This window comes from Megalops cyprinoides, chromosome 13, assembly GCF_013368585.1.
Source record: "Megalops cyprinoides isolate fMegCyp1 chromosome 13, fMegCyp1.pri, whole genome shotgun sequence".
In the NCBI taxonomy this organism is placed as follows: domain Eukaryota; kingdom Metazoa; phylum Chordata; class Actinopteri; order Elopiformes; family Megalopidae; genus Megalops; species Megalops cyprinoides.
In genome coordinates, this window is record NC_050595.1 from 14,902,354 (window position 1) to 14,974,442 (window position 72,089).

The 72,089-nt window shown below is 41.8% G+C and overlaps 2 protein-coding genes across 2 annotated transcripts; both read left to right on the forward strand.

The window, feature by feature from the left end:
* The first annotated feature begins 4,683 nt into the window (after nucleotides 1–4,683).
* On the forward strand, nucleotides 4,684–43,328 carry LOC118788130 (protein naked cuticle homolog 1-like). Its single transcript, XM_036544008.1, has 10 exons — nucleotides 4,684–4,991; nucleotides 5,110–5,142; nucleotides 5,392–5,531; nucleotides 29,120–29,177; nucleotides 33,218–33,321; nucleotides 33,680–33,775; nucleotides 35,040–35,187; nucleotides 36,187–36,268; nucleotides 37,780–37,907; nucleotides 38,218–43,328. Exons 1-10 carry the CDS (start codon nucleotides 4,967–4,969, stop codon nucleotides 38,760–38,762), a joined length of 1,359 nt encoding a protein of 452 aa, XP_036399901.1. The 5' UTR covers nucleotides 4,684–4,966; the 3' UTR covers nucleotides 38,763–43,328.
* Nucleotides 43,329–59,670: 16,342 nt separating this feature from the next.
* Nucleotides 59,671–68,215, forward strand: nod2 (nucleotide-binding oligomerization domain containing 2). The gene is made up of 11 exons (XM_036544007.1): nucleotides 59,671–59,740; nucleotides 60,815–61,340; nucleotides 61,625–61,745; nucleotides 62,375–64,154; nucleotides 64,744–64,827; nucleotides 65,514–65,597; nucleotides 65,796–65,879; nucleotides 66,140–66,223; nucleotides 66,636–66,719; nucleotides 67,105–67,188; nucleotides 67,985–68,215. Exons 2-11 carry the CDS (start codon nucleotides 60,849–60,851, stop codon nucleotides 68,055–68,057), a joined length of 2,970 nt encoding a protein of 989 aa, XP_036399900.1. The 5' UTR covers nucleotides 59,671–59,740; nucleotides 60,815–60,848; the 3' UTR covers nucleotides 68,058–68,215.
* The last annotated feature ends 3,874 nt before the right edge of the window (nucleotides 68,216–72,089 follow it).

Consider the following 72,089-nt stretch of genomic DNA (forward strand, 5'->3'; position numbering starts at 1 on the left):
CACAAAAAGACAATCCTAGGTCCAATAGATTGCATCAGTCTTGTGACTTGGCACCAGTTCCCAATTTTCCAGGGGAATTTCTGATGTCCAGCACATCCCATGCATTCACAGTCATTGTGTGTGAGGAAAAGCACATCAGCAGTAATGGTGACTATGGAAGGACCCCTGAAACAAGCCAGTTGGATGAATTTAACACAAAACTGCCCAGAAACACTATCCTAACACTAATGAAGCAGGATGTGGTCCATGCTGGAAGATGTGATCCTGTACTTGTGTGACGAGCTGGATTTCACTCCAGCAGACACATTGCACGCTGTGCCATTACAAAGAGCTGAGTCATGGAGGGTCGAGGAAGCCACACTGTACTTCAGTCACCATTGTCCTCTGCCCTTTACATCCCCCCTTTTGTCCCTTAAAAAAAGGCAACAGTCACATGTTTGTGCTTTAAACATTCAGCAGCTGCTCTATTGGTGCGCTTTACCCCCCCTCCTTCTGGCAGCCTCCCTCAACAGCCCTCCTCACATTGTTCCAAGGACATAAACACAGACAAGCCATTAGATCCCCCTGATTAGGGGAGGTAGCCCTCTGTCTCCAGCTGAATATCCCCATTGTGAGCTTCTGGGGGGAATTCTGACTCCTATTATTGTAGATTGAATTACTGCTCAAACCAGGTCACCAAGGCAGGTGCGCAAGGAATGCAGCGAATTCCCAGGCAGGTAAAATATTTGAGTCAGTCCAAAGTGACTCCTAAATTGCTCCTTTACTATTCAGTAATGAATAAATGACCAGCCTGGGTGCCGGTCAGTCCTTCTTTTTCATTATCTGTCCACATACATATGTTGTATTATGGCATCATAACACACTAAGATGCTCCTTTAGGTATTTCAGCTGCCTAATTTAGTTATTTTTTTATAGTGACTCAGGGCAGAAAGCTGTGTGTTCCAATAGGAGATGGGAAGAGTGGGGGCGGCCGGAGATCCTCTGGATGAAATTCTGGTTTAAGAAACCCTCGTTTACAGGCATCAAAGGCACTGCTCGGAACTAGGGCCCGCAAAGCCATCTCTCCGTTGGCTGCTTCAAAGGACGGGAAATGTGTCAGAGGGACAGGCCTTTTCCAGCAGCACAGACGAGTGGCTATAATAACAAGCTCATCTGCGTGTTTGTAGCTGGGAAGTTCAAAGGGACCTGTGATTCCTCTGTTAGAGCATGTGATGATAGATTCAGGATGTTGAAACCACTGTTAACCAGACATGTGCTCAGAGGGCTGTGTCATGGAGAAGCTTTTGTTCTCTCTCTCTTACTGTGTATCTTTGTCTCAAATTTAAAAAAAGGGACAAAGTTCAATGGACAATAGATTGTCTTTAATGTATTGATTGCGTAAATGCATGCAGCTCCAAGCACCACGTCTTTAAAGCTTCCCTCTACTGTTGTTGGTTTCAGAGGATCTTATCACGTTTGTGCACATACCTATAGTGCACCATCAGCAGTTATCGTGCATTTCCTTTTGTGTTCTTCTACATTGCATTGCATGAATAACTGGTTTAAGGCTCAGATTGCTAAGGTATTTCAGTGTGCTCTGAGACCTCCCAAGCGGGAACCTCTCTCCCTCATGCTCATGCTTGGCTGCTGCTGAATACAGGGAGAAGCATCTCAACAGCTTCAGAGAAGCCAGGGCCCTCTCACACGTACCTCGAACCATCGTGCCTCTTTTGTTATCATCTATCAAGGACTCCAGACTACTGTCTTCAGAGATAACCCTTTTACTCCTCTTGAACCATATCTAAGACACAGCAGAAGATCGGCACGATTCTGCAGCCAGCAGCTGTTATGCTTCTCCAAGCCTGTGCCAGTGATTATATCTGCCCCAACAGAGCTTGCCATTTCCTGCCAGTGGGGCATTACCTGCAGCTCAGGGAGCAAAAGCAGAACGCATGTCTTACAGGTTTATGAACCTAACTTACCTTAGGGAGATGAGCACTACTTATTTGGTTGTGTGATGTTCAAGACGGCCCAACCGTTAAGTGTCCAGTGAGGATTAAGAGCCACTATGTACAGTCTGGGGAGGGGGTCTCTTGTAAGCAGCACCCATTGACCCTAAATGCAGTGCAGACATCTGTAAAACTAGTTCTTACACAGCAGGTCATTTTGCTTGTTGAGCTCGAAGTGGGGTTGGTCTGCTCGCCTGCTTTTCAGATTTTCTAATGCTTTTTTTGCTTTATGCAGCCCTATTTTGGAATTGTCAACTGGATATACAGTTGGCATGTCTCACATGCAACCACTGCACTCATAAAGGGGTTTTAGGGCGTAACAAATGCAGTATTCTGATACACTCACAGACCACTCACTGTTTTTCGCACTACAAATTGCCCAGCGCACTACAGTGAGCTAAGTGCCTCTTTGAGGATGGCCATGGCTTCACTGACATTATCCAAGCAATCTGCTACTGCCTAATGAGTCAGAGGTGCCTGAGAGTGGTGAGATGGGGAAACGACTGCTAACATACCACCCCTATCTCTGGTGTAATGAAGCCAATTTGTTCTGCTGATGTGGGCTCCTTGTCAGCTGATGCCATGACTAGAATCTAACAGGGGCTGTAGGACTCCGCAAAATGAAAAAACTCAAAATGAATATCTTAACCACTAAGTCACTTGACAGCCCTTCAATTCAGATTTTAATATTTCATCAATCACATTTGTCATAAGTTCATACTTACTTTTAAATATATTTATTGTGACTTTATGATTTCTTTAAACCGCATACGGTTCATGGCATCAAATGATACCTGAATTCATCTTGGGCATTTGAGTTGTTGAATGATACATGTATTGTTCTGGGGGGATTACTGGAAGATGCTGGAACATTCTGGTTGCCACAGGCAAGATTGGCAGATATATTTGCCTCGCAGTGTTGCATGGAAAACCTTCTACTTTGCATATGCACTGAACCCTCTATGGACAAAGCTGGATTTTAGTAGTCCTTCCTCACTGCCCTCATGGCCCTTTTCCACTGCCCTCCCTGGTCAAGTGTAGAAATAATTTTACTTGTTACTTTCAACTTGAATCCTTTTTCTACCTCTGTATAGACCACATAGTCTAATGTGTGAACACCACATGCTTCATATTGCATTTCTTCAGCCATTACTAGATACTGCCACAAATCTCACTTCTAATGAAAGACAGCTTTTTAGCCCATTGGTGTGTGCAGACACATCGGTTTGCCCATTGCTGCACTGCTTCTGCTGTAGAGACACTTAGGTGTAATCCTAACAACTCAACGTTTTCTAAATAATGCCAAAGACAGCCCTTGTCATGTCTGTAAAGAAATAATTATGACAGACAAAATGAAAAAGCAGCCTGGTACTTAGCAAGTCAACAAGTTTACGTAGCAAAGTGTTCAGAGCAGCACAGACATTGCCAGCTTGCTATATGAATTTAATCTCTACTCTTTATTGATTATGTAAACCACCATTCTGAAAAAAAACTATCCAACTGTTACAGGTGAAGTTTTTAATACCAAGGGACATTAGCCAGCTAGTTAGCAAACTCAAAACTTGTCATCGTGCCAGCTACATTAGTACGAGCTAATTACTCACTAGCCATCTGCAATTTGTAGGAGCCAGTCAAGATTTGTGTCATAGGTGTAGTTAGTAGCTAGAGAGACTGACACAGCTAGATGTTGATAGAATTTGCTGCTTTGTAGCGGGTCATTTATTGCTGGAAATCAGGTTTTTGTTTAACTTCAGGTCAGAATTAGTGTTCATAAACTAGCTAGCCACACGAGTTATGCTAGCTTTTTATGAACTCTATGACTTAATTACCGCTGACTTAGTTAACTATATCAGTTCAGCTAGCTAGCAAGCAAGCTACACCCAGCTGGATGACCATCATGCAGCTATTGGCAGGGTAAAATTCAACGTAAGTTGATAATGGCATTGATAGTCCTGCATACTTAGTGATTGCAAAAGTGTGGCCTTCATCCATGATGTTAGTGACACCTTTGTTGATCGTTATAATGTAGATCTGCAGCATACCGCCGGTTGGTGATAGAAATCTGAGGAAGAAAACAAAAGAAGGCAGAGCTAACTTGTGGGCTAAATACATAGGCTAGCTAAGATGCTTCACAGCCAACAAATATGAAGAGGCTTTCCGTTTCGACAATAAAATAAATGTCCTGTAAAGAGCATCCAACCACTTCATTTTTAAATATACGCCAGCAAAATGCTAGAATGACTTACTGATATAAAACTTAAATTCCACCTTCCTGGAAAAGTAAAACTCAGGACAAGCGTCCATTATATTTACATTAAACATCTTTGAAAGGGAATGTTTATGTCAAAATATATATATTCAGGATCCTGTTACAAATCTTTTCAAAATTGCTGTAGGTAAAATGAGACTTTTTGCTTTTCATTCAACCTATAAAATTCTAATAAACAACATGGAATTATGTGAGACGTGGTAGGAGGAACAAAGAAAAAACGGTAAACATGCGTCGTGTGGTTTAATTGCATTCAAAAATATACGTTAAGGCGCATTCCCCATTCTTGCCCAGGCAGCGTGTCTCCTGTCTCCACTACTCGGCGCTCCGCTGGCTGCGTCTGGCTGACTGGGAATGGTGTGTGGGGGCTGCACGCTTTATATTTGGAGACTCCAAAAGAATCTCGGCTCTCTTTCATGTGCCGACTTGGTCCAATAAAACACAGACTGCCTGCAAGTGGTCTAATCTCGGCGAGCAGTCAATCATGTTCCCTCGGCGGTAGAAGCGCGGGTTTTGGTAACCGCCTTCTCCCCTGCTTTGGAGAGACGAGAGGAAACGCTTGCAGCGGATCAAAGGCAAAGGAGGTTCTCACTCTCGTACTCAGCGCAGACTGCCTCCACGCAGACGGCTGAAGCACCGGGACATTGCAGATTTCTGGATTTTAAAAAAAGCAATCAAATGATTTTCTATTCCAACCCAATGCAGAGAAATGGGTAAACTTCATTCTAAACATGGTAAGTTGTACTGGTTGGCAATCAATGTGTGGCTTGCTCATGAATGTAGATCTACTTTCGCTGAGTACTCCTAATGTATTTTTGTTTTCTCTTTTTGTTCCTCATTTGTTACAAATAGCTACAGTTTGTAAACCAAGGGAGAGTCCTGAAGGTGAGTTGACAAATTGGTTTTATATGTCAATCTCTGTAACCACAACTTCCCAAAGAACACATTTCTCTCCAAGTATTGTTGAATCTTTGTTTTTTTGTAACGCTTTAAAGCGAGTGAGTTTTAGCACTGTGCTTTTCTAGGGGGAAAGTCGCTCATATTTAATTTGAATATAATTTATAACTTTAACAACCGATATTACGAAATATCTAGTGATGGTGTGGTGTTTTTTTTTTGTCCTGACCATTTTAGGTGATAGCTTTGTAGTAAATGCCTGTTTGGCAAGGAAAGGAATCGACGACTGGATCGTTAAACAGAAATACTATTGCACCGGCTCGCGTCTGGAGCAGCAGGATTGTGAGCACAAAACTACCTGCCGACTGTCGACTCGGGTGCGTAAAGTTCAGTTCTGTCTACATGCACTGGTTATGTTCCCCTGGCTTGCCATTTGAAACGTGAATGTTTAAAATTGAATGAAGAATGTTATTGTTAACATGCTGTTGTGGGGAGTACTCTCTGTCCCTTTGAAACATTTCCAGTCGTCACTAGCGTTTACATCAATCGTTGTCATATCGACTTTGTTTCATTTTTAATATCTGAACTCTTTGTTGCCTTCAGAATCGAACTAAATGCATACAGAAAGATTTGTAATCTAATTTTTAAATAAGTGCCAGCATTGCCAATTATTATTGAAACGACTGCGGTGAGGCTGGCCAATTCAACATGCCCATAAAAACTCGTTAGTGATTTCGCTGTAGGATTTAAGTGATACGCAGAAGTTTCTGTTGGAGTAGATGGCCATTTAAGTTTCTCTTTATCATAATCCGTTTTCTCCGAATAATAGTATCCTGGGATTTAAAGAGAACCCATAGTGTGATACTTGTTTATGTAAGTAGGCTGCATTTAATTTTCTGCATTTAAAGTAGCCTACTTCAACGTATTGAACGAAGTCCTTACATTTAAATTGTGTCTGGCGAGTTCGAGCTCACATTTTACTTGCTCTTCTACGTTAATGGCCATTGGAGTCGATATCCTGTACTTTTAGAGGACTAAAATGATCGAGGCAAACAGCATGATATAAAACGATGATGCCTGTGCGGTGCAAATGATCGTGCTGCCCGGGAACTTTTCCCTTTGGTCTTCTTTGTAATCGTCATTAGGTGTGTTTGCTGCTTTTAAAAACATCAAAAGCATTCCTATAACTAGGCAGACTTACTTATACTTTTTTCAGGAATATTGGACACGTTTATTGAGCTGTTTAACTATGTTACCGTTAAGTACTGCTTGAATGGTTTAAAAGTGTTTTTCTGACATAAAAACCAAACAGTTTAAAACTAGCCTTGCCCAGGCGTTTGTGGGCTACACACTTTAGTGTGGGTACAAGTGCATTTTTGCTTATGTTTGCCAGTTGCTTTGACATACTTATCTGATAATGCTTATGCAAATGAGTTCTAGGAAGTATCACAGTGGATGATCCAGATTTTTGTGGGTGTTTGAGAGTGATTTTTTAAAAAGCCAAATTGCCAGTTGAAGCTCTGCTTTTAGATAGACACAGCTGGTGATGAATATAACATACCCAGATATGTAAGGAGGTATGAAAATATCTGAAAACTGTCATCTGTGGAGAAGTACTGCAACATTCTCCAACTTGCTGTCAGCTCATTTTAAGTCCATTCTGTAAAGTTAATCATTTTACTATGACTAAATAGATCACACTTCTCATAACCACACATTATGCTATTTTTTCAATCTGTTATCATGAGACAAATATCCCAGACTAACTTTCGAAATGCTTTGGTAAAATATTAAATTTAGTACAGTGCATATCATTTCATCATGTGGTCAGTTGTTTCTATCTGCCAATAGAGTGATCAGAGAGCATTCTAAGTTTGCATCAGTGGCAAGGTCATATCTGTTTTGTATTTATTGCACTGGTAAACAGGGCAGAATGATGTGTTGTCTAGAGAAGAAATCCTCTGGAATTGCTTCAGAAAAGACTTAAGCCTCTTTAGTTGGCAGTGCTTCTCAAAAGCTGCATTTTGAGGGTTCAGTATTTATGACTGCTCCCACAGCTCCAAAGTGAAACGGGATGCTCAGTTTCTGTCTCCCCCTGGTTAGTAGAAAACCAAGATGTGTATTCAACACAGACGTTTCTGAGTCTCTCCATTGCCCTTGCTTTTTGGTAATTGCAGTTCTCAATCTCATTCTACAGACTCAGGCTGACCGCAAGGGTTAAAAAGGTCAGGGGCATGATTGCGAATCTCTTTCTATCATTATTAATGCAGGAGTGCTTCAAAGTCAGGAAAATCCTCATAAGCTTATGGTCAAATCCTTAACAAGTGCTATAAATGCACTTCCAGTCGGGTTCTGCAGCAGACCGGAGTGCTATGTTTCTGCTCTCAGCCTCCTTTTATTAATGCCACCTGTTGAAAGGCCTGGGAAGGGGTGCGCTTTGGGGAAAGCCGTTTATCCCAGTTGTGATAGGATAGAGGCCTGGGAAGGGGCTTGGGTGGGGGCTGGGGGGGTGGTGGTGGTGGTGGTGGTAATGCTTAGCATATCATGGGACTGAGGGAGACGGCAGACTGCAAAGGGGTGTGGGCTGGGGGAAGGGCCATGGAAGTAACGTTTGAGAGAGTGGAACGTCTGACGAAACTCGATTGATGCAGTTTTCCTGAGATGCCACACTATCACAACTGCACCTGACCAGATATACCACTGTTGGTTTGTAAACAAGATTGTGCTACTTGGCAAGGAATAATCATGTTTAGGATACTTTCGGATACTATGAATGGCTGTGGTAATTCCCAAGGGTAAGCACGCCTACTTCTAATTGATGGACGTGGGCTCAAGGTAAAAGTACCATTGCACCGCATATTGGCCAACATACTGTCAGCCTCGGACAAATTGCTGTGGAAATCCCTTGGGCTCACCTCAGGTACCGCTGACCTGCAGCTAGAGCAGGTCAGTGGAAAAGCAGCTCAAGTATCAGGGGTGCCTGCCGAGGGGCCACGTGTTGCACACACATCCTCTCAGAGTTGTTAAGCCTCACACATTTCTGGCCCTTAAATAAACGTCTTGATGTTGTAATACAAACTGCTATCTCCCTGTAATGTCAATTCATAGTTTTGTACTGTGTCTGTAAGCATTTATTTTCTCAGCTCGGCTGAGTGCATCACACAAACATCTGAAAGAGTGGGATTGTTTTTCAGAGAATGATTTTTTCCCCCCCTTCTTAAAAGGTGTGAAGTAAGATGTGGAGATGCTGGAAAAGGAACCCCACTGAGAAAATTGGGCAATTTAGGCAATTTGGACTCTCAAGGGTTCTGTTTTATAAATTATTGAATGCTGTGGAGGTAATGGCTTTCACAGCATTATGGAAAAATGAACAACGTAGAACAAAATGGGCTTCTGACTTAAATATACATATGAACACAATTTCAGTTCTAGTTTTATTTGAACAAAGACGTTTTAAAACATGGAATTTTTTATCAACTAGAAGTCCTTTTGGAATAGCCCTGGCAGTAGTTGTCAGGCTGTGGTATGTGTTCAGATGAACTGATACAAATAATCTGAAAAGGATGAAGAAGGAAGTCTTTGTTCAACTTGAAATGGGGAAGACAGAGAAGTGTGCAAAAAGTTTCTGAAATGTCTGGGGTTCAGTGAGAATCGTTTTAAGTTTTTATCAAACCTTAAAGTAAGTCAAGGGACCCGCAGGGGTACGATGAAGCTATTGCATAGAGAAAGTATATTTTGGTGGAATTTAATTGGTATGTTTCTAGGCTGCTATTTCTAAAAGTTATAAAATGAACACATTTTATGCAAGTTTGATATTTGGATCATTCTTTGCTCGCTAAAAATTACATTTTCTGTTAGGATGCATGTCTGAAAATTTTTCACACACTGGGAATGTTGGGGACTATGTCTCCTGAAAATAACATTTTGAGAAATAAATGTGTTTTGAATAATTGATTTACTGTGTAGTGCTTTTTTTATTACCTCTAATAAAGTGAGGAGGTGGGAGTGGTTATTGGCTACAGGATCAGTTTAACTGAGTTAAGCTGTATAAATTTTACCCCAAAGACAGAGATTACAAATTTCAACATCAGCCATAAAGTTAATTTTTTTTGGTGCTGGCATCTCATACTGTCATAGATTCTACAGTCTCATCTTGCAAAGGAAGAACATATGTTTCTTACCAGTCAATATAAAGGATTTACTTTAATTTATTTTGAAGATGTTTATCAGTATGTGTAGCTATGTCTATATATTCTGGGATTTTTGTTTCGTGATCTTGAGTTTTAATGTTTTTCGGAAATGTTGAGCTCAGGGCTTTCCCCCATGAGTCAGAGAGCCCTGTGACCTCAGCAGACTGGTGTGTGCGCAGGGCTGATATTAGGCCGGTCCCGTGAGGTTCACCACAGGTGATCCCGAGCCCACCACTCCCCCTCTAGCCCCTTTATTCCATCCCCCCATCCCCAGCCCCCAGCAAGGGAAAGATGTTTTTGCACCATGGGAAGGCCTTTGGCCCGGTGCCTGTCTGTCGCAGTGCCCCAGCAGGCCGTCTGGAGGGAGGGAGTGGGGACCACGTGGGAGACGGGATTGTTTCCCAGGGCTTTCACAAGCGCAGCGGTCTACCCGTTCACAACTCATGTTTTCCCACCAGGACCTCTCCCATCATTGTCCCACTCCTTGTCTTCGTACAGTATGGCTATTCCTTCCACAGAAGGCCCGTTTGTCCCTTTTTGGGGTTTTCTTTTTTCCCCTCCATCATTACTTTTTGGTAAATTTGTGTCGTGGTCTGACATTGAATAAGTACTTACCCCCAGCCCAAGAGCTTTCAATTAGCTGTATGGCTCTTGGAAGCTTGAAAGACTTTTCCCCACCCCCCCTTCCTTCCAATCATGGTATACTCCCAAGCTCCTTTCTCCTGTTTCAGCTTGCTCCCTGCCTCAGCCTTCGTCTGGTTCTTACATTTTATCTGCAGTGTCTTTAAATGGTATCTTGGACTGTTGTCTGAAAAAAGGGCCTTGAGTTTACCCTTGTTATGATTTAATATTTATATTCAGGTTTTGTAGAAAAAAACGCACCTATTCAAAAACTGAACTCCACAGAAATTGTTTAGTCAGACATATCAAGCAAACATCAAGAAAATGGTCTAAAATGTGTCTTGCACATATTGTTCTGGTAAGGAGGGGCTGTTGCCCAGCAAGCCACATGAGACTTTTAAAACAGACTGAAGTGTAGGTAGTTATACAGCTTCTGAGCTTGCTATGTATTACCAGTTGTGCTAGGTGGTTTAATGTTAGTCACACATCATCTGTGGATTCCAGAAATAAAAACGGAATATAGTAACCCTCGCCAGTACTAGTAAATCACTTATAAGCAAATATATGTTTAAAATTACAATAAAAGTATTTATGTTACACAGAGAATGCAATCTCTTTTTTTGTTTGTGGAATGCAGTGTGACTTTGATGCAGCTTCATTGGTAAGGGTCAAGCCTTGCATTCACTTACATGCTTCACAATATAGTGGATCATCTATGGTTAGCCATCAGGCCCATTATCTGAAGCTATAAATTCCATTTTAATTCATTACATTGATCTTCCTGCATCATTGAATGGAGTTAAATGATTTAGTATCTCATACGGATTCAAAGGCCTCTGACAGAATTGCGTTCTATTAGTTCTTTGTGAACGTTTTTACAGTTTTGCAGTATTCAACAATGAAGAAATAAAGGTGACATGATTGTCATGCACTTTTGAATTAGTTAACATACTACATTAGTATATTAGTATCTCAGTGTATGACTCACAAGTGACAAGTACCCAACAACACATTCTCTTGAAGGTAGTGAGTTTTTTCCCTTCAACTATATTACTGGCAATAGTACGCATTGTTTCTCAACTTAACACACATGTTTTCAACATCCGATGCTTTCAGCTGTGCTGAAGAACATGCAATCCTCTGATATACTCACAGCCAGTGACTGTTTTTCACACTATGAGTCCCACAATGCCCCGCTGTGGAGGGCAACCGGTGAACAGAGGATAAGTACAGCTCCTACTGACATCACCTGAGGAGCTCATAGGCACGGAAAGAGTTGTTAGAGGTTCTTGTTAAACAGTGCTGGGTGCAGTGAGGGGACCTTCTCCAATGTACCCCACCCAACAGTGGCAGAATTGGGCCAATTGTGTTCTGTCACTGCGGATTCCTGGTCATTGTTGGCTAATGCCATGACAAAAATTCAATTTGCAATGTGTAAGTGATGTAGAGTTCAGCCTGCACTTGGACTGACACATTTCCCCGGGTGCCCATGTTGATTTTGTCAGGGAGTGGGCATGAATTATTTGGGAATTCCCAAGGTCAAACTTCCAAGTCCACACTCTCTTGGTTCATGGGTAGGAGAAGCTGTGCTTCACTGAATTATCAGATGTGCACAAGCAAAAGAAAGGTTAATGAATCGGAGATCATATATCTGATTTCTCACAACATGCAAAAAGAAAACTTTGAAGCAGTCAAGCGTCTGGCTTTCCCACATGTTATTTTTCACTTGGTAATATGCCATCCCTACCCCTGTCCTGCAGTGCAAACATCATCAGCCGCAATGTTGGAACACAGATTTTTGGACGGAGGGAAGCTCTTAAAGATTTTTGCATGTATTGCCTTTGCTGCCTCATACAAAACACAGGGCCTTGTGCTTTCCTCCCCCATATTTCCCCACTAAGCACTGTTGTCAAGGAGCCGAGTGTACCTTTGATGTAGGCTCCTGTCCCACATTCTTGCCTTTTCCTCGCGTTTGCTGGTAAACTCTAAGACGCATCACCTTCATGAAACAGAATTTCCTATCATCCACCCTCCTTCATGTTCTCCCCCCCTCCCCCTTGTCATCCTTCGCTTCACTCCCCTCACACAAAGCTCCTGTTGCTGTTTGAAAACACTGGGAGAAGTTTTTTGTTTGTTTTCCGAGAAGAAAAGTGTTGCCTTTGGGGAGAACGACACAGCTTCTGGTCAAAGGAGAGCTTTGATTTTTCTCCAGAGAAGAAAGGGAGCAGCTCCTGAATAAATTATGCCGCCGGATTGGGAGGGACCTGGAGCGGCGGATTGCCGTACTGTTACCTGCACTATCACACGGCATATAAATGATTCAGTCGGGGGTCGTTCATTGTTGCAGTCGCTATTGATAACTTAGGTTTGGTGAACTTGCGAAGTTCTGTCGCAATTGCACCTCAATCAACAATGCGCATTTCAAAGCTGTTCACTCAAAGAAATAATCACTGTGCTATGAGATCCCCCTCGAGTTTTATTGTTCCCCCAACACGACGCGGCTTGCGGAACAGTAGTTGATCCGGCACTTAAGAGATTGCGCAGGAAAACGTGAGGGACTTTGCTGCAGTCCGCGTCGCAGCGCTGCTTTGCGTATGCATGAGCGCACGTCTGCTCTGGAAGAATAGCGCTGGGGTATCTGAGGCGCGGCAGCATTGAGTGGAGCAGCGTGGCGCCTGTGCGTGTGAGGGAGCGCCGCGCGTCTGGGCCCGGGCTGTCCGGATGCGCTCTGGAGATCAAAGCCTTCCCGGGGAATGCGCGCAGAATCCCCCGGGGATTAACGGCTGGGATTTCAGCTTCATTTTCCAAAATATCCACACACTGCTGCGTGATCGATTTTAGAGAATATATGTCTTCTTCCCGGGCACCCGGGCACTGTTCTTTCACAGGGCTTTTCTCTGGTACTTTTTTTGTACCTGGCCCTCAGTTCGTTGTTTGTTCAGGCTTCATGTCAGTGTCGCAGAGCTAGAGTACCAGTTAAGAGTGTTGTGATTTCATTTGCTATTTGTATGGCTGTTTATTGCAAATGATCTTCCTGAGGGAGTTTGTTTTTGCTTTGGTGTTAAAATGGAGTCAGCACATCTGATTACAGATGGTCTGCAGTTTATGAGCATATGTATAGCATATGCATTCAGATCATATTACACAGATTGTCAAGTTAAACTGGACTTAATGAAACTGACTGTTGCTTTGTTATTTCTTGACTCCATTGACTTGACTTTTGATGTGCTCAGTGTGTGTATGTGCGTGCGTGCGTGTGTGCGTGCATGCGTGTGCTTGTGCATGTGGGGGTTTGTTCTATATGCACGTGTGGCAGTCTGCTGGCTGTCCAAGGCTGGATGTTGAAGACCCCCACCCCCCCACCCCCACCCCTGATTTTTCATTGTTTGGTATCCTGTTGGGTAAAAAGTTTGAATGTTTCAATGAAGAGAGAAGGCAATGCTTGCTGTGAAGTGATCCCTGCCTTTTGAGCTGTAAGAATACCATGACTCTGCAGTTTAGAGGTGTTTGAAATGGAGTGGACTATGCAAGGAAATGAAGGACAGCTACGCCTGTGCTGCTGGAGTTCATTGCGTGCCATGCACGATTTCTGCATCAGCACAGCGCCCATTTTCTGACTGTTTAAGTGTTTAAACTGAATAATTCTCTCTTGTTTGTTTATCCTGTTTCCCGAGGGGTTGAATTTCAGTCCCTGTAAGAAGCGCTGCATAATTTGAAAGAGCAGTTGGAGTCACTGCCGATTTATAAATAGGACATGATGCCCGTCTGCATAGAAGTAGCTGTACATGCTTAATTCTGCCCATTTTATTCAAGTTGTGTCTGTTTACTTTGTTGGCAAGTAACTACTAACTCAGCTAACTCAGTGCTCAATTTTTATTCTTATTTATTTAGCAATAGTCTTTTGTGTGTAATCAGAGCATATGGTTTTTATAGCTTGTTGTAAAACATCACTTATATTTAAAATGTTATACATTCTAGACTGGAACAGTAATGGGCCATTTGTCTTCCTGACAATGGAGGGAGGACACACCGTGTAACTGATGTGCAAGCTTTGTGCTTCCTCTGATCTGTTTGCTTATCGTTAGGTGTTTGAGCAGGTGAGAAGGGTGAATATTTGAAAGGGGATGTTTTGGGTTTGAGAAGCTCCAAATGTGAGACCCATTCCACTGAAGCAATACTCCCGTGTCCAGGTGTGTTTACTGTTGGCAGGTGCAGGAGTAGAGCAAATCCTTCATGTCAATCTCTCAACAGTAGTGGAAGGGGTCCATTTATTGCCATTTTCTTTACCACTCTTCACAATTACAGGATGCACAACAGATTTAGAAAAGGATAAACATGGCCAAAAAGCCTTGTCAAAAATGCACAGCATCAAGACCAGATTGTCTTCAGTGCTTCATTCACTTAATGTTTGAAACATAGAGGTAGGGAGCACAAACTTGCAGCAACAGAATTGTTATTTTCTGTTTTCTGAGATGCAAAGGACACCATGGACAGCACCAAGGTGGGGTGGCAGTAGGCCACACACAAGTGGAAAAATTGAGATCAGAAAGAATCTCACAGCTATTAAGATTCATAGGAAGTGTTAAGAAGCAGAATAAACAGTCTCAGTTTGACAAGAATAACGGGGAGAGAGAGACAAAGGAGATGAAAAACCACAAGTGAATTATTCTTCTTTACCTGGCTGGAAGTGCAAGGGCCAGTGTATTTTTACATTCTGTGAAGATGGGAAGTGAGGGACATGGCTGATGACATGACGCGTAGGTAAAGTCATTTCTTCATGGATTAGAATTTGAAATATTAAGTAGGAATGTGAATGAACAAGTGATGCAAATAACCATTTCAATCAGGAATGGCTTCCCATTTCAAATTAGAGTTAGCTAGATTATTTGAACAGTCTGTAATGTAGACTGTAGGTGTAGATTGCACTGCAGTTTCACAAGAAGCAAATTGCACTGTGGGATTATTGTTGTCAATGGGAAAGGACACCACATACTGTATCTGGGACATCAGTGCAGAACCCTAATAAGGGCACTGACTTCAGGAGTGAAACAGTCAGAAGCCAGCTGGCAGAAATACTCCAAATTCCCAAAAAGGGAAGAAAACAGTGCATTACAAGACAGATAAAGAGACCTGATTTCAAACCTTTTGCACATACCATGCTATTCCCCTTAGCATCTTTGTCCCTTTACAAGCTGGCTGCCAACTGGTTGTTTTTCAAACATTGTGGTAATCTAGGCAGAGGAAGTATTTCTAAAACCTCTGTCTCATTGACAGATGATACACTCACAATAAAAGTCAAATTAAATGTGAGTTAATGTAAGCACCTCTCACAGAAATAGTTACATGTGACCATCTTATTCGAATGCATTTCTTTGCCTCTTATATTTCTTTGTCCAAGGCTAGGCAAGAACCTCCCAAATGATAATTAAAGGGCCAAACTGTTTTAAATTGGTATATCACTGCAAACCTGGGTTTCTGGGAATTAATTATGTATAGTTTTTTTCTTAAGGCTATAAATTTATCGTTGTAGTCCTTAAGCTTTGTCATTAAGACAGCCCTTGATGATTAACCTGTTATCAAGTTAATCTTTGACATCCAAAGAATGACAAATGAGATCTGTCTTAATGTACTGTTTTCTGTCTCTTAATTAGAAAGTCTGTGTGGTGTGTGAATATTCATTTGGACACAGTGGTGTGTGAGTGCTTTAATTTTATGGGTTAAAATTAGACTGTGACTTGGAACAGGGCGGAGATATAAGCATACCAAGTGGAGCTGGCTGTTTACAGTATTGGGTCTAATTAGAACATGTTATAAGGGGGACTGAGGTTAGTGCCCACACAGGATCCTCAGGCGGATTGCAGAGGGAGTTTCTGGCCAATGAGTGAGACTTGTGAGCAAGGTCACAATGTGGATGATAGATCTGAAGGCAGGCATCCAGCAGAAACAAAGGCATGTTTCAGTCCCTTTGCGTGTGAATGCATTTCAGACGATTTGTAAAGTGAACATTCATATTGTCTATGAAAATGTGATCCTCCATTTCTGTTTCACAAAAAATTATGGAAATAATATTACACAACTGAATATGAAATATCATTACACAACATAATGCAACTTGTTGATACATGGATTATCAGTTTAGACTTCAAGTGACTAAAATTCCAGACCAAAGACTAACTGTGGAACATGGACAACGTGTATTATTGTGTGTATTAGTGGTATACAGGACCTCTGTTTCATTGCAGATTTGAATCGTGGCTAAGATGGAAATGCCCATGCTTGAAAGTGCTGTTTGAAGCTTAGCTGCATGTTCCTCTCGTGTTTAGACTGAGCTGTACATGAACTGTTCTTCTCTATCACCGATGAAGTGAAAATTCTCCATGTGTTCAGAAATGATAATAGGCTGGAAGGAGTGGAGCAGGCGACTACGTGCTGATTTCTATTTAATGCGTCAAAGCGTGTCTGCCATTTGCTGCTGGTCTGAAATCTTAGTTATGATTACAAAGCATCCCTTAATTCCTGGTGTTCTTCGAAACTGACAAACAGCAGCTATTCCTCACCGTGTATTTATTCTGTAGTCTGGTGGTGTGTGTGGCGGGCTAGTGTAGTCTCTTGCCAGACAATCTGGTTTAATATCCATTGTAAATCTTATCCACACAGTAGGCATCAGGCATCAGCTACCAAAGTTGTCATCTCTTTGCCTTCTCAGTCTGTAAAACATACTGTAGTGGTAAGCATCACTAACTTCTCACAGGTATCTTTTAAGTCAGTAAAAGCACAACTATATATCAGATACGGGTATTTCTGGTACTGTAGTTGTAATTTTGAAGGCTCATATCACTCAGCCTAAAGGTACCCAATGTGTCTTCAGCCTGTATATAAGATGCCCACCAGACCATATGAGCCAGCAACTTTACTTTTGTGACCTCCATTGAACATAATTATAATATGTAGAGTACCATATTGACATACATGTTATGTTGTAGGTGTATCATGTACAGCTCTTTCAGTGTTCAGTCTAGTACATGTGCATGTTAACCTGTCGGTGGCCATCTTGAGCATGGCGAAGGGCCAGCCACTCCTAATTGAAATGCACAGACTTGACTTCAACATGGAGAACAGCTGTGAAATGTGGCGCCAGAGGTAAGTACATTCGAACGTTATCATTAGTTATTTATGTATACCCGTTCCTTGCTGCACACGTCACCGAGCGTGTGTCTCATTTCGGACTTTGGGGAAGTCTGCGGGTGCCGCGAGTGTTTGAAGTGGTTGGTAGGGGTCCAGCTTAAAAGCTTGAGGTGTATGTGCTGCGACAAGGCAGCCCTCTGTGGTTCTCCGTCCCGACGGCGAACAGCTTTTTGGCAGCGCACTGAGGGAGGCCCGCGCTGGAGGAGCCCCGCTTGTCCTCAAAGGCGGCAGTGTTTATTTCTGCGCCGCTGCAGGAAACCGTGCCCCCGGCTGTGAAGGAATTCCTCGGGATGAAGAGAAGCCCGTGGAGTTGACCTTGGCCGCGTGTACAAAGCGGGCTGCTCTGTGCTTTTGCTTCTTTCAGACCGAAATGGGAGAACAGCTGAGCCTCCCCCTACGTAACAACACCGTTTAGAAATCCCTTCTGAGATGGTGCCGATGATGATGCCCATCCGCCCAGCGTGACAGACCTGGAATTAAGTTATGACATCTGGCCAGGTTGTGCAAATTGGGGTAAAGGTTTCCCTATGCAAAAAAGTTACTTTTCGGAAAGGTTTTGCAGTTTTGATCTTTCCTTAGATCTTTATGGATCTGACTGCCTCCAGAGTACTAGAGTTTGCATACTGTGGAGAAAACAGAAATGTGATGAAACACATCACAATTCTATTTTGTAATGCAGCCTAATGTGGGATGTGGTGGGCTTCATGGAGTGAAGTAGAGAAAACCTCAGACTGTGAAGTTGAGGCATGTAGTGAATCAGTGAATATGAAAAATCCTGCCAGTGGACAACTTTTGAGACCAGCTCCCAGTGCAACTTTGAATCCATTGGAGCCCATAAGACTGAGGACACTCTTGGGTTTACCTTTGAAATCATAGCGTGGCTATGATTTCAAATGCAGCTGAAGTTTCCTTGCTCAGTGGAGTACTTTTGTTTGAAAAGCAGAGGAGGTGTAGATGAAGGCACTGTGGACCAGAACAGAGAGCTTTGGGACTGAATCATGCCCTGGATGATGAACTCCTTAAAGTAGCTGTTGCTTTCCCCTCCAGCCCAAGGTGTCCCTACCCTTTCTGCCACCCTTTTTCTGCAACCCATGCAGATTTCTCAAGGACCACTAAAATGATTGTACTGCTTAATATTTTAGGGGAAACCCACAATACCACATCTCATCTTGTTCCTGTTTGTCTCTCGTCTCCAGAGTACACTGTGAAATTGCTGGCTGTTGTGAATTCAAATTTTACACCATAGGACATGAAATGCCTTAGCACACACAGAGTGTACTATGTGCAGCTCAGCTAAATTTCTGGGGTCTGTTGTGGAGCTGTTTGTGATCAGGATTTTTTTTTGATTCTAGAATGAGTAATGCTGTCATTTGCAAATGTAATTTCCCATAGATAGAGCAGTAGGCTTTGGGCTTCATATAAGCATTATATTACCTAGTCTTAGATTACTTAATATTTAAGTCTACAAAAGATTTCCACATACCTTCTGTAAGGTAAACAATTGAGGGGTTTTCATTATGGATACCTACTATAGTAAATAACATTGTGTATTGTAATGAGGCTGACAGTGAAGCTAGCCTTTAAAAGCTGTTTTTAGCACAATATGGAGATGGATATAAAAGATGCTGTAAAATTGCCTGTGCTCGAGGGGAAAACAGTATCTGATTACAGTGCTGACTAATGACCCATCAGAGATGAGGCGTGGCACTGGGCATATGGCTCTCTCCTCCACTCTACTTTTCTTGTGTAATGAACTCCACTCACATTAAAATGGCAATAATGCTGTGATTTGTTGCTCTTGGCAGACCAAGGGACCTGTAAATCAAGTTAAAGTGACAGACAGTCTCCATTCCTTTCCAATCCCCAGGTCCTGTAGGAAAAGAAGCTCCCCAGCCTGGATTTATTTTCTGGCTTAGTCTTCACCAGAGTTGTCCAAGGGGAGTTTGTGTTCCTCTATAACCTTTTCACTGCTGGAGCAATTTCAGGAGACAACAGAAAACATCCAATTTCTGTTATGATTTGAAAAAAATGTAAGATACTTAATTAACCTTAATTACCCTGTTTGCATATATTTATGAGCCAGTGGACACTTTGTGTGAAGGAACAGATTGGTTTCAATGTTATGCTATTACATAGAGATGTTAATATTCTCAATTTGCACAAATGTGCGAAAAAATATTGGCCAAATGCATATCATAATACAGCACGAGATTAAGTCAGCATTTCTCAGAAGTGCTGAAACACTGGGCTGTAAATCACCAATGATATTCAGCTTTTATGATTTAGCGTTTGAAGCCGATGATGTAATGGTACTCAGTGGTGTTAATCCTTGGTGAAATCACTGAATCACTTAGTCATTCCAAAAAACCAAGGTCCTCAAAGAAGAGGGTCAGTTGGCTCTCTGCAAAATTGAATTTTGATCCATTGTAGGTGCACAGCTGTGTACATGAAAACACATGTTTGCAGAAGCGATTCTCACATGCATATGAATTGTCAGGGTGTGGTGCTTTTGACAGGTTATTAATCTGTGGAGGAGTGGAGTTTAACATTCTGAGCATGCGAGACACATTTTAGAAATTTACACGACCACCAATGGCAGCTGCATCTGTTGAAACATTTCGCAGCTTGTCTGTTGAAGTAGAGACAGGGAAAAACCCTTCATACAGAATGGCCTTGCAAGAAGAAACTCCTTATGCTGACCAAGCAGAGCCTGCTTTGTGTATGGAGTCTTCAAGTTGCTTCCTTGAGTTTGACTGTTAATGGATTCCAAATGCTCAGTTATAATTTCATTCCTATTGCTAAGAGGAAGACGAGTGGGTGCACAGTGACTGAGGGGCGCCGGCAAAGCCAAGTCTGAGGGAACCACAGGAAGGTGTCCCATCATACAGTAGCTGCAAATTATGTGGCGCCCTGGTTTTGAACAAAACTGCACTGAAGTTACAGAAAAAAAAAAAAAACAACAAAAAAAATAACATTCATTGCATTGTGGGCCCCATGAAGCCATTTCAGTAAAATACATTTTATTTCCATGCATATAGTCAAACCTCCAACTGAGCCCCTCTCCAATACGAGCTCTTTAATGTGTTTCCATTGCATTTTGAAACATTGACATCACTACAAAATACTTAATGGACTGTGGGACGGCAAAAAATTCCATAGAGCTTCTACTGAGCTGGGTCAAGCCTCCTTGCTCAGATTGACAAGTGAACTGGGTGGGGGGGACATAGTCTTTAACTGTTTAAAATTTTCTCAGGTTTTATGCATGACAGAAACACTAGAATAATGGAGACAGATCTCAGAAACTCGTTTCCAAGTTGTATGTTGAGTCTTCTGTAGTAAAGTGCTTTAAGTTGTTTTGCATATGTTGTTAAATTTAACCCTGTGTGTAAACTTTCTGTCTCTATGCTCATGAATAAATTTATGTAAAATTTATCACAAAATAGGGTTCAACTCTGGGTGGCAGTATAGCATAGTGGTAAGCAGTAGGACCCGCAACCAAAAGGTTGGTGGTTTGATTCCCCGCTGGGGCACTGCTGCTGTACCCTTGGGTAAGGTGTTTAACCTAGAATTGCTTCAATAAATATCCAGCTGTATTAAAAAAAAGTTGTAATAAAACAAGTTGTAACCTATGTAAGTCACTCTGGATAAGAGCGTCTGCAAACTGCAAATAATGTAATGTAACTAACTGAGTCCAATGCTCTCTGCCACTTGTAAAATCAACTCAACTTAGTAATGCATAGACTTGGGGAGAGATGCAGAATTAGTGAGATCTGAGAGAGTGCTGCAGAACAGAGGTGACCACAGCAGTGTATGTAATTCAAAAGTAGGCAGTAGGATCTGTGCTGAGCTGTGTACGCTCATTGTACTGGGGGGGAGGGCATCGGTGGGAGGTAGGGTGGTTGTTAAGAGAAGGAAGCCAGGCTGGGAGGGAGAAGCCAACCTTGCAAAATCCCCCCAGCTGCAGTGTGTTTAAAGGGGGGAAAAGAAGGAGGGGCTCTCGCCCGCTGCGGTCTTTAGTTTTCTTCTCTGGTCCTCTCATCAGGATACTGAGAGTCCTCTCAACAGCGTTCTCGCCAGGAAACCGAGGGACCTGGGTCTAATTAACTCATTCCAGTCAAGCGCAGTGTACACAAGCACACGGGTCACTGCACTCCTGATGTCCCGATCCACCAGGCAAGCTCAGGCGCTGAGTTTTGTCGTTGACTGGCTGTGGCCTACACATTCCCCTCTTCAGCCTGAGTTGGTGGGAACAACCCCCTTGACAACTCATGGCTCAGACTAACTAGCTGCTAGGCCTCGTCATGTTCAGCTGCGTATTCTAAATCCAGTTGGAGAAGCCAGAGCGTGGAATCTGTCAGCTTGAATAATCCCCTGTTAAGAGGTAGGTGTTGCTTTTGCAGGGGAGCAGACAGGTGTGGCCATGGATCCCTCGGTGGGTTTTCCCCTCTCTTTGTGCATCAGATGTGGCTTTTCTTAAACGGCGAGGTGTTTTCCCGCATTCAGGAGCAGCACAACGTACCCAGTGTGCCTCTTATTTGACTCTAAATGTGATGTGATAGCGGGCCAGTCACGCCTCGGCTCAAACGGAGGCCCGACTCCAACGAGGGCTGGCCCAGGATCAGTGTGAGCTGTCATCGGGGACATAAATCGCCAGCCTGGGTGGCACAGTGGGGGAGATGGAGGCAGCGTAATCTGTGAGCCTTGCGGGATTTTCCACACACGTCTGCACACTCCGGCTCACCTCTCCACTGCTCCGTGACAGGACCATTCTCCAGTGTCGTCAGGCCCAGCCCAAAGCGCTCACTAGTCATGCACGCATCCCAGAATCCTCGGCAGTCAGCCGACAGACGCCCCATGTGACAGCCACGTGGTGGTCAGGGTTGGTCAAGCCAGCCACTGAGCTCTGAATCCCGCTCAGTTGGAGAAGAACTATTGCAATGCACTTCGGACCCTGCCAACCTTGTTTTTTTGACTCACTTTTTCCCATTAAATGAATGCCCCACATGAACATTACCTCTTGGAATCTACTCTTACCATTGTTGGGTTTATTCATTTTTTTTTTGTCAATATGGCTCTTGGTTGTCCTTTATTGGTTATGTTCACATCATGGACCCGATTTACTGTTTGCTTTGACTGCCAAGTCAAACAGCCCAGGAACCTCTCCAAGAATTTTGTTGCAGTGCTGTAATGCTGCACACCACATTCCTCTGTAAGGTTGAGAAATAAATGACTTTTTGTTTGTGAAGAGGTTCTTAAGTTTAAAATACACCAGGGGCATACAATCCTAGTCTTTAAAGCTTTGAGGAAGCTCTGAAGATTCTGGCATCTACTAAAACTGAAATGCTTTATACTTTGGCTTCCAAAGAACATTAAATATCATGTCTGGAAAATTGTTTTAGTGCTCCCTGATGTTGAAGAAGGCGCTTGTTTATGTGCTAACTGCCTTTCATGTTGCATTAAAGCCTCCAGCCAAAGCCAAGACTGCATGCCTTCCCTTAGAGAGCAGAACTTGGGGAGTTCTGCAGTTAAACACATGAAGGTCTTGCTGGAGTTTGACATTAGTACCTCATCTTTTCCTTTACAGTATTTGCATCTAGTGTTGCATCTACAGGGTATTTCATAGTCATAACCAGGTTAGAGAATGCAATTTTGAGTGATCAGCAAGGAATATACTATGCAAAGGGACTGAAAGACAGATGAGAAAATGCTGCTGTTTGAATGGAGCAAACATATATCACAGTTTTGGTTCAGAAAGGGAATGTCTGTCCTCCAGATAAAAGTCATTAGAATCAGTTCTTGCGATTGTGGTCTTCATGTTAGTTACAGAAGCTTGGTTGCCTCCTACTGCTAATTGTTCACACATTGTGTTCATTTATGTTGAATGTAATTCTTCTGTAAATTGATTTAAGATAGAACATTATAATCCCTATCTGAATTACTGAGTCTCAAAGTGACGCTGCTACCACATAATATTATTTTCCCTAGCAGGGCACTTGCATGGGTCGATTTTTCAGATGTGAATTTACAGAAGCAATTTAGGTTAACAATCTTGCTCAAGGGTGCACTGACAATAGCTCACTTACAATTCAGCCCTGTGACCCCCAGAGTCCTATTTCTTGACCACTCTATGACATTGGCAGCCAAAAAATAACGTTTTGTGTATGTGCAACTTGAAGGAAAATGCAAACGTTGACTGTTATGGTAATAATGTTGTAAGCAGATAACAGTGTTCTGATCAGTACTATACGTATCATTCTGTTAATTCTTGCTCAGAATACCCAAAATGCCACAACACTTAGTCTTCTCCAAGCTGTTTTACCATACTAAATCTCAACCCTGAAGCTAGGTCAGGATATTTTACGCCATGTGACATCAAGGTACAAAGCTGCTTATTGGTCAGCTTCTCACTGATGTGCATGCATGCTGCACTTAAACAGGCTATGCTCAGGGCAATGGATACGTATTTAACCAATATACTTATGCTGAAATCCTCAGCCTTTGTTTTACCATGTCTATTTATGAGAGAGCCTGGAGAGCAGTGCTGTCTTTGAACTAGGATACCTGCGTTGGGATAACAGTGGCTTATATCTCCAATGCCAAGCACTAGGAGCCAAGTCTGAGCCTCTGTCTCTCTCTCTGAGGCTTTGCAGTGGTGAGACCATGTGGAAGTAGAAAGTGCAGTCAGTGCAACCAGTTGGGTTGTTTGGTGAGGGGCAGTAGGGTGCAGAATTTGCCATGCAAGTATAAAGTGAAGTTCAGGGGACTGGGACATATATCTCAGCAATTAATTCTCCTGTGATGATCCCACCTGCTAAAAAGGGTTTACCCATCTTCAAATGGGTTATTTCAGCTCTTAAAGTGTTAAAGTGTATTATTACTGAAGGGGCTAGCCATTCACAAAGGGTGGTACTTTAAAGAAGCAAAATTAGCAAGGACATTTTTCCATGGTTTTGTTCAATAGACTGACAGTTAACTTGACTGTTGCTACACATTCCAACTCCTTTTCTGATCTCTTGTGAAGTTGGCTGATTGTGAACTTATCACTATATATTACTGTATAATATTATATTTGCAAGCTTGCTCTCTCTGTTTTGTTCAGTTAGCCAGTTGTACAGTTGTTACTGTTTGAACTCATATTTTCCATACCTTGCGTGACAGAGTGTTGGAGCACAGGGAATAATACTTTGAAATCACACCACACAGATTCCGCTCTGCTTCATAGCAGTTGTCTCCAGTGTTTGTCTTTGTTTAGTGGCCAGTGCTCTTCACCTCCTCATGGTGAGATCACAGGAGAGGGCAGACCGAAATGAAAATGAACTCCGAAGTTTGCTTTTTCTGAGGCCTGTTTTGAAACCCCAGATGTATATTTACTGTAACTTTTGTTCAGCTTCTAACAGTGATGCCAAGAGAAAAATCCCAGAACCAGAAACGATGCTAATAATACAGCTGCCATCCATCACCGCAGACAACAACCAATTAGCACATTCCTGTTTCCCAGGCCTCATGTTCTTGGCTAACCCCTTCATAATGTGGGGTCATTTATCATCGACAGAGATGTGTGTCTGTGTGTGTGTGTGTGTGTGTGTGTGTGTGTGTGTGTGTGTGTGAAAGAGAGAGAAAGAGTGAGAGGGAGTGAGTGTGAGAGCCGAAAGCCCTGGTCCTTGTTACATTATGGTGTTAGACGACAGGAATGCTAATTGATAGTTGAGATTTTGTGGAGATCAGCGGGCTCGGTTGAGGCTTTATGCTAACCGGTCATTGCGGTTCAGAATTGTTCCACATCCACAGTGAAATCGGTCGGGTGCCACACTAAGATTCACAGAATAAGTTGTAGGTCTGTTACATTTTCGGGTTCTGAAGGTGCCACTTCGGTTGCTGGATGAGCTTGAAAGACTTCTCGTTGGGCTCCCTGGGTTAGTGGTCTGACCTCGCTCACTCAGCCTTGCGTTCTGATTGAATCTGCAGAGAGCAGGACTTAACAATTGCAGATTTTTATGTTGCCATCCATTTTCCTTGCCCTATTTTTTACATAAATATACACAACTCATGATGTATAATTAAAAGATTCATGGCAGTATGTGTAGGCTGATTTTAGATAGAGTAAAGTACTATGGTTGGATCTCCATGGTGAGTCAGATGTAAGATGTCAGATGCATCCATGTAAAGGGTGTCACAACACAAAACTGCACCATATGCCCGCATCCGTGCAGTCCTAGGGTCTTGTTTATGAAGCGATGGTACTCTGATGTAATCAATCAAACTATTTCATTTAATGTTGCGGGAGCACTGTACAAAGGATTGTCTAACGAAACACCCCACAATGTTTCTGGTACACAATGAATGCACCTAGTTACATATAAAACAATATTATATGAAAAATATGACAGATTAGCTCATCAGAGTAAGAAAAAATAGGTGGTCTTTTGAGAGCCAAAGGTAAAACTTTTCAGAACCCTAGTGCCTGCTGAGTGTCTCAGAAGAAATTGCCTGGTTGTAGTTTTCTTGGCTGGTGGGGCCACCCACTTTGTAGTAGACCATGTAGAGATTAGCTGGAGCTGTGATAATATAATAAAAACTGACCTTGACCTCTTTTGATTAAAGAAACTTCTCAAATTTTCCCAATTCCTGTATTTGATGGCTTTGGCCCTCCATTGAATGGAAAGTGATGGGTGGATGATGTAGTGTGACTTCATTGTTTGCTTGGAAAGATCCTTAGATTAGTCTCTGTACAACAGAATTCCTGGATGGTCACCCTGTATGCTTTCAGTTTTGTTTGCACCATGAATTTTTCTTTGAGTAATGGTTAATGTAACATCTACTAACAGTTTACAGAGCTGTTCGTGATAATGATATTTGCTATGTGGGAAATAAAAAAATGATACTAATGCTACTGAATCAAGGGTGTTGCTAGGTTTATTAGATTAATATAAGGCTGTTGCCCTGTTACACTGGAGGACCTGAAATGAACGTTTTGGTTTACCAGCTAGGGTGGCTGGTAAATTCACCAGCCAAAATAATTAATTGTGAATCAAGGTACATTTTCACTGTGTCATGCAAGGCGCACATCTGTATGGTAGCAACAACATATGTTATTAGCTAAAACTGCTGGTCAGCAAGATACTGTTATAACTAAAACACCATAATGTTTGCTACTACTGCTAGCTAGTAACAGAAATGATCTAATAACTTTTCTCCACTGGTCAGGTTACAGACTGACTCTAGACTAACTGACATTGTGACCCTCTCCATTGTCACTCAGCCCTGTCTGAACCTATCTGTAATGTTGATGACCTAGACAGCTTTTACCTCTTCAAACAAACCTGTTCAAGTGGACGTGTCAGTGATGGCTGTGTCACCTTCCATAACAATATACAAGTCTATTCAACATGCAATTTAAGTTGAACATTCTGATTATATTCTGAAAATAACAGGAAAAGTTGAAGGGATTAATTATTTCTGTTACAGTTAGGTTACCCATGATACAAAGGGAATAAAGCTATCAATATATGTGGTCTTTTAAATACATGTAATGAACAAATACCGATATAAACCATAGTTTATAACGACACTAATGTTAGTGTTTGTGCAGATGGCCACACAACTTGGCGCTATATCCAGATATTTAAGCTTATAGTTTAGAAACAGTAATGAACAGTTATAAACTATGCATAATATGCAATACAGTACCTTCTTGATCAGATAATGACTGAGAAAGCTCAAAGGGAGCTTGCTAAAAAAATGCTGAAAGTGAAGCAATGTCTCTAGGCTCTACCTATTCTAGTCATTTATTTGCAAACAGTGTTTAATGCTTACGTTTAACATTTTGTTGCCACCAAAAGATGTCAATGACTAGTAGCCATGGTTTGTGACTGCCCTTTGTTTTGCTTTTTTAATAAAATGTTCTCCTTGAAGCCATCCAGTACATTAAATAAAAATATTGCATATCAGATAACTTTCATAGTGAAGAATGCACCACCTCCTCAGCGCTGTGTAATGAAATCCCCACCCATTTCAGATGAACTCCAATTTATAATTTACAACAAATCAGTTGCCTATCTTGTATGATGGAATGTGTCATAGGCCAGAAAATGGACAGCCCAGTGGAGACAAGCTGTAACTGCGGAAAGAATCTATGAAGTTGGAATGAATGCTTGAATAGCCACTCAGAATCTGAGAGGGATATTCCCTTCTTCCAATGGCATGTACTGTTCTGAACAAGGTCTTAATAAAATCTGTTTACTCAGTGCCTCTCAGGCCAAAACTAGCCAGTTAGCTGTTCAATCAAGCCAGATCTTCCCGTGGCAGAAGAATGTGCATTGCTCTGTCATATGTAGCTTGCACAAACATGATCAACACGACAGACCCCTGCTGTTGACATACAGAAAAGAAAAAAAAACAGACCCTGTATACTCTATGTAAAAACAGCATTTTTTAATCCAGGTTTTGAACATTTCTGTAACTCTGTTATGGTCCTTAATACGTGGAGGGAGCTGGGGCCTTGCTGCGGTGGCAGGTGTGATGGCTGCCGCCACTGTACGCACAGAGAGGGCGTCCTCTGAGCCCTGCTGACAGCGGGCCTGGCAACCTTCACAACTCGTCTGTCTCCTCTCGCAACTTTCATCTCGCTGCCAAACCAAATGGAAAACGTCTCTGCAGGAAACGTAGCACCTTATTTATTTATTTACCTCCTCCTTTTGGTATGTGCGGATAGCAGCATATGTGTGCAGTGCAGACATTATATAATGCTTGCTGCTCTGAAGAAGAAAAAAAAAACACTTTCGGTTTGAGATACCTTTGGGTGTTTGGTGAAATGGCAAACTATGCTTTTTTGGGAAAGGACTTAAATATTTTTGATGCAAGTAGTGATGTAGGGCCAGTGTCATGGTTAAAGTGAATAAAATGGGAGAAAAATGCCATTTCTTTTTTCCTTAATCACTGATCTTGCTGAATTACTGTAAACAGCTGTCATCTAAAATTAATTTTGAGAATATTTAGCCAAAATACATTTGTTTCTGTATGTGGTTCATTAGTGCTTTATGCTTCATGTTTTTATATCACATGATTTTTTTCTGATTTTTAAGATATAAGTAAGAATAGATAATTTATGTGATTTTGAAGTAAAATGAGAGCCTCATTATGAGAACCTTCTGTGAGCCTTGCAATGAGGCATTTTTTGTGAGCTGAAGCTGAAGACCATTTCAGAGGTCACCCAGCTTCATGTTTCACACAGGCTGAAGCTCTGACTCTAGGTATCCCTCCCATAAACCGCGAATAGCTTCGTTGCAACTGGCGCCACTCTGAGGAGACTGCCAGAATGTTCAGATCTGGAGTCAGGAGGGGAGCAGAGAACAGGGGGCCAGCAGCTGCTGCTGAAGAACGTTTCATGTTTTTTGCAGTGCTTTGAAATAGGGAGCAAAAAAGCTTGCGAGTGGGGAGAACTGCTGTCTGTGTAAGGCTTGTAATAATGTTTCCAAAATGAAGGACGGAAAGTACGGAGCATGCTGTGTGTTCTGGACTGGTGAGACGAGAGGGGGGTAATGGTTATTCAGACAGAGTTCAGCAATCCGGCAGACACCTGATCCCATTGCTGCCGCCGCGTTCCCCCGTGCACACGGATCAGCGTGTCCTTTGGTATGTGCCCCTCCTGCAGAGGGACGGGGGCTCATATTCATGAGCGGCCGTCAGGGGAAAGATGAGACGAGCTGATCCCGGGACTAGCGCTGCTGCCGGTGACGACAGACCTATTACAGAAATAACTTTTCCATCCGTTTCGCAGTGAGCTCTGTAAAAAAAAAAAAAAAAAAGGTGTGGTCACCTAGACCCTCCCACACCAGGATATGCCACATGTCCTTTCCTAATATACCCTAATACTATCACTGTGAATGGTTCTGTTTGCTGGATGTGAATTTGCTTGCGTTGTCTGCTCTGCGTCTCATATGTAACACCCTGACTGTTTCTTGTCTTTGCAGGATGCCAGTGATGAAGTGTGTGGAGAGGGGATCAGTGATGAACACTACCGCTTAGAAGGTAGGCTGCCCAGTTCACATCCCTGCTAATCCTCAGCAAGAGCTGATTAGATGGATAAAGGGCCAGTGGGCCAGGAAGAGTTTGGGAGTGGTACCCCTTCTCTGGACTATCCCCTTATAGCCCTGAAGAGTCCCTACATTCTGCCTCACTACTCTGATGGATAGAGTGTCACTGAATGAACTTAACATGTCTGTTCTCACTTACTCAACCACCTTTTGCAGCTGTCAGGAAATTTTTTTCCAGTTTTTCCCATTCAGACTCACTGTGGGTTTTCTGTTGGTTTCTTGGAAAGAGTGCCCTGTAAAGCACTCTATGACAATCTAATTTTAAAGGGCATGATACCGAATAAAAGATGATTGATTGATTGATTTACTGTGGTATGAGGCTGCCTGTAAACTAGCTCCCAAAAGGCTGCGTGAATGCTTTTTTCCTTCTCCGCTCGTGATTACGACATTTTCCACAGTTGTTTACTCAGTTTGATGTGTCTCACAATTGTTGCATTTTATGAATTGAAACTGAAGCTTTTTCTGGTGCCCTACATTCAGGAAATACGTTTTTTGCAGTGCATGCCAGGAGACACAGGGTGAAACTGTATACAACAAACTGGAATAAATTAAGACAGGGATATTGATTGGAATGAAAACTAGCATACACCCGATGCACTGGGATTTGTGTCGGCCCCCTGGCTGTAAACTCTTAAATACTTGGCAGCCTTGTTTCCCTCCCTCTTTCTTCTCCCACTCCCTTTCTCATATCCCCCTCCTCTCTCTCCGTCTGGTAAATCCCTGGCATTTAATCTGGCTTTCTCCCCGGCCACCTCTTATGCTGGTATTAAGGGCTGTGTGAAGTGAGAGGTGGCCGCTTTTCTTTGGAGGTTTCGGCAGAAAAAGGACAATTCAACACAAGGGGGTTGTGGGCAGGGTTAGGGTCAGAGAGGAACTGGGAAGGGGGTGGGTTTGGGGTGGAATTAGACAGGGTAGGACGGTCAGTATAAAGGCCTTTATACATACGCCTTCTCACTTCAGGAAAGGGCAGTCACACAACCTTAAAGAACTTAAACATGGCTAAATGCCTGCACACATATAAACTGAAGCATTGGCAAAGGTAGGTATAGATATGTTTTGTTCCTATTGAAATGTGCAAGCCTGTGGTTTTAGCTTTTTAATTTATTAAAGATAGTTTGTTTCAGTGACTGTTGAGCTGAAATTGGATGAAATGTAGAAGTGAGATGTTACTGAGAGTGGAGGACTAAAGCTTTAGTTTGCCAGAATGCAGGCCTCAGTTTCATAACCACCTCTGAAGCATCTTGAACTTGAAAGAAGCTGCAGGGGGAGATGGGGGCATAAGGGAGCGGAAGATCAGAGGAAGTCTGTTCCAGTGAGAACGCCATGGCGCTTTTCGCAAACGGTCCTGGTGCGGCTCCAGCGCACAACCTGCCAACCTCGGGCGCCGCCCATGGCACCTGCTCCGGCCCTGGAGACAGTCTTGGCGCGTGGGCTGCAGCGTATTCATGTCCTGCCCTTTGCTTCGCTGCTTGGCATCCACCATAGCCGTAACACCGGGCTGATAAGAGGTGCTGCCTTCAAGAGTCATTGCAGCCTGTTTCTGCAGAAATCCAAACGAAGCTTTCATTGAAAGCGGTTAACTCACATGCGGTTGTGACCTTTGCAGTCCAGCCCAAGCCTATCAGCTGATCATTGACCTCCTGAACCTGTGGGATGTCCTGTTCTGAATGTGTGAATCAGGGATTGTGTCATTTAGCCTTGTCTAGCACTAGTGGCTCAAATCGGATTTCAGTCGAGGCCTGCTAATAGATTGCTGGAAGCCCAGTGATGCTCCCTGATCCTCTCAAACCCCTGCGTGTATCCCCCACCCCACCTAACTGCAAAGGGCTGTTTGAGGTGGGAACATGGGTTCTTGAAGTCTTCTTGCCTCTTGCAGGCTGGGAGATAAGTGCCCTTACATTGCAGACAGTTAAAGGTCTGTTGTTCATGGTGGACCTCGCAGCTGGTGTGTCTCTGCTCCCGTGAAAGAATGGAGTGGGCTGGGGTTTCATTCCAGAGCTGCATGAAAGAGTGAGAGAGAGATGCAGCATTTACTGCCTCTGATAGAGCGAAAGCACCAGCAAATAAAGGCCAGGCTGTCTTTGAATGGATGAATGTATGAATGGATTACAGGAACACAAGCAGAAATGAAGTTTTCCTCTTGGATTCAGCAAAGATAGTTCAACAAAACAACAAAGATAAGGGTTCATCACAAGCATGCAGGTCACATATGTTAGATTCTCTTCTCGCTCCACTGGGGTGTTTACTTGGATGATGTGAAAGTAAAGTGACAACATGGGGGTTGTGTTTGTGCCTCCTCTCACTCTCGCAATGACCTGTAGAGTACACAAGCTTCTACTCTGTCACCTCCTGCAGGATGGGCCTGGAAGTGCAAAGGTTCACTAATGATTAACTCCAGCTTACCAATTAACCATCTAAAATGGCAATTATCTTGAATGTTTTTTTTTTGCCCTCTGAGAAAAAGCATTAAAGATATATAAAGATGGTGCTTATTAAAAACATGCTTTACCCTGCAGTAACCGAATCGTCCTGTTATATGGAGAATTTTTGCTGAAAGTGTGTTGCATGTGTCGACTCTAGCTGGCAAAGTCTTGAAGTAGGTTTCCTTCAAAAGCAGAACTTTTTGAGTGGTCAGTCTGTGATCGATGTCCAGCTCCTCATTGCCATTGATAAGCACAACTGATAGAGCACCCCCTTCATGCTATCCTGCTGGGCATCTTCAAAGGCAGGGCCTATTTCTGTGACGGGAGGTGGAGGGATGGGGGTGGGGGGCGCTTTGGAGGGGTGGTAGATTAAAATATTATTTGCGTCTTTCATTTCTCCTGTGATAACCATCTCCAGGAAATTCAGGTTGCTACATAACAGATTGCCTGTGTGCAATGTCACCTTTGAGTGCCTCAGATGATCAAAAGACAGAACTGATGTTATTTGCCTCCACTGAGTAAAGCTCCCCAAGATTTTTTTTTTGTCTCCTATTTTGTGCTGAGTGAAGGGACGGATCCTCTTTGATCTGTTGGGAACAGCGGGGAAAAAAGAAGACTGTTGTTTTTGGCCTTTTGGCTAACACAACAAACAGTGTTTTAAAATTTTAACTTTGCTTAATTAATTAGTAATTCTGTTTTAAAGCTGTCTGATCGTCGTCCAAAAGGCATCTCGGAGCTTGAGGAGGGAGCTTCAAAGTGCAGCAGGGAGAAGGCATGCCTTTAATGTGCCACACGCACGTATGGGCAAGAGCCAGCCCTAGACTCCTCAGCCCTGATCCTGATCTGTACCATTTAACGTCTACATTCTGAGCTTGACGGACAAAGGCGCAAACTAAACAAAACGCAGCCTCTTTGAACCCGGGAAGTAAACAGGAAGACTGCTGTTTGTATATGAGGCTTTGTTGTTAGAATTCTTTCCATTTGAGGCTGATCAGTTTCCATAATATTCATTTCCACGCTTTTCATGTGGGGATGCCAAATGTACAAATTGCAGATCTTTGAAAAGCAAGTGTGGCACAGCGTTGGTGAGGTCAGAAGAGCGGGCAATGCTAGATCCGGGCTTTAGAGGCCGAGAACATGAAGCCTCATTCTGACCATGAGCGAGGGGTGTGCAGGCATCTCCATGGGCAGATCCTTTGTCTTACTCTTTCCTCCTCACTGACCATGGCTCTTTCCCCATCACACTGCGCACACAACACCACAGCACTTTGCATATGCCTTTGATGGGTAGTACTGCCCTTAAATTAGTATTACCTATTTACAGTACTCTTTACCTCATGTGTCATACAGTCCCGCCCAACTTTCCGTCTTGTCAAATTGGCATGGAGAGCAGGGGTGCATGACTGAAGCGTTTTTGATTTAATTTGCCTGTCAGGCTTTTTGTGCTTTTTTTTAATTTCATGTTAATGAGAATTCTCCAGAGCCTTCTCCACAGACCCCCTTAACATGAATATATATAGTATAACACTTACTACCTATGTCATGCCTACAGTGGCTCTGCCGCCAGAGAAGACGGACGGCTGCTGGGCTGAGGACAAGATGCAAGAGAGGGAGAGCCAGGTGCCCGTGCCGGCTAAAAAACAGCTCCAGTTTGAAGTGAGTGCAGCAGTCTGGGGGGGATATGGTCACGGTCCATTCATTCAAGCACAAGCAGTGGTAAATGAAAGCAGTGATGGAGACCACAGAACAGTATTCACAACAGTCTACTGCCAGTTAATGTTAGAAGGTCCTTGGCATCACTGTTCTGTCAGACATATTTGGCAGTTATTTGAATTCATACTTTTTCTACATATTTGTGCTCATACAAAATAATAATAATAACTATAGGATGAATCCAGAGAGGCACTAGATACTCATACATTCATTTCAACAGACACACACAGATACCAGACTACACACACACACACACACGGCACTATGGGCTTCCACATTCATGTTTGAGTGTCTCCTTTAGGAGCTGGAATGTGCTGTCTCTCTGGAGGAAGACAACAGGCAGGAGTGGACGTTCACTTTGTATGACTTTGACAACAATGGCAAGGTCACCCGAGAGGTAGGAGTCATTCACAGTTTACCGCTCATGTTGGCACATTTCCCTGGAATATGCGTGCACACATGCTTTGTCTCTAATATATACGTACCCACACACACAAACTCACGCACATGCAGATAAACTGGTCTGGAAACACACGTGTTTCAATACACACATTCTCACACTTCCTTGGACAGACATTTGCACATCTCTGTAACCAGTAAACCCGATTCTGTCACATCAAGCTCTGACTTCTCTACGCTGTTAAGGAACAAAATCCGGAGAATTCGGTGTTCCCTCCAAGATGCTTAGATGCCGGATTCCGGATTGTAAAGATCTTAAAACCTCTTTTTTTTTTTTTTGGAGGGAGTTGAAACGGTGCGAAGAGACTGAAGTGGTCCTCTGTGCCTCCCTGGCGTCGCCACCGGCCCCGCGGCACATGAGACGGCAGGCGGCGGCCTTTCTTCTTGTGCCGCTTTTATTCCTCCGCACAAATAAAAAATGGAAACCGAAAATGACAGAGCCTTTTTTGTAATGTTGGTTGTTTGAAACTGTATCTGGAAGCAGTCTCCAAAGAGCATCTAATAGTCCTTTATGCTGCAGTCAGGCAGATGGGGCAAGAGGAAGGAAGCTGGGGCTTTTTTTTTTTTTTAAAGGGCTTCGCTAATAGGGGTAGAAACTGCTTCATTTCAGAGTCATTTGCAGGGTCTGCTCTCCGCAGCGACAGTCAAGGGAGCACTTGTAGCAGAACTGTAATTACCTTCAGAGGGAAAACGCTAATGAGACTTGAAACATGTATAATTAAACCGAATGGTTTTTTTGATCTGGGGAGGTTAATGTGGTGCTCTTCCTAAACAGGCTTTTAAGCCCTAAGTGTCTCCAGACTTCTGATATCTTGCGTCTTTTGCGTGAGCGCGTTGTTTGGATATTCTCCTCTGGGATGTTCGGCAATCTGCCATAGTCTACAGGCAGATGGAGGCGCTGTCTTGAGTGGTGCGTTAAAGTGCTGACACATGCCCTGAGGAGTGTCATTGGCACCTTTCAACTGTGACAGAACAGCTCTGACGGTCCTGGGTTTTTTTTTTTTTGCTCTTCGCACCTCCAGGATACATTTCTTAATACGTTCACTTAATCATCTATTATTCTCCAGGATTTCCCAGAAAGCATGCCGGTTGTGCCTTACCAATTATGGAATGCCGTTTGATTATCAAACATTATGCTAATATGAAATTCATATTTATAGTCCAAGCTCACGCTCTCTGATGTTCTAACACTCTGCCCCCAGGACATCACCAGCCTGCTGCACACAATCTATGAGGTGGTGGACGCATCAGTAAACCACTCCCCCAGCACCAGCAAAACGCTGCGGGTCAAACTCTCTGTGTCGCCCGACTGCAGCCAGAAGTGGAGAAGCTCCCTCCAGAGTGCTGCAGGTACTGTCTGAGGAGGGGGAGCATGAAGGAGAACCTTCAACTGTTTGTTCGGCCATCAATTGTCTAAGGATTGTTGTCTTTCTGTTTTCAACCTTGTCAATAACTGAGCTCCTCGATTGCTGTAAAACTGAACAAGTTTATTGTTTAATTGCTAATCGTAATTGTGGTTTACTTGTGGACAACGAGCCATTGGTTAATGAGCCGCATCTGCCTCATTAAGGGTATATTACAGGTGTGTGGCTGGAGAGAGGGAGGCTCACTTTTTTCAGATGATTCTCTCAGGCTGGTTCCTTTTGTTGGTTCTTAAAATAAATTATTCATTTTTGAACATTTGTTCTTTCTGTTCATTTTTGTGACAAGTGTTGGCCAGATTCTCCACAGAGAGCCAGGCTAAACACATTCAGCAGCATTTAGCTCCCATACTGGCAGACAATGGTTTCAGTCCATTGCTCCATGGCAGTGGATTCCTTTTTTTAATGATGGAAGCAGAGGCAAGAGCACTCCCCCTCCGTTGTCTGCAAGATGTTAAAATGCTTGGGAAGAAAACAATCCTAAGCGTTGAACGCACTGCTTTTGATAACTGCAGCCGCTGTTTCTATGGGTTTGAGCTGGTGGGGGAAATATTCGCATTTATGTTAAACAACTTTTCAAACTTGGTAAACAAGTGGGGCGAGCTAAGGAACACGCTTGTTTGTTTGCTTCCCATTGTCGTGGCTATTTTTAATCAGTCACAGAATTTAAAATAGCGGTCGCTGGAAAACAGCATTGTCTGTATGGTAATTCCCGACCACATCATCCCTCCTCCCACTAGTAAACAACTGCTAACATCTTTAGTTTATACTTTGAGCACTACAGTTAAAATGTAATTAATGGAGCATTTTTTGTGTTTGTTTTTTTAAATAAATCCTCAAAGTCTGTGAATGTAGGTTTTATTCTTCAGAGGGCCCATACAGCCAAGGCAGTATGCCATGAGTTTAATGATGGTTTGTTCTCCCATAGATACGCCCCACTCCAGACAAAAGGCAGACAAGTGTATCGATGACCCCAAGAGCTCTGACAAGAAGTCCCGGGCCCCTCTCAGGTACAGAACCTTCCAAATCCTTCCTGGGGCTCCTGAATTACAGTGTTAATACAGCATTTTGGTGTATTCAACATACTTGCCTTCTTAACACTTGTTTAGTCAATGTTGCTGTAGATAAAGCTATTATTGTCCCTGCATGCATGTCCACATAATACTACACTGCAATGTAAAAGACAAGGTTGGCTACAGCAGCACTATGGGAAATGCTTTTTTACCAGGGCAGCATTTCGGGACTGGATTGCAACAGCAGATGTCTTCCAATATTGCAGTTGCGAAAAAAGCAAAAATAGACATTAAAGAAATCAAAAACCCTTGCAGTGACCTTTCCAAACCGGATAATGGTCGTCATGGTCACAGGTGGAATGCTCACAAATCACAGGGGAGTTTATTCTGGCCTTGCAGCACCTCTCTGTATAAACCGTTGGGCCCCTGAGCCTAAGGACACAACTGTCCCTTGTTAAGATGCCCTCCGCTGTGAGTGGGTTTGCAGTGAATGGGGGGGGGGGCATGTGGAAGCGCCTGCTATTTATCCCTGCACAGCTGTGCTTTGATCTGTCTCCCGTGTATCAGGGCTACTGCCTCAGCGGAACGCATGCCGTTTATCCCAAGCAGTAGGTGTCAGGGCCTGTCTGTGTGTGTGTGTAACAGCTGTTAGATAGGGAATTGGAGCTATTTGAGTGCATTGTCCATTGTCCAGAGCTCCTTTCAACTCTGGGCCCTGGCTGCCAGGGATGGGGGCCTGGTGCTTAAAGCCCAAACTGGTGGGTGGGTGATCCAGTTGACTGCTTTGCGTTTTAATTATTACTGGTAGTGTTCTATGCCATATATAGCGCTACTATACTAAAGCATTGTGCAGTGTGATTGCAGTCACCTACCCACACTGAAAATGGTTTGTATGGTATGATCTGAGTGTTGTTTGACTATCACAATTATGGATTTCACATTATGATGCAAAAAGAACAGGAATTTATTTACGCTGTTGTGACTTGGTGGTTAGCCAAAATACTATTTTAACACTGGCTACTGTAGCATTATGACCAAAAGGGATCCAAGTGCTAAATGTGTGTAGGTACCCTATTCATACTTTTCTAGGTCACATTGTTTGGGGGTCCTTCTACATTTTGTTGTGATTTCTCTCAATAATCAGTCTTGGACATTTTAATAAAATGCTTGAATACAGCTCTGTCTGTCAGCTCTGTCTGAAATATGTCCATCCTGTATTGTACACAATTATTTTTGTTTCATTAGGTCGTTTGCGTGTGCCTGGTCTCAGCCATTGCTACAAAAGTGAAGAAACTGCGGTGATGATTAAATTTTAACGTTTACTATTGTTTAGTACAAACTAAAATGTTAAGTTCAGAAAAGCACAACTGTGGTAACCACCATTTCTTTAACACCAGCTTTTGTGATGCTCGGTGAGCTAATTTACTGCTGTCACCAAACTACATACCAAAGACCAGTGAAGGATGCATGTTTGTGACATCTAACATAAAGCCCCCTCTGACCTGTAGGCGCCACCACAGTGACCATCACACCCAGCAAGGCTGCCAGCGCCACTGCGTGGATGAAAACCTGGAGCGCCGGAACCATTACCTGGACCTGGCAGGCATTGAGAACTATACGTCTCGTTTTGGATCAGGTGAGCCTGCAAAGATGGTTTCACAGAGCTAAATACAACAAATGCAGCTGAAAGGCAGAAGCAGGTGTTTCACTGAGACATTTAGAGCAAGATAATCAGGGACAGACTGACAGAGAGAGTAGAGATCCTCATGTGTTCATTGTTTGTGTTATTCATAAGAATGCCAGTACTGAATTAAATCACATATGCCTGTTTGTAGCAGCTTGGTTTACAGTGTAATTATACTCATATATTTAGCACACAGTTGTTCATACAAGTTTCCAGCAGGAGGAATGAAGAGAGTGTTAACTGCTGCAATCCTCTACTTTAGGACCTAGCACAGAGCCAGTGAAAGCAGAGCAGCAAATGCGGGCAGTGAATCAGACCAGGTCCCGCTCCCACGAGCCAGAAAATGGCCATTCTCATCCACACCACCGCCGCTCGCAAGCCAACGAAGGTTTGGTCCACTGCCCCCCAGCCCCAGAGGCCCTCTGCCCTCGGCCCCGGACGCAGGACTCTGGCAGGCACGCGCTGCGCTCTCCCAAAACCCATAATCGGACGGTCCCCCCGCAGACCACTGGGAAAACCGTCAAGAGTAGGGGAGTTCCTCCTCCTCCGGTGCTGCTCGGCCAGACGCCCCCTCACCAGTCCTCTGCACCCTATAGACGCCACAAGCAGAGAGCTAAGGAGAGCCAGCAGGTATACCGTGCACTCGGCTCCCTGGGGGCCCCGGGCCCCATGCTGGAGAAGGAGCAGGTACGAGACTTACCCAGCGTGCTGCTGTACGAGGGAGGGCTGGGCCAGGTGGTCCAGAGGCACGAGCACCACCACCACCACGAGCACCACCACCACTACCACCACTTCTACCAGTCATGAGCGCCACACGCAGGCCGTCAGCCCCCCGCCACCCACCGCACGCACATCCTCAGAACTCTACGAAGGCAACTGTAGACGGGCAGAGAGAGAACCCTTCCTCTGTCCTCTCCTGGAGCTGAGCCAGAACAGGGGCGGGACCACAGCAGCAGGAGGAGCTGTCGATGCAGGCCCTGCACAGACTATAGCACCCTGAGACTCATGTCACCAGGCTAGTGGGCATCCTGCAGGGCAGCACTTTTAAATTGTCAGTTCTGCTAGGTGTCTGGGTGCAAGCATGTAGAAGGAGTATGGGGAGATGTTAGGGTTTTGGTGCTCTCTTTCCCGGGCCTTCAGACATGCTGCAGGAGGGCCTCTCTTTCCCCATTGCCGGTGAAGGTTTAAGGAGCTAGGAGATGTTTGTGAAGGAAGGGGTAATGTCCATGGTATACCTAAGAGGGGGGCGGGACTGTTGTGGACCCTGCAGGCCTGAGACTTGGTCTGTTCTGAGCCCGTTGCTGCCACTGAAGACCACTTGAAAAGCACTTCCTGGTGCAGTTGCTTTTGAAATGACATTGCTGTCAAAGGCTGGACAATTGCTATCAAAATCAGATCCAGGCTTTCATAAGAATATTGGGACATTCTTTTGAAGTAATTATGAGGAAAATGGGGAAAAAAAATTATAACTGAGAATGAAATATCCCAAACAGCTGCTACCTCTAGTGTTATTATGATTATTATTATAATTAAGATGTTATTTTCAGTAAGATTTTTAATATGCCACACAGGACTTTTTTCACACTGCAGTGATGTAAGTTTTAGCACCACACATTTTATTTTATGTGTACATGTTAAAGTACTAGCTATATTTGTCAACAATACAGGCTTTACTGATGCTGTGATATATATTTTATATCAACATTCTGAAAGGTGCATTTTTTGTCTCAGTTTATGTGCACTCCTTAAATGTTGTTCTCCCAATAAGCTGTTTTTAAAGGCCGCCTACTCTAACATTTTGAGTAACTAATGTATAATGGTCCCAATGCTGCCTACTAGTGGAGACGATACACAATGGGGGGAAGTTACACATGAAGCGACAGGTCATAGGAATATTTTCAAACCATATACACTCAGGTGCAGTACATATCTTTTTTAATGGTAAGGTATGTGGGAGAGACTGGTCTTGTAGAATTTAAGAATCACTTAAGCTAACAAAAGGGTCAGCAGCTTTTTGATAGTAGTTCTGTTTTATTGCAAGTAACATGCGTCACTGCTTAAATTGAATGGAGCTGAGGTTTCCAGCTGGCAGATGGTCCAGATATTGTAGATTCATCTCCACAGATGACCCCCCAGAGGGAAATAGGGGAATACTCGCTCTGCATCTCCAAACCTCTGACAGACCTAACGCCATTGCACGCTGGGAATTTTGAGAGGGTGCACATCACAGTTGGGTGACTAGGTACGCCTGAAGTCTAGATGGTAAGGTGGGCAAACCTACTTGCACCTGGAGTCCCACTGGCATCTCACTGTCCCCAGCTGTCAGCACTGTTGTCACCAAGCAGCCATGTGTTGGGTGGAACCAGACCCTCTAAACAGCCAGCAGGAGGCTGTTTATTACATGGCAGGGTGGACAAACTCAGCTGTCTAATTCCACTCGTGCTAAATGATACCCAGCCCGGCCTGCAGTCTCCTGACTGCTCATAACTCAATTCTGTAGGCGCCCTGTCAAGACTTTGGGTGGCTCACAAACAGGTCCTTCCTCTCACACCACTTTGGGCGCCACCAGAACTGGTCATTGAATTTATAGGCTGTGGTTGCTTCCTGGCACTTTAAAACTGAGGATATAACCAGACTCAATCTGATCCTGTTCACATATGTGATTACTGAGAGCCAGTAGGAGCTTTTCAACTGTCTGAACTAGAACCAGGAACTAAAACCAGTCAATCGTGATTCTGCCTGCTACCTGCTTTTCCTGCTACATGCTTTTCCTTTGGATGGAACTACATCCACCTGTAGTTCCAAACCCTATAACAGCCAATAGCGAAGTTGGTATTAGCGAACAGGATCTGGGCAGTATGGGTATAGTTGTCTCGTTTTCTGCCTAGCACAGGCAATCAGATGACAGTGAGCAAATTTCTTTCAAAAAATCACAGACTGTGTGCTGTTAAGTCAGGAAAGCAAATAGCTGTTTTTAGGTCTTAGCCTAGTCTAGGTCTTTGACTCAAATGTAAAAATATTCCAATATTATCTTAAATTACCCATTCAATTGAAAGTTCATCAATATTTTGGCTGCTTAGCTAGCATTTACTTAAGCCACAAAGAGAGAGTGCTAATGTTAAATGTATGTCAATACTTGGTCAACTGCACAGTGCAGATACTTGCAGTGGAAATTGAATGACTATTCTAATACAGTTCAAGCAAACTGCAGTATGGGCACATATTTTTCCTGGATAGTCTCAAAACTGATTAAAGGTAAATACTTTAGTGCCTACAAATAATACTATAAGCAAACTAACAGCAGATATTTTCCCAAGAATAGCTACCTGTTTTCTGTAAAAGTATCTTGTTGTTTCTCATTAAAGAAATTTGATATCTTTCAGTCTCTGCAGGGCCAGGGGGTGGGCAGAACTAGCTGGGGGCATGTTTGTGAAAGGAAACACAACAGAAAGATCAGGAACCCTGCCAGCCTTTTGGTTCTAGTTCCTCCCATCTTAGGTACTGATCATGGAAAATCCCGGCTGTAGAACCGTAGCTGTTGTCCTCTAACTATGTGCTGTGACCCATGGTGAGTTCAGCACCATTTGGCAACACTGCTGTTGGGAGGCGAAATCCTTTGTCAGAGGTGTGGGGAAACTTTTACATACATCTCCTATCTACACCTCTGTAAGATTTGCATAACGTACATTCTAAATTCAGAATAGTTGTGTGGAACTCAAAGCCAGGTGTGTATTCAGGTCTCGGCAGACCGGAACTGTGGAGATCTGACCTGAGTGATGTTCCAGGAGAAGGGTAGCTCCAGGCTGTGTTCTGCTGAGATGGTAGGTGTTTGTTCAGCTTCTGATGTTAAGTTTGATTCGGGTTTATAATGAAAGTTCAGTTACTGAGTGTCACAGGTATACTTCAGTTGCAGTTTAAAGGGGCCTCAGCCCTGCTGGACTATAACTGACCATCTCTGTTCGAATTGACAGCTGAAGAGCAGGAATATGCTGAACGTCATGCTACTGCTGAAAGACAGAGGCCACTCACACAGCTGCAGGCTGTCTGTTACCAGTGGTCCCACTCAGATTATACTCCCAGTCACCCCCTGCAGTGATCCATAGAGTATCTTGTCACACAAACTAATAACATCTGCTGCTGGAATTATATTGCATTACAACGAACAATGACAATAAAACAAATCCATCATAACTCATAATAAAAGTCATTGTGGGTGTTCTCTGCCGTTGTGTAGAGAGGAGTTCATTGTTACTCTAACCCAAGATCTTCAGAACAACCCACTTCTGTAACTAACTTGCGGCCTATGGAACATCAGTAGAAACTGCAGCAAGTAGTACCTTTTATATGCCAGTATCAGCACAGTCCTATACATCGATACATTTACCTAATGAGGAAAAAATATCCTTAATTCAATGTGCATTTTTTCATCTTTGGAAAAAAGTGCTTTTCCCCCTGTTTGTGAATCCAGCCATCTCCCATGTAGCTAAGTAGCAGGGCAAGCTACGTGTCATTTTTAAACAAGGCTGTTATGTGCAGCTCAACAACATACAGCCACCTCTGTGACTGTACCTCTCATCCTTAAAGGGACACTCTAGCATCAGGAAAACACAGTGTATTATAATGTTCTAAGATACTGTACTGTACCTTACTACAGTTTCTAAGATTTTCAGTATTGAAAGTGAGATTCCGCTCACTTGTGTATGCCACCACTAATTTATCTTACGGAAAAGTTTATTAATCCTCATGTTTTAAAATAATGTAAATATCTCATGGACTACAGAATGGTGATGCAGGTATTTTTTAGAAGGAAGCTTATTTGTATTAGTAAAGAGATTAATGTATGTCTGCAAATAACATACTATATGTATGTTATTAATGTATGTCTGCAGATAACATACTGTAACATACTGTAACATCTCTATGTCACCATTCCCCCTGAATGCAATGTCAATCAGTGCTGGCAGGAAGGAGCAGTCTTGTCATTTCTGCATTTTTCTTTCCTTTCTGTTGCATATTGTGAGTTAACAATATCCAGCATTTAGTTGTTCAGCATCAGAACTTCAATGCAATATGTTTTTACTGGTGATGGGAGAGTGAGGCTTCTTGAACCCTGTAATAAGTGAAGCTACCATGTGCTTTTAATTGGACCTTCTTAATCCATTCAAGACTTTCCTCTTATTAGATTAATGTTATGATTGGTTTAAATAACTACACCCATTTCTGGGTTCCTGAAGACTTGCTCTTCCATCATTGCCTGTGTTTTCTTCTCACCATTTTGCATAGTATAATGTATATTGACAGTTTTAATTACATGCTTTATTTATTTAATAGAACTGTGCCAAGAGGATCCCCCTTCATTAAAGTTTTAACTAGTCCCTGAAAAGTTGCTTGCTTTTCTTATTTTCTTCACAGTGCTGTGTACTGGCCTCTGTCTGACCCTGAGCTCTGGGTGAACATAGATTTGTTTTGATCTCTTCTGTCTGATGGTGCTGTAGACTATGCTGGGTGCATTTGGGGTCATGAATATCTTTCCACACTGGTGCTGTGTCCCCTTTTGAATCACAGAATACTGGTTTCCACATTGTAATATCATGACATACTGATGGTGAAGTCCTCTCCTTGTTAAGCACCATAATGGAGCTGATCACTACAGAAAGGTCTACATGAAATATTGCAAGATATAATATTGCAACATAGATATGTATGGGACTACAACTGGTAGCATGGCCATCCCTTACCAAATCTAGTGCAGTCTACATGAGGCACCCATGCATGGAGCTCTCAGAGCCTTGGTGAGGCACCTGGAAGGGAAGCAATCATCTTACACTGCAGGGGAATCCCTTCTTGGCAGTTCCATAGGTCCAGGAGAGCTTCCCAAGCCTTCCAAACCATAGAACCAGGCCAAGCTCGACTATCATCATCCAGTGATGGCGCTTTTGAAATTCTAGCACAAGGACAGCCGCTACACTGGACTTTCATTCCTCTGCTGGAGTTGTTTTTTAGTCTTTAGGCCAGCTTTTTAAATGAAACAACTGCTGTGAAAATCACCATTTAGGTGCATTCATCTGAAGATTCATTGATGTTTCTAAATGCTGTTGTAATTAATCATGTCTGTCTCCTTTGATAGACCCCCTTCCTGTTTTTTCTGTCCTTGTGCAGTACCTGATGTGACATGGTCCTTCAGCTCATAAAGTTGTCAAATCTTTTACAAGCAGGTCTACAGAAACCTGCTTCAGTTGTGAAAACCGTGACGCCAGTGCCATCTCCTTCATGGCAGATGACTGCAGTGCAGGGTGTTTGATGAGGTAACGGGGCTAATAAAGAATGGAATCCTTCACGGCGCCGAGTTAAAGCATGTGAACTGAAGCCAGGAGGCAAACGCATGCAGCTTCCTGTGTGGGACTGGGAAAGAGCTTCACCTCTGCCTCAGCATGTGTCGCGCACATGGTATCTACCACAGTAGAGCCCACATCCCCTTTAATCCCAGCCCCTGCCCCATCCTCATCACACGCTGGGTTATTACAAACTGGCCTTGAAGTAAGTTTGTGTGTGTGTGTGTGTGTGTGTGTGTGTGTGTGTGTGTGTGTGATGTGTGATGTGTGATGTGTAGGATATGTCTAGAAACTCCCCCACTCCTTCCAGTTATGTGTTGATTAATGTTAAATTGAGTAATGCGTGAGGTTTTTACACAATAATTTGTTAGCATTTCTGCATCTGCTGCAATAGTGCAATCTAGGTGGAATGGAAAAGGTAATTGGACTAGCTGTTCGGACGTGGCTTCAGACACACCCAAGTGCTGAATGTGGAAGTGAATGCTGGAAATGGAGGGGCTCATGCATCAGGTCAAATATTAGATTGACTCAAGGTTGGTCTTTCAAACAAGAAGAAAAGAGATGTCTGATCTCAAAAGGGGACTTTCACTGCTTACAATCACACAAAAAAATCCTCAATTACCAATTAGGCTACAGTCACCAATTAGGATGCAAAAGAACCTGTAAAAAAATCTAACAAAATTTTATTATTTTTTTTCTTATTTCATAGTTTTCATGTTAGGGAGAGGATATGGACTGCAACTAATATTAATATGAGTTAAATGCTGTCTATAAAATGATAAGGAACACAGTTTATTCATTATCAAGGCATCACAGGGATAAACTCATGATAAATTTATCAGTTTGACATCAGAAACAGTTAAGCTTTCTCAATAATGGCCTTTATACTTAATAACATATCTGACCATCCCACAACTGTTGTATAAATAGCTATTTGTAAATCTTCCCTCCCCCACTGACTGTTTAGAGCTGGATTGCAGATCAGTTTGAAATGGAGAGTAGAAATTCATGATGGTATCCGCAATGTTTATTTTCAAGGTATTGTAATGTAACTTGCAAAACTAGAATTAAACTTTATTAAATTTGTTGCTGTGATTAGTTATGAGTAATGTAATGAAAGCGTATGTAAGCAAGCAGCCTTAGTGACTGGAAGTTCATTCATTGTTGAACATTACCACCAGATGTAGTTTATAGTATCATTACCTTCAAAGGAATCTCCCTGTTTAGTGCCCTAGGAGAAACAGAAAGCTCTTTTGACTTTGGAAAGACAATGACCAGTGTAACTAAAGACACGAGAGCGTGCAGGTACCGTATTTCATCTACTTTTCATCTACTGTATACTATACTGTTCTGTATACAGTACTGTAGGTACTGTATTTCATCAAGAGCACCTTTTTCCACCACAATGCTGTAGAGGATGCAGTGCATTTTTGCACATACAGTATCTGATGGATTTTGCCCATATTTGAATGTGTGCAAGTAGAATTTGTTTTTCTCCAAATTGTCCTGGAAAATGTTTCCCATTTTGTTGTTAAAAATAATTTCTAGGCAAACTAAATGTAGACCCTTCAGCCTCTTAGGCGCATGTTGCTGTTGCTGTACTGCCAAAAGCGGAGGCAATGATAATGCCTTAAATGTGGGAAAATGAAATGCGGCTGTGTGTTTTCACTGTGCTTTGTCTCCAGCAGATAGGCAGAGGGCTTTGAAGTGTGGATTGGCACAGTGGGGTGCTAGCTTCTGTAGAGATGCTAAATGCTAAGGATGAGAGGGACATGAGCTACTCTATTACCAATACAGAGGCAAGGAGAAAAAAGCAAATCCAATGATAATGTACATCTGTTCCAGGGTATTTATAGGCTTTGAACATTTCTTTATGGGTGGATAAGTGGATCCCTTTTCTTATACCATCTTAGAACTTCAAAGCAAATTCGTGGGACAGTGCAAATAATTGGAGTACGCCAGTTTCTGCCGACTCGGAGCATAAAAAGAAAGACAGAATTAAGGCTAATTGGTGTGATGGTCTTTTATGTGTAGAAAGGAGGGTAAAAATAAAACACTTCAATAATGGTCAAGTTCATTAAATTAAAAACCAAATTGACCGACCGCTAAAGATCGAACCTCCCACTCCAGCAGTCGCTACCAGTGAATCAGCCACTTCACTTTTGATATTTGCACCTGGCTTGTTTTTCATAGATTTATGAGAAGACAATTAGATACATTAACAATCCTTTCAGAAATCACAGTGGGAGTATGCCAGAGGACCGCCACTCCAACATTTTTCCTGAACTTTCAGAAGAGGGAATTTTGTGCATCTAATTGACTGGCCAAGGTATCGTTTGGTGTCCACCTAACAGGTTAGTGACAGTAGTACATCCCCAGAGTTTGTGATCAATTACCATTATTTACAACTGTAACAGATATTTCATGTATCAATGCATGTCATTTTTTTTTCTTTAACAGGTTGGTCACTCACTGAAAGTGAAGAGCCCAACAGTGTCAAAGAAAAAAGCCATCTGTCAAAATGACCTCTACTTTTAGGTGTGTAACATTAGAAATCTAGCTTGGACTGAGAACTGGCACTTCAGGATGTTAAGGCAGGCTATCATGGGTAGGTGAGTGATTGAGCTCAACAGACATGATAGGCCTTTTGGGAGTCTAAACCTCCATGCATTACATCTTACTTTAGATCATGAAACTGCAAAGGACATGAAAACGTTTTTTAACTGGATGAATCTGATTGCAGATGAACTCAAGTAAATTATTTAGAGCTGGGATGAGAGAGGAGAGTCCTTAAGGGCTATGGTCTTACAGGCTTTTGTAAATGATTTTAAACTGGAAACTTCTTGTGATAGGAAAAAAAGGTTGTGCTTACAGAAGAATAAACCCACTCTGTTTAGAAGTCCTGGTCTGGCTGACAGTGTTTTTTGGAAAGGGGTTGGCCATTTTATGGTGCTTGACTGTGCGTACAAGTCATTTTCCAGTGATGTTTTCCATTACTGACAGTCAACAACAACAACAAAGAAATGCTTCATTCTACTGAAGATATATATTTTTTTTCCAAAACACCCCCCTCCCCTTTTTAAACTGCCGTCTGATTTCTGTACTAAATTTTAATTGTGGCGACAGGGGAAAACCAAAAACACATTTGTCATTTGTAATAACCAGCTGAAGATGCTTTGAAAAAAGCTGCAAAATAATGACAGAGGATGCAAAGGAAAACAACTGACTTAGATTTGTTCCAGATGCTTATGGCTTATGTGCATGTGTGTGTGTGGGTGTCTGGGTGTGTAACACGTGCTTTATCCACCTTACACAAGTGATGAATACACTATAAATAAATGATTTGGAAGAAAAAAAACATCACAATGAGCAGCAAAATTGCATAATCCTCATTCCTCTTTGTGAATGTTTTGTGATGTGCAAACACAGGGTGACTGGAGATGGAGAGAAGTGATACTGAGACACTTAAATTCATAAAAGTGGACAGGCAGACTGATAGCCACACTTGCTGTCTGTACCTCTCTTTCCAAGCAGGTATAGGAGGAGAACTTTGCTTTGCTCTGTCATTAGAAGCAAACTGCATCTTTACCTTTTATAGGTTTCTTTGCATTGCAGAAATACAGGAGAGGAAGAAAGTCCGGCAGAGTCCGGGGAAAGAGAAAGGGCACTGGAAGAGAAAGGAAGAATCGCTTTCAAAGCGATGGGATGGAGAGAAATAGCAGCAACCAAAAAGTTCTATTGGTTTTTGTAAATCATTGGGTTTGTTCTTTTTGTAACATCAAAGGCAGCTCTCCCTCTTTGATGTGGCAGCATGCTGTTTAAGGTACAGCATGAATGGAGAGATGTCAAGCTGCAAGGTGCCTGTGTAGTTTATGTTGAGTATTGGAGAGGAGCAGAGATGAAAGGAGAAAACTGGGTTTGATAATGAATGTCCAACAAGTAGGCAGCCCATTTCTAACAGAACACTCAGCAGGGGAAGCTGATAACCTTGAATGCCAGTCCCAAAGTCTACAAAGTGCTGGAGATGAGAGGACTTCTTACTTTGGAGAAAAAAGAACAAAAAACAACAACAAAACAAATTAACTTTCCTCATTTTGGAAGACCATAAGTATGTTTTAATTTTCTTGTCAAATAAAACTCAGTGTTCCCATACCCACATAAGCAGTGCACGCATTCTCTCTCTTGCACTGTAGTCCTTAAAAGAAATTGTATCAGTTTCTGTAATATGCACACATCACATCCCTAAATCATACTAACAAGCTCATAGTCTATTAATTAAGAGCATTTCCTGATAACATAGTGTTCATATGATGCCAAACAATGGTCCAGAAGAGCAACATTACTTTGGATAATGCTACTGTGCTCATAGTGCTGAACAATTATTTGTAAAGAGCCACCATACACTATATCAGATGTCACTTCTCCACTCTATGTGAATCAAGGTGAGACATGAACAGGTGGGTTTGCATCTATATCAGAAGATAGTGAGTTAGGGTGACCATGTCACAATGGCAAAAAAGTGGAATGATGCAAAAAGGGGGTGGAACAGTTGTTGGTCTAATATAATAGTTACTAAAGCTTTGAGTAATTAGTAAATGTGCTGTGTATCTTAAGACCAAAACAAGAAAAATCTGCCATATTTGCAAACCAATAGGGTAGTAAACTTGGATCAGTTTTCACAAAAGGTTTTGCTCCTTGTACTGGCCACTGAGAATTTGGAAACCGCTAGCTTGCTAAGATCGAAAAAAATGATGAGCGGTGCCAACTGGTGTTTGACCGACACCTGAATTTTAGTCCTGCCACAACTTGTGTTTCATGATTGTGGAGTTAAGGTACAAAGTGGGGATAAGTGTCAGTTCACAATTGCCTGAGTGATATGAGTGCCAATACAGAACACTGACATTAGTGAGCTCAGCAGTGGCTGCTTGGTTATTTTAAGGACTCACTGGGTGTAGCTACTGACTTTTCCAAGTTTTCAAAAGCATTGAAAGTACTGTTACAGGAAACATGGATCCAAGTACAACTTTTCCCCTATTCATTTAGTTGTTTTGTTGTCTTTTTCATAGTTGGCTCTCTCTTGGATGACATTTCTGAGTGGCTGTTGTGGCTATTTTATTCTTACTATGCATGTGTATGCAGTGGTTTGTAAAGCAGCTTCAAGGGGACTAAAGCAGGATGGGATAAGGACGAGGCCAGTAGGGCCTAAAGTTTTTGCGCATTGCCTCCAGTGAAAGGTGTTGCTCTGTTGGAAACTTCTATATACCTATCTATGAAAGATCACAACAGCTGCACTGTACAAGTTATATCCTTTCATTTAAATACCATGAAACTGCAAGAATAATTATATATTACTCTCCTTCAAAAAGATGCACTTATTTCATTTAATTTAAGACAATAGACAGGCAGCAGAAATACTTGGTGAACACTGGAGACCCCAGTCTATTCAGATGCGGTCAGAATAGTTGTAGCTGGACCTCCTTCCTCTTGTACTAACATTAGCACTAACCAAAAATAATGAATCAACAATCTGTCAAGACTGTGGTTTATATTTGCCGTACCACCACTACTTTCCAATCAGAGGAGATCGAAAAGTATCAAATTTCCTTAACCAAGTAGTATGCAATCTACTGGCACTGTGCAAAGAGCAGAAACATAGATAGCTATTTTGAGAACAACTTCAGGTGTCCACTGTCTCTACTTGCCTAAGTGGTGAGATAAACACCACGAACATCAGCTAAGCAGTTTTTTATGGCAATATATAGCACCAATCAAGAATGCTATTACACTGACCACTCTCCATCCTTGCCCCTAGCTCTATTTTGCTTGTGTCAACATCAAATGAATGAATGTTCAGCCAAACATAAAGGACAATGGAAATATACCTGGAACCATGTATGGCTTTACCTGGTAGCAGCTTTGATAGTTGAAAAAGGACTAGTATAACTTCCTACAAAGCAGGAAGTGTTAAGATTTTTTCCATAATTTATGGCATGGAGAATCAATCACCATGATGTTAAGCTGCCACTCACTGCTCTGCTCTCTGTTTAGCTGCATCCCTCATCCAAAGCTGATGTCATATTTTTCACTTTCATTAGGTATTACACAGCATATGGTATTAGCATGAATTAAATCACATTACTAATGAAGACAACAGTAAGCTGCACAGATACTGTATGAGGAACCACTGGTAGGAAGGCAGGCTGTGTAGGAGACTCAGCTTTGAGATACAGTGAAAAACATGTTTCCATATAGGCAATCGTATATATTTACAGTATTGTGACGTGTTTAAAATATTAAATTTGATATTTATTTTGCAATAATATAATGTACTGTTATTTTCCGACCTGTAAAGTGCATTTTCACATATTGCAAATATGTTCCTAATTTTGCATCTGTACCACTTTTCTCCCAGTAGAAAGCTGGTTATGGTGAGTATTATTTTTTTTAAATAACATGTAAGTTATAAAAGTAACTGGGTGGGTGTAGATGGTGTCTCAAGCAACACTGATGGCTATATTTAATCAAAGAGGTGATTTTGTACAGGAAAAGAGGGGATTTAACCTGCTGAATACAAAGCAAGGTGAACTCTCATTACAAACCTTACTAGCTAACTAGCAAGTTCAGCTGATTTGATACTCTACCTTTTTATCTTCCTAGTGATTGATATTACTAATGTAGAAAGAGCTCACTATCTTGGTCAATTCGTAGGCTTTTTACGGAAGGTATCTAATGGGCTAGCTTCTGAATCTTTTAACCCAGAGATAGGCCTACGTTACAGCTGGCTGGGAATATCAAGTCTAAATTTAGGATGGTAAAATTTAATTCGGCTGATTGTCGTCAACAACACAAAGCAGTTTTAACCCATTCAGAAATATTTTCCATATACATGAACTGACATATAAATCTACATATATACATTAAAACGGTATATTTATTTATTTAATTGATTTTATTCTTTTATTTCTGTTTTCCCCTTTTGAGAAAACGCAAAGGAGCAGGGCCAGGATGGGTTGCGACAACTATTACTGTGTTACGAGTGCAACGGTTGATGGAGTTGCCTGGCATGTGGTAAAATTTGCATTTAGCAGCTACCTTATTTTACTTTTTGTAGGCTGGCCACAACAGGTTCGTGGAGTACTCATCAATTATTCATTGTGAGCATTATCAGACATCACCAAGTAGGTCAGACAGTTGGTGAACAGTTAGGGAAGGCTGGCTTAAAATGTCTTGTTTGGGACACGCTCCATAGAATTGTTTGAGAGGGAAAGTACTGCTGAAATAGATTTATGTGCAATGGCACTCTTGACATGACAGAATTGTTCAATATGAAAAATACTGCTCAGATAAGTTTATGTATTTGGTTTTAAGGCACTGCAAGAAACTAAGCAATTTGTAAATGGAATTTTTTAGCCAGCAAACCACTATCTGTAGTAATGGCTAATTATACAAAAAGGTATGTGCAAAATAACCAGGCTGCTCATTAATTCATGAAAACAGTAGTACGTAAGTACATAGTAATGCTGATGTTGTTCATGTGCATACCATTTATCTCAATCATTTCTCTAAATTGAAAATGATAGGAAAGGAAATGTATTTCAGTATTTTTCAATATTTATTATTTCAATATGCAATAATATTATTATTTTTAAAGAATTTTTATATATCTATTTATTTTATTTCTGCTCCCAGAATTATATACTCACTAAATACCCATTTTACAAAAATGACTGTGTACCAATGTACCACTCCGGCAATGTTGCTATCCCTCTATAAACCCAAGACACTGCAGTAAATTACTGCCTGTCTTCCTCTTTGCTCTTTGAGAAGCAGAAAAGTTGTCATATTCATAAAAAAGGTTGTTAGGTTTTTTTGCCATCGTATCCTGCTGAATGCATGGGTTGAAAACTAGAAGCCTCAACCAAAACATTTCCTCCATTCCTCCAACATCCTTTTGTAACTCTCCCCAGGTGGGACAGTTTACATCCCAACCATAGAGCGTCATTCATATTGGTAGGGAAAACATATAGACGTATAAGATATGTGTTAATTCCAGTCACTCTTCATGCTAGATTTATAAAAATACATTCAAATGGGAAAAAGGGGTCTATACTTTATTGGCATTACAGATTCAACCAAATAAAAGGGGACAGAGAGAAACAGCTCATTGATGGAAATAAATTGTTCAGCAGAAGAAGATCAGTAAGAGCAACCTTCTCCCTTAAGTAAAGCCTAAATATGTAGGAAATTTTGGGAAGCAATCCTCTAAGCCCCAGCAATGATGCTTGCTTACATGGAGATGATCCACACCACTTTGTTCTGACATACTGTCATCTAAGTTCCAATCTATGGTTCAGACAGTAAATATGTGGGGCATGTTCTCAAAGTAAGACTGTGAGCTACACACAGATTTGTTACCCAGTATAACACAAGATGGTGTTTCAGATGAGAGGCATCATATGCGTGAGTCACAAGACATTCAAGGAACGTTAGATGCTTAACTGCAGTTTCAGCTTTTTGATCTGAGAGTTCAATGAGACATAAAAACGTCAAATGTAGCTCACTATTCTTTCATCATTTTTGCATTTCAGGAAAACAACTGGAGTTGTTTTGCCACTTGGATTTGTTGACTCATCATTAAACACAGAGAGCTTAGCGCTTATCTCTCAGATGTGTTGCAGATGTTTGATACCCATGAGCTTAATTCTTTTCTGCTGTGCTAGTGCAAGAATGCAAATTGTGTCCTATATTGACACCATTTTTGTCCCAAAGTACCATTAGAAATAAGTGGCCAGTCTGTCATTTTTAACTAAGCAGGTTGTAAACAGACAGGAAAACTTCAAGTGTTACCATCATTCTTTTTAAGTAGTTAGTGATTTTGTACAGTATTTTTTCAGCATAATGATCTTGGATCTTACCCAGTTCCATTTTACAATACTAGGAGTTCAATTCATTGGAAAGTTTCAGTCACTTAGACTCAACATGTGATGTGCAACCTATTTTTGCACACCACATATGCACCCCCAGCCTTCAATATTTTTCCCCTATTGATGGATGTCTCTCTTCTTTCTCCTCCAAATTTCCTCTCTTCTCACATTTACACATGGACACACGGACCTGAAATTGTATCAAACTTAATGTTACTCTGCACAAATGCACATGAATTCTCCTTATCCGTATTCTCGATCATCCTGCTGAAGCACCGACATTGCATAATTCATTTTTAGTCAGTGTAGTTGCATTAGACTGTGTTGAAATGTCACAGTGAAAGGTGGATGTTCTATGTTATATAGCTATACATTATTATTATTTAATTAACAGCTATTGTCTTTTCAGTAGTTAACTGAAACTAGTGCACACACCTTTTGCTGTCACTGCGGAGGGTGTCAGATTGGATGTACTAAAAAGTATTCAGGAATATTGGGTGGGCATAATACTGATGGATTGAGATTGCAGACCCTGGCACCACTGCACCTTTGACCAAGAGTCACGACACCTGTCAAGATCGAGATGTCGTCATGCCCCACTGTCATGCTGATGTCAGCAACAGTGCAGATGAACTTTCCAGGAATGGACTGAAGTCTTCTTCAGCAAATAATCACGGTTTTCTGTAGACCACTTCAATGTGCACCGATATGTGTGGCACAGACCCACATTGATAGCTGAGCTGTCAATGGGGTGGTCCAAGAATGATGTTTCAACACTCCTGCCAGAATAATTAACAGAACTCCACTTCTGGTGAATGTAGTGCCAAATGAATCAGGACATGGTCACTGTGATGGCCTTTTTGACGCAGCTAAACTGGCAGTTACAAAACAAGAAGGAACATGGTGATACTGATTCGACTACAGATCTCATAATTAACATTTTGAGAACTGAATATATTAACTTTACTTCCGAACTTCAGTTTTCTGACATTTTATTGTACTTCTCATTGTAGTAGTAAATCTGAATGAAGTAAGGAATAACGAATCTTGTTGAGTGAATGGCAGCTGAAAGATTTGTGTCAGGAAAGCTCTTGTTCTCTCTGTCAAAAAATCAGGTCTGCATGGTAAATAATAACAACTGCTCCCTCAAGTGGTAGTTTTAGAATACTGCAGGTTGCTTCTGTGCAGTTGCAGTCCCTGAAAGTTCAAGTCTGTTTTCTGTCAAGGACCCTAATTGTCAAGATTTAGACTGAATAAAGCTGTATTTATCTATTGATACATTTGCAGTACAACTTTTAAAAGTGAAGGCACCCGCCTCAAACATCTACTAATCCACTTTGTGTACAGCAGTTACTGCATTGATGTGAGTGTAGTGTTGTCACAGGTTTAGGCTTTACAGAGCACGCAGTGCTAAATGTTATTTTTTAAGAACATGCTTTCCCAAAAGCCAAATACATTACACAAAACATTTTTTGTTTCTCTTGTCGTCATCATTGTTGATGTTGTACTTGAAGGTTCATCCTATTTGAATTAAACGTTCTGAAAAGATCAGCTTCTCTCAAAAGCTGAGGGAATGTTACCTTCATTGGTCTCGTGGAATGGGGGCAAATTTTCTTATTGTACACTGTAATTAAATTTTGAGGTATATTTGGGACTTTGTCAGGGGATTTTTTTAGAGAATGTAAGTGGTTGGTATTTTTGCAAAAACTACTACTTAATAATATTGTACCAATTAATCAGCTTGTGATATAGACATAGTTCACTGCTTGGATGGCATGTTTATTTTACAGTTCCCCTCACTAGTGCTGCTGCTGGTCTCTGGAGCACATTGAGGAAGTGTAGCTGGGATTCAGGCCAACACCACAGGCATGCACGCACAGACACAACACTGTGGTCTTGGCGAAACTACAGGAAGGGTGTGAACACATTTTTGTAGAATGCTAAAGTGATTACAGTGAACATTCTGTCATTTACTTAATTAAATGATACTTTCCATTGATGTAATAACTCAATCTTGTAACTTGTGAACACTAAATGAAGAAGAAAAATAAGAAACAGGAAAAATGAGAAAATAAAATAAAAAATAAGAAATAAGTACTTTTTAATTTCAGGCTTTGTAAACTAAAATCAAAACCAATTCCATGAAGATTTCTTTGAAGATTTTTATATAGGAGAAAAGGAGACCAGCACAGTGGTAATACAAATCATTTATACCGCCAATCTTATCATACTAATGCTATTCTGTCAAACCAAAAATAAATACACATCAGGATAATACAAGCACAAAGATCACATTTGACTCAGAGGCCAATTCAATATACTACAATCTTAGTGGCAACAAAGTAGACTGAACCAGAATGTCAACAGGTTGGAACTGATTTCATAAATACAGAGAGGATCACTAGAGGTAAGATATTCATGATATGTATAATGAAAGATAAATTAGACTCCCAAAGGAAATATGTGGACAGATAATAAATACATTTTTCTATGTTGTATGATTTTTCAGTTTCAGATATCCAAGGCTCACCTACACAGAGTTAATATAATTTTTTAACTGAAATCAACGAAAGTCAAAAGGCCACTCCCCAGATTTGCTTTATAAATGTGATGTGTAAAGGACAGTATGATAGAAAGTTTAATGTTCAAAGACAAAGCAAGATGCTCAAATTGTATCAGCTATCTAGCTACTTTGTAATTTAAGACTTATCTGCTTAAAACTAATATCACCAGAAAACGCCAAAGTGGGAAATTCAGCCTGAAAAATAAAATGCACAGGTTGAACCACCTGCTGTTCAGTAAACATGCAGACGCAATGGAACATATTTGGTCATGAAGACCATCTTTTTCTTTTAAATGTACCAGCATAGCCTTTGGTGGGACAACAGCATGGCTAGATTATTTGTCACCACTTACCTCATATGAACATAAAACTGAAATACAAATACATACATTACTCTGCTTTGACAACAGATGAGAAGACAGACAGATGACTAATGACTGACAGTTGCACTGTATCTGTTATACAGTTATTATGGACTTACTTGTATTCACTGCAGTTAGGTAATTATTTGTCCATCTATGTCCTTAAAAAAATATGTCGAATGAGCAAATGAGCAGGCTGGTTAATGAAGTATGCATGTAGCTGTATGAAAACCATTAACTGTTATTTTTGGTATATTAAGCCACATTAAACCACACATCAATCCTCATAGCATTAAATACTTAATGTGCACTTAATAGCTTTTTATTTCTGAATAAGACCTCATTCTTCAGTCAGAGTTTGATATCTTGAAAAGCTGTTATGAGAAAAGGTCTGAAGTCTATTTTGATGCAATTTTTAAGTCTATTTATATGCAACTATTAGCTGTGGTACATTACACCTGTAGAGGGTTTTTCATGTTAAGTGTTTTCAAATGTCCCAATACTAATTGTGTATTTCCAGCTCCTTTAATATTTTAGAATCAATTAATTGCTGTATGAAGACACAATGGCATTAATAATGCCCTTTTCTACCTCAAGGCTCTGGGCTACATTCAACCAGTCCATCACATGACTATTCCTTAACTTCAGCCGTCAAAAATTTATTTCTGATGGCCATTTCTGTTTAAACTGAGTGACAAACAAGTCAATTGCAAAAGGATCACAAAGAGCAAAATGTGCACACTATGAATGTTTAGGAGGAGACATATAACCAGCTGGTTGAATCACACCTTCATTATGACCACTCCCCCACTTGCAGTCCCACACCAGACAACTAAAAGCTTCAATGCGCTATGATGAAGAAGGGAAATGTAGATCCCATTGCAGACCTTTTAGAGGAAATGTGTCAACAACTGGTCATGATTTCTGAACTGTGAATGGGAGATCATTCAATGTGCATTAGACACTCCTTTTGATAACCATAGTTAATGATGTCTTTGCAATCTCCATATATATCCAGCTGTTTCACAGGCGGTATGTGATGTCTACACGCCTTTTCTACGTGGGCGGCAGAAAAAAGGGATGTGTCAATTCTCTGAGTGGGGTGTCACTGAGAGTCATCAGTAATGACAGAAGACAAGAGGGGCCATTTTAAGGGGAAATTTCAATTGTACAGGGCCTGGTTACAGAGGGAGAGGATATACAGATGACTGCTGTTGGTTACTAAAAAAAGGAGTAGAATCAAAATGAAAGGTCTATGCACATATAAGGTCTAAGGCCACAGGCAAATTCCTGTAAATGCACAATATTCTGGAGCAGAGCAGAAGAAATTCACATAATGCTGTAGAGCCTGTCATTTCATTTTGTTCTGTTTGCTTTTTGTTGGGTATTTTCAGGAATGTCAGGTATTTTCCTGGGTTCCTGTAATGCAAGTGTGATAAGAACATAAAAACACTTGAAATTTTCTGAGTGCATGAGAGTGGAAAAACAATGCTTCCTGTCAGTGTGAAATTTATTTTTCCACTTCTGCCCTTCAGTTCTTCTTAACAAACTTAGTTTTTAATAGTTCCCGTTATCCATTTGACTCTTTTAAAAGTTCTCAGTCCTCAGGCAAATACCCCCAACTTCCTTTTGCTGAGTGTAAGGAGATAATGCCTTTCTTCCAGTCTAGTTGCTCTTCCCTGTACATTTTGAAGAACTACAATATTTTTTATATTGTGGTGAGCGGAACCAATCATAGTATGCTAAATGTGGTCTGCAACAGGGGATTTTACAGTTTGAACACCACCTATTTTATAATTATTTCTATGTCTCAATGTCCTGATTTTGTTTCTTCACTACAATATCTAGTTCCTGAAAGCTGAATCTATCACAATACCTGTGCTTTTTTCATGCTGTATGCATTCTAGCTTTGTGGCCATGTACAGATGTTCTTTGCTTATATCATATGCAAGTCTGTCTTCATAAGTTATGTTTGATACCTGGAATCAGTCTTTTTACTTTCTCTGGACACAGTACTTCAGATGAAGTCTAATGAGGGCATAGCGCAATAATATAATCTCCTTTAACTTATAATCAAACATACCTACAATATTTATTCTTAGAAATATACAAAGTGTTCTTGCCTTGTAAGCATTGACATGTCAGTTTTGGAATTACTTTGAATACTTAAATATTGACAGTTTGTCTGTCTTCCATTAATTGAAATAATTCTACCATTTTTACAAGATAGCATGCTGAATACCATGTTAATGTAAAGATAGCTTGGCAGCTAGCAGTCATGCTGTATTAATTATCACTCCTTAATATATAGGAAGCATGTGAAGCAAGTTTGCTGCCACAGAAAATAAAAGCTTTGCTTGCTGAGCATCTTCTGGTAAAACCAGAAATGACTTAATCTGTTTGCTGATAACAAATTGTTGCACAGGAGCAGAGACTACTCTTTCTGCAGATTACATACATATGTACCTGTGCTAAGGTATGTAAATGCAAACTGGGGAGTGTATTATGCCAGTGTTCTGTAAAATATTTCAGTGGCAGACAGGTCAGACAGGTTCCTGCTTCCAAAGAATTAAATAAAAACTCACTGAGAGATAAAGGTATCTATATATTCATTATTATCATCATATTTCAAATTAGCCCGCACTGGAACGACCTTCATTTGCAATGTCAGGATGTTAATAAAATGTATGCCAACAGTCAGAAAGGTGAAATGGGTCAGATTCTTTTGAAATAATGAAACAAAATTGTACTTGAGCAACAAAGTATTTAGTAATATTAGAAAGTATTTATAGAATGCTTAACTGATCATTAGTTGCATCTTTAATGATCAGTCTGAAATGCAGCGCTGCCTTTCTAAGATGTTGTTTGGTTATGAGGCAGTTTGGTTGAAGAGCCTTTGAAACAGGGAAGTAACCAAACATTGGTAATGGCCCTCTTTGGTAGACCTTGACATTAAAATAGGAGCCTGCTTTGAAGGTCTAAGACCCTCCTCTCTTCTCTGACATGTACCTGTGGTGGTCAGAAAGCAAAACACACACATTCAGTTCTTGTGATGACTGTCCCATGATGACACCGCCCCCACAAACACAGAATCCCCTTTGCAAATACAGAAATGGGAGAATGACATGTAGAAGGAAGCACTTGTGACTGATTGTGAGCTGTGATTGGTGTCTTGTAGGATCACATACTAGGTGGGAAGGAACTGAAACCTTTGTACTGCACAGTTTTTAATTTTTTTATTTTATTATTTTTTTTTGAGTGCCACTGAAGTGTGCCTGTCAGGAATCAATTCAGCAAAGTAGGTGCTGCAGCAACAGCAAAATTGTTTATTGAGTAGTTTAATATGTATATGGCTGCATGTCTGCTGCATAATGAATGCACTTGTTGCTGAAGAGTTTATATAAGAGTTTATATAATTCACATTTGTTTTGTATGTAGCTGCTGAATTGTACTTTATTGAAAACTCTCAGCCATCACAAGCGCTAACGTCTCTGGAATGAGGAAGTGCACGGTACTTTTGGAAAGTTGTGTCAACGAATAGTCCATCGCGTTCGGACAGTTCTGTATTCACTCTCCTATGACAGATGAACCACCCAAATTGAACGTAAGTAGTTAATGATAACCCATCATTATCACCATCAGAGTTTTACTTTATTGTGGAATGTGTCGTGTCGTGGGTTGTGTCGATTGTTTAACTTAGAAATACGGGAAGCACTTTTGGTTTTAGTTTTAGTTTTATTAACTTACTTCAAGGGACTACAAGGAACACGTTTTTAACGATGCGCCATTCGTTACAGTTTTCGAATGTCCCGTTGAAACGATGCACTTAGAGAAGTTATTGTCTCCTGTTACACAATGACACACTAACAACACGTGGTTTTAATTCATATTGGTCATAACTTGATTATTGTCAGACAGGTGCTGTTTTACTCAGTTCTTCTGATTTCAGACCTTTCGCGTCTGATAAATCATTTCTAGTACATCAGAGCGAATTCATACTTTACGCCTCAGTGCAGTCTGTTGATTAAACATCCATATTTTTTTAAATAGAGATAAAATTATGAGAGTGTAGGCTTATCAAGGATCGATTTTCGAGTATTTCCAAAAGCATCAGATTCATAGCTACTGCAGGAAATGTTACTCCAGTCCATGCGTATCAACAAGACCTTTTTTCATTTCGGTAAATGTAAAAGAAGTATTGTGAAAATCTTATTTCCCTCAGGATTAAGAAATATACTCAAAAATTACACGATTAAGAAATACGTATAAGAAATATGTTTCTTATCATGAAGAAATTGAGAGGTGAAAGATTTCCGGTTTCATTTCCCTGCAAATAGTATTACTTTTAAAAGTATGCTACAAAAAGGAAAAATGCATACATTTGTCACCAAGATGGCATTGAGCTGTATTATATTTTCCATTCAATTTCAATCCACTTTAACTGATTTAATTAGTTAGACCCTTGCTGTGAAATGCATGTTGAAATATTTTGTATACTGTCCATTTGTTGCAAGTTTTTTGATCAAAAAGGTAGAAAATTTAAGTTAGTTATTTCCCTCAGTCTCCAAAGGCCCAGTTTACATGAGAATAAATATATATTTATGCTTTAATGGTAATATGTCATTCAGAATTCCAGATGTGGATGTGAATGTTGACTGTCCCCTCCGCTTTGGCCCAGTGTTGACGCGGAGGCAGGTGCTGGAGGATGTGGGATGAGTGCGCAGAGGCTGGTCTGCGGGCAGAGGGAAGAGCTGCTGCAGGCACTGTGCTGCGGTGGAGCCGCTGAGGGGCTGGAGAGCGTGCTGGACCTGCTGCTGGCCTGGGATGTGCTGGTGTGGGAGGAATACCTGGGCCTGCGCACACTCGGCCGACCATTATGCGCCTGCGTCAGGGAGCTGCTGGACTTGGCGTGCGTCAGGGGAGAGTCTGCGTGCGCTCTGCTGCTCGCTGCGATCAGTCAGGTCCTCCCGGAGGCGCCAAAAGCAGGCCTCTCCTTTGGGGGTTATGAGCAGGGACTCACCCCACCTCTGGTGGGTGCAGACCCCAAGTCTGCTGCCCAGGGCTTGATGAGTGACAGGCCCAGCCTGGTGAGGAAGCTGAGGGGTGGCATCGCCGCTGCGCTGAAGGCCCTGCTGGAGTCTGGCAGTTTCACAGCCTATGACTGTGACGAGGTGCAGCTGTTGCTTTACACACCCTCACAGCAGGCAAGCAGTCCAACGGAACCGGCTTAACCACTCTGCATTCACACACTTATGGAAGGACTGCATCGAGAGCATACCTCTTCATCTAGGTTGTTTACCGCAAGGTCTTTGGTTCCCACGTGAAGTTAATCAGTTCTCTGCATTAGTGGATTTCCATACAGACTTTTATCACATGACAGTCAATTTCATGATATGATCTTGTGGGTAAATAGGCCTATAATCCAATTCAAAATAGTAAATAGTAATTCAAAAAGCTGGAAAAATAAATGCTATATTTTATGATACAGGCTAGACGGCTGCTGGATCTGGTGCATTCCAAAGGGGAAGCTGCAGCCGAGGTTCTGTTACAGCACATTCAGCAGAAAGAAGACTCCCCCACATTACCTGACAATGAGGAACATCCTGCAGGTACAGAAGCCCCCTCTATGAGTTCAGCACTATATATTTGGGGCGGCAGTGTAGCATAGTGGTTAAGGAGCAGGACTCATAACCAAAAGGTTGCCGGTTCGATCCCCGCTGGGACACTGCTGCTGTACCCTTGGGCAAGGTGCTTAACTCACAATTGCCTCAGTAAATATCCAGCTGTATAAATGGATAACATTGTGAAGAACTGTAACCTATGTAAGTTGCTTTGGATAAAAGCGTCTGCTAAATGAATAAATGTAAATATTTATTCATAAGTGCTTACTGACTTGCCTGGAGTCTGTTCCCATTTTATTTTTTAAATATTAACCCAAAGTCACTAGATAAAGGATTTTTAAGTCTCCATCACAGTTAACTTTCAGCTCATCATTAAGTCAACCTGAGCTAATGTCGTTTATGCTCAAAGCTATTGATAAAATGCAAACCGTAGGCAAATTTTTATTTGCATCGATTGTGCCACAACTTGGCTTGTGAATTGTGATGTGCAACCATCCATTTCCACCCCTCTAGTGCAAGCCCTTTTGTTACGTCAGCACTGCCCTTTCATGTTGAAGGCTGTAGCATAAGTCACCGCTCCTGAGATGCATTGCATGATATTGTGTGTCCCGTTGCAGAGTGCCTGCTGTATCAGAAGAAGCTCCGCAGCACAATATCTGCTCAGTCACACTTCCTCGGCACTTATGGCGGCACGGGGACCCAGTCTTTGGATGAAATCTACACAGAGGCCCTTCTGGAGGTGGCCCAAGGCTCCGGCGAGGCCCAGCAGCCCCTCGGCCTGGAGGACATTCTGGGGCAAGCGGGGACGCTGAACGAGGAGGCGGACACGGTGCTGGTGTCGGGCGAGGCCGGCAGCGGGAAGAGCACTCTGCTGCAGAGGCTGCACCTGCTGTGGGCCAGGGGGGCGGCGCTGCAGGACTTCCTCTTCCTCTTCCCGTTCAGCTGCCGCCGGCTGAGCACCGAGGAGCGGGAGCTCTCCCTCAGGGAGCTGCTCTTCCTGCACTGCTGCTGGCCCGACCGGGACCAGGACCTGCTCTTCCAGTTCATCCTGGACCACCCGCACCGGGTCCTCTTCACCTTCGACGGCATGGACGAGCTCAGGCTCTGCTTCTCGGACGAGCGGAGGCACTGCTGCCCCACCCAACCGGCTCTGGTTCCCACTCTGCTTTTCAACCTGCTGCAGGGGTCCCTCATGAAGGGCGTGCGGAAGCTGGTGACCAGTCGGCCCGAGGCGGTGAGCCCCTCGCTGAAGAGGTACCTCCACAAAGAGGTCGCGCTGAAGGGCTTCTCAGCCGATGGGATTGACTGCTTTGTGAGGAAGCACCATGGCGACCCCACCGTCGCTGCCTGCGTTCTGGATTCCCTGCGTGCTAACACAGCGTTGTTTGGGCTCTGTCACATCCCCGTCTTCTGCTGGATCGTCTCTCAGTGCAGCAGGGAGCTGCTGGGCTGTGGCGACGGCAGACCACAGACCATCACAGACATCTACCTCATGGTTCTGCAGCACTTCCTCCAGTGCCGTTCACCCCGTCGGCCAGCACCGAGCTTGTGCTGGGTGCAGGATCATGTGGGCACGTTGATGCGTTTGGGCCAGCTTGCTCTGGACGGCTTGGAGTCCTCTTCCTATGTGTTTTCCAGCATTGAGTTGCAGAGGTGTGGTGTAACAGAGGAGGACATCTGCACTGGGTTCTTAATTCAGAGTCATAACCTTTCCTCCCCAGAAAGAAAACATTACGAGTTCTTGCATGTCACTCTGCAGTGCTTTTTTGCCGCTGTCTTCATAGTCTTGAGCAACACCATTGACCAGTCAACCTTGGCAAAACTCTTTCGCCCTCAGCACAGACAAGACTCGATTCTGACTAGAGTGTGTCTGGGGTCATGCTTGTCTGCCAGCTCCAAGCAGGAGGGAGCACCTGAAGGGGGTGTAGAGGAAGCCGAAAGGCCCAACATGAGGATCACTGCCACTTTTGTGTCTGGGCTGTTGTCCCAGCGCCACCGCCATTTGCTCCTGCAGGTCTGCCCCGCCCCCGCCATGGACAGGAAGTGCCGGCAGGTGGTGAGGTGCCTGTCCAAGGGCATGCAGAAGCACTTCAGGTCCATCCCCCAGCCCGTGAAGGGCGAGAAGAAGAGCATGCATGCCATGCCGGGCTTCATCTGGCTCATTAAGTGCATCTATGAGATGCAGGAGAGCAGCATTGCTAGGGACGCCGTAGCCAACCTGGAAGTGGAGCACCTGAAGCTGACCTACCTGAACATCGGCCCGGTGGAGTGCACTGCCTTGGCCTACGTGCTCCAGCACCTGAGGAACCCCGTGGGGCTTCAGCTGGACTACAACTCAGTGGGTGATGTTGGTGTGGAGCAGCTGCTGCCCTGCCTGGAAGTCTGTCACTCCATATAGTAAGAGAAAAAACACCCCAGCTCTCTGTTTTATATCAATATGTAACAGTTTGTCAAGTAATAATGTACAGTATCAGTCAAATGTTTGGACACACCTGATTAAGATAGCGGGAAACATGCATTCAAAGACATTCTGATCTAAATGCTGCTTAAATGCTTGAAATTTGTTTCTTAGACAAATACAGATAGTGAATTTGCCTATGTATGAAATCTTTCCAAAAAAAAAAAACCAAAATTTAAAAAGTATTTTTTGGCTACTTTGAAGAATCTGTAGAATCTTTAGAATCTGATAGTTTTGGTGTGTTTTGATGTGTTTTTTTGGTCATTGTGATTTGGTCATTATGTGATTTCATAGTTTTTATGTCTTTACCATTATTCTAAAATATGGAAAATAGTAAGAATACAGAATAAAAGTTGTGTCTGAACTTATGACTGGTACTGTACATTGTGAAACACAAAACATCCAAAACAAAAATGTCTTAATGCTTTCATCAATGCAATCGATATTCATTTCAATTAAATTCAAATTCAGAAATTTTAGCTCAACTTTAAAATTAATTTTAAATGTTTTTTTTTCATACTCCTTCAGTCTCAGAAACAATAACATAACAGATGAAGGCATCTGTAAACTGATTGAGAAGGGTGTCCAGTGTGAGAACTTTCAGAAGATTGCGTGAGTACAGTTAATGGCATTTCCAATTAAACAGTTAAAATGAAGTAAGAAGTGTGCGGCTGTGGGTGGTAAGCAGCAAATAGGGTAGGGGGAGAACTAACCTTTGTTTGATAATTATCCAGAACCTGTTTTTGATAATTTTGCAGTCACAAATATGGCAATTTAAATGAGGACACCCTATGAACAGATCATTGCTTTTAATGTGTTTATTATGTCTAATGTGGTAGCTCTTTCTTTGTGCTCTTTCCATGAAATCATTTTTGTGATAATGAAAAAAAAATGGTTGAAAAGCGATTTCAGATTTCTGTAATGATTAAAACCAATTTGAAGAGCATCAGTATAATGATGCTACATTAGACGCAATTAATTTAAAAGAAATCAGGTGCAGATGGTTGATACCTACTAAAACCGACCATTTAATTACAAAAAATAAAGAGACACAGAAAGAAAAAGAAAGGCCATTACCAGTTGCTAGTTCTCTGGCTCTCATAGTTGTACTTCCTTGGCCAACACTGATCATAGGATAGGGATCTGTATCATAAAATTTGAGTTTTGAGTGAGAGTATTTGTATCTCAGTGAGAAGATTATTTACTACGTTTTAGAGGTGTCATAACTAACTGACTGACAGTTTCATTCAAGAGATGAGCTCTGTGTTTTTTAGACTTTCATTTAATTATCTTTGCAGACTCTTCAATAACAAATTAACTGATGCCTGCACCAAGCACTTTGCTGAACTACTAAAAAAGAGGCCAGATTTTCTCGCTTTAAGGTGAGTAAGTTGAATCTTTCCCTTAAGGTGAGCAAACCGTTATTCCTACTGTATACCAAATATTAGACATCAAACATAAAATACAACTTTCTGAGGACTTAACTGACTAGTTTCTAAAGGTCTCAGCTGACAGAGAATAGGGAGATGTGAGTGGATGAACTCCCTCAACTTTCCTGATTGACTGCAATTATCTTGCAGGCTGGGGAACAATTATATCACAGCAGCAGGGGCGGAGCATCTGGCTGAGGGGCTGAAGTCGTGCCAGTCGCTACAATACCTGGGGTGAGACAATACTGTTTCAGAAAATAGTTATTTCCAAAAATATTCTGCATGGTGGTTTTGAGATCTGGGATTGTCTGAATGTGAACATACATTTAAGGTAATCCAAATTCGAAGACTCTCCAATGGTTCATTTTGTGCCAAGTGTACCAGTTTCATAACTTTTGGTGTTTAGAGGTTAAGAAATTATATGAATTTATGTCTTTAAATGTTGGCCTACAGCAGTTGTGCTCTGCCTCATTTTGATTTTCCTCTGTTTTAAGGCTGTGGGGGAACAAAGTAAGAGATAGGGGGGCAGAGGCACTGGCCCTGGCTCTACAGAGCTGTTCCAGTCTGGTGTGGCTCAGGTAAGAAAAAGTGATCTTTTGTGTTGTGGCTACCGCTGTACCTGAGTATTCCAACAGTTACCATGAATTCCCTGCTAAAGGTTTGTTGCTATATATCTATGGATGTTGGGTGACACTTCCTCTTAAGAAAGAACTTTCAGAAGTAATGTCCAGGGCAATGGATAAATGGACTGTATAAAAACTAATTTCATGAACAACAACAAAAGCCTGTGGCCCTTACATTTCCAGAATGTAAAATGAAGAATTAGAGGCATAACTATTGTATAAATGGGTTGGACTTTATCAGTTAAAGTAATTGTTGTGTGCGTTTTGCCTGTTTTGATAATGGCAGACAGAAACACTTGAACACTTTAAAAGTAATTTGAACAAGTGATGTTGGAGGTGCTGACCCTGTGTTACACTGTTGCGACAGCCTAGTCGACAATGGGATTGGCAGCACTGGAGCTCACGCCCTGGCAGAGCTCATCAAGAACAGTAACACACTGGAGGAACTATGGTAAGTGGCTGGACACACACTGTCAGTCTCAAAGACTATAAGGCTTCACAAGGGGGCTAAAACAAATCAAATATCAAAAAACTGTGGAGCTTCTTGTACAGTGTGCTGTGCTGATGCACAGTTGAATTGAAACATGTCTGGCAGACATGTTTGCTCATTCAACAAGAATACCATCAGGCTGAAGGTGTGTGTGCTATTTTATTTGATTTCAGTGATGAGGCAAGTGATCACTCATGCCCTAAGGACTCCTGGAATGATTGCTATCTAATATGTTTTACTGTCTGTTTTAGTAAATTGATGCCTGGACCAGGGGACTGGGTACCTTATATTTTGCATACTTGATTTGTTTCTGGTTCCTCTGTTCTTCATTTGGCATCACAAATAGGTTAACCAAGAACTGCATTACCAGAGAAGGGGTGGAATATCTGCTGCAGGCACTGGAGAAAAACACCAGTGTGAAGTCAGTCTGGTAAGATTACCTGCAGCTAAACTTGGACAAATGAGTGGCTAATGCACATGTGTGGTCTGGGAAAATTCAACAATGGACACGTCATTGAAGTGCTGTGTTTGCATATATATTTTTCTATTTGAGTACTTTGTGTTTAGGATATTGTACTTGGATATGTTATATTTACTTTGTTTTCATCACAGGTTTGGCCATGCTGGTCTGGGGAATTATATACATTTTTTTTCTCTCACTCTCTACAGTCTTTTAAAGTCAACAAACCCATGATATCATCATGTTTTAATTATCTCTGAATGGATTGTGTTGCAGGCTGTTGATTAAGGCATTATTCAGATTCCTTGCCTTTCAACCTATATTCATATTTAGGACACAGTTCACATAAAATCTCAAGTATTTCCTGTTAAAACATTTGCATATAATTCATTTACTTGTAGGATTGTTTTAATTTACCTAACATTTGATTGCAGGAGAAAAGGACTGGTAAATGTGAAATTATTTGAATCTTTTACTATTGTATTTTTCTGAGTGTTGCACAAACTACCAAATTACCCACCTGATGCACAAAGCACAATGCCTGCTTTTTGGGTGCTTGAGTGAGTGCATACACTATGTTTAAAAAGTTACTCTTTTTTATCCATCTAGATTCATTTATGAAAACACATGGAATGAAAATGCCACACTGTTGCACTTTAATTAGGCCTTTTTATTTTATGATTTGACTCATTTATTTCAATGTGTTATTTTCATATTTTCATATTTACAACTTGTAAGAGTGTTTTTTTTTTCTGTCATCCTACAGGTTGAAAGGAAATGACCTGAGCCCAGAGGAGGTAGAAGAATTCACTCAGAGGGAGAAGCGGCTGATCTTCTAAAGGTGGACGTGGGACTGAGGTCACACGATTATTCCGTTGGACTCAGCAGTGGTGGAGCTATTATAGAATTAATAGATTGAAGCCCCTGCTTCCCTGTCCCAAGTCACTATAATTGGTCTGAGGTGGTGAGTCACTGATAACTCCATAGCTCCATAGCTCCACCCATTTTGGGGTTCAGGAAGTCTTGCCACCATTGGATGGTAGCAACTATGATCTCCTTAAATAGTTCTACATCAAATTCATTGTTATTTAATAAAAAATGATTAGTCTGAATATGACACTGTTCAGTATATTAATAGTGTTTTGTAGGCTTAGGTAAAGTTCTCAGCAATGACCAAAAAACTGAAAAACAGTGTTAGAGAAGAAATTTTGGTGTTTCTTTACACTAATGCACATGGTCAAGCTATTATTGAAGTTAAACAAACATTTTCATGTAAAGTGTCCAGCTGCTATACCTTAACTTACAAAAGCACTGTTTATTATTATCCAAAAACTCCTACAGAACACATCAGATATTGAACTTTCATCATTTTTGGGAACCAACTGCAGTGAAATTATTGCACCAATGATCACATATCAGAATCATCATATAAGTATAATGTAGATAACCCTGAGGTGGAGGCGTGCAGATTCTTTTTGTACAACATCTGAAGGATCCGCCCCCTACCTCACTATGTATTCTACACAGCTCCTATTTCAGGTCCTGTTCCTCTCACACCTGGACTACTGTAACTCCCTCTTTGCTTATCTTCCCTCCCTAATTGTAGTCAAGTCACACCACTCCCGTCCTCACTTCACTGGCTTCCTATTATCACTCGCATCAAGTTCAAACCTTGGTGTTGGCATACAGGACAGTGAATGGGACAGCCCCTCATACCTACAATCAGTCTTCAAACCATATTTTCTGCCAAAGATCATTATGATCTGCAACCATGGGTCCGTCGACTGTCCCATCCTGACGGGGTCGATCCCTGTACTGGTCCCTCAGTGGTAGAATGAACTCCCCATGGGGTCAGGACAGCGGAATCACTGGCCATCTTCTGACACAGACTGAAGACCCACCTTTTCAGACTGCACTTCGGTTCCACCTCAATCCCCACCCCCTAACACCGGCTACTTGTATTACTTGCTGTTTATTTTAGGTGTAGTGTTATGATGTGTTTTTAATTTTGTGATCTTGTGACTGTGATGTATGGTAGTTTACTTGGCTTCCCTTGTCTGGTTAGGGTGCCCAAGTTAACTTGTGGTAGGGCTTGACTAGTGTTGTGCTCACACTGGTCTAGGAGTGTTGTTAGCCTGGCTGACTCTGTTGCTCATTCAGTTTGAATGAATATACTTCTGTTCTTTTGTACTGGAAGTCACTCCTGTATTAGAACGTGCTAAATGAATGTAGTACAATGTAATGGAGTGTAATGTAACCTCCAAGTACCACTCAGGAATATTGCTGTGAAAGATATGTGAAAGTTTGTATGGTTCTGCATTGTCTGAGGATCTGGGGTAGTGTGTCGTGTTGCAATTTCCTGGTTTCCTCACTGCAAAGCCTAGAACAAACAGTGTGATTTTTCAGAAAAAAATGTTTGCAAGTGTACCTGACAGTCTACGTGAGAGGGCCACTGTTGAATTGTTGCACACAGGACCAACACACCACAGAAGTTTGGAAACTGAGACGCTGCAGAATGTGCCACCACCTCAGGGTGTGGTTGTTATGTTATTTCTACAATTATTACGACCACTTCTTACAAGCTATGCAGCTATGTCTTCTACTGATCATGCTTTTACAGTTTGTGGCAGCTAAGTCTGGGCGGCGTATTGAATAAACACTGTTGTTCATGCCAGTGCACAGTGACTCCATAGCTTTTGCTTCTACTTACAGGTTTTGTTTTGGCTTTGTGCTCAGATATAATAGTATTATTATAAATTTCCATTGAATCTCCCTTGTTTGATGCCTTTGATGTTTTGCTGCTTCTTAAACTGGTAATGGAGTGCTTGCTGAATGGTCATTTTTCATTAGTCATTGGCAGTGCTGCTTGCCCATAAAGTTTTGTGAAATGTGACAACATGATTCTGGTTGAGGAAGTGTCTTCATTACTTTGTAGACTTTGTTTGCAGGAAAGTCAGAGTAACTGAGTTTGTGAACTTCCCTGATTGGTCCTTTTGCCAAGGCAAGAAGCTTTGTGTGGAAAGGGTTTACATCAGTTATGCAAGTTTTAGTTCTCACTAGTGGTGTAATGGACCGTAGTTGATCCGTGATCTGTACGGATCGTCCCCCATTTTATGTTTGCAAGTTTATCTGAACATTTGTATGAACATCTTTGTGTAAAGTCACTAGCTAGTTGCAACTGACATAGCTAGATAATACCACTACCAATCTAGCTATCACTAGCTAACTTAATGAAAGAACTAGCACCCAGCTTCATCTGTTCAAATTAGTTGAAACTAACGTTAGCTAGCTAGCTGGCAGTTAAGTCCAACGATCAAGTGTAAAATGTATATATATGCATTGTATAGTGAATAGGGCGCGATTTTTGACACAGCCGAAGAACAGCAGAACAAGCGCTCACATTGCACTTTAGTTTAACAATTGAGTATTGAATATTTTATTATAAGATTTTATGTAAACATTGGACATTTTGAATGTTGTTTTCATTTAAGACCATGGGCAAAAGTTCCTTGCTTTAAGTGTTCTTTAAGTTCTTTAAATAATAAATGGAAAGCAAAGTTATGTTTGTCTCCCTTTTTGTTGCTGATCTGAAAAATGATATGATCTGTGACTCAAAAACCATGATATGATCCTAACTGTGAGTTTTGTGATCCGTTGCACCCCTAGTTCTCACTACAATGCATTTCCCAGATTTTCCCCCACTTGCTTCTGAGTTCTGGATTCCAGTGTTAAGAAGTTCAGGTGTTTCCTAAGACTGGCACTCGGGTTCCTCTTAGAATCTCTGATAAACTATTATCCTGTGCATTGATATGTAGAGTAAGCACTTTGAATTCATTTGGGTTGAGCCTGCAGTAGGTCAGCTGTGGGTCTTGCGAATAAGGGTTTAAAACAGCTTACAAGTGACTTGTTCTGCGTTGTCATTCTAGTATGACAAAGAACTTAAACCTATAGATTACGATCAGATATTCTTGTCAGATTTATCAAAGGACAAAGTAAACTCTTATTGTTTTCTGGTAGGTCATGATGGGGTCTTGCAGTTGGGAGGTAGCTTGCACCATTTCACTCAGAATTGCTTTGAGGACTAATGCAAGGCTGTGGAAAGAGTTTGACCTAGGTTTCAGCTAAAGTCTAGGTCAGAATCATGTGTTTTCCCATACTGATCGGTGCTTTAATTGGAGATCTCCTGGGAGAGAAAGTTGCTGCTTTAAGAGCTGTTAGTGAGCCAGAAGGGGGCAGTCTTCTTTTGGAACCAATCAGATAACCAATATTCTGGTGCATCAAAGGCGCTGCTTCATTCTGATAAGACATTAAAGCCAAAATCGTGACTCACTGTTGTTAAAAATCCCATGGCACATAGCAGGAAGTTCCCTAGTGTCCTGGCAAAAGCCTGGCCATCTAATCATACCCCAGTATAATTGGCTAAATCCCTTCTTCTCTGACTCAGCGGATGTGTGGTGAGCATTCCGGTACAAAATAAATACTGCATATTACCAAAATGCGCGCTACACATTGTTGGCGTTTAAGGTTTGTAAAGTGCTGTGAAATGAAAATAACTAAATATATGTAATTCTTCACCATCACCTGCTCACTGTATGTTTTTATATTAAGTACAATTATGTACACAGATTTTTTTGTGAAATTAGATAGTAACTATAAATGTTAAGTGATGAATTGTTAGATATTATTGAATATTGTTTCTTTTTTAAAGAATCGATGACAGAGTGTATGTGTCAAATTCCGCTTTATGTCACTGACCACATGGTCAACCTCTTAAGGGTTGAGGAGGAGGAAATTTTTAAAATTACACTACAGAGCACAGACATTTTATTTCCAGTCTCAGGGACCTTTAATTTCCAATGTACCGAGCCACA

What these genes read in the sequence shown, in the direction of transcription:
- LOC118788130 (XM_036544008.1), top strand. Translation starts at nt 4,967, where the DNA reads ATGGGTAAACTTCATTCTAAACATG. An exon ending in TAAACTTCATTCTAAACATG is followed by an intron (nt 4,992 to 5,109) that starts GTAAGTTGTACT and finishes TGTTACAAATAG; the next exon opens with CTACAGTTTGTAAACCAAGG. An exon ending in CTCCCTCCAGAGTGCTGCAG is followed by an intron (nt 35,188 to 36,186) that starts GTACTGTCTGAG and finishes GTTCTCCCATAG; the next exon opens with ATACGCCCCACTCCAGACAA.
- nod2 (XM_036544007.1), top strand. Translation starts at nt 60,849, where the DNA reads ATGAGTGCGCAGAGGCTGGTCTGCGGGCAGAGGGAAGAGCTGCTGCAG. An exon ending in CAGTCGCTACAATACCTGGG is followed by an intron (nt 65,880 to 66,139) that starts GTGAGACAATAC and finishes CTCTGTTTTAAG; the next exon opens with GCTGTGGGGGAACAAAGTAA. An exon ending in ACCAGTGTGAAGTCAGTCTG is followed by an intron (nt 67,189 to 67,984) that starts GTAAGATTACCT and finishes GTCATCCTACAG; the next exon opens with GTTGAAAGGAAATGACCTGA.